This window comes from Coregonus clupeaformis, chromosome 17 (genome assembly GCF_020615455.1).
Source record: "Coregonus clupeaformis isolate EN_2021a chromosome 17, ASM2061545v1, whole genome shotgun sequence".
Classification (NCBI taxonomy): domain Eukaryota; kingdom Metazoa; phylum Chordata; class Actinopteri; order Salmoniformes; family Salmonidae; genus Coregonus; species Coregonus clupeaformis.
Window position 1 is genome coordinate 51,517,601 of NC_059208.1, and position 70,574 is coordinate 51,588,174.

The 70,574-nt window shown below is 44.9% G+C and overlaps 4 protein-coding genes across 6 annotated transcripts; 1 reads left to right on the forward strand and 3 right to left on the reverse strand.

The window, feature by feature from the left end:
• Nucleotides 1–262: 262 nt before the first annotated feature.
• LOC121560742 (vacuolar protein sorting-associated protein 28 homolog) lies at nucleotides 263–5,904 on the reverse strand. The gene is made up of 10 exons (XM_041873664.2): nucleotides 5,832–5,904; nucleotides 5,253–5,308; nucleotides 4,442–4,470; nucleotides 4,265–4,302; nucleotides 4,080–4,169; nucleotides 2,111–2,216; nucleotides 1,805–1,906; nucleotides 1,097–1,150; nucleotides 760–851; nucleotides 263–518 (listed from the first exon to the last, which is right to left on the reverse strand). Exons 2-10 carry the CDS (start codon nucleotides 5,278–5,280, stop codon nucleotides 398–400), a joined length of 660 nt encoding a protein of 219 aa, XP_041729598.1. The 5' UTR covers nucleotides 5,281–5,308; nucleotides 5,832–5,904; the 3' UTR covers nucleotides 263–397.
• Nucleotides 5,905–6,068: 164 nt separating this feature from the next.
• Nucleotides 6,069–8,299, forward strand: LOC121560740 (aurora kinase A and ninein-interacting protein). Of its 2 annotated transcripts, none has more exons than XM_041873658.1 (4): nucleotides 6,069–6,147; nucleotides 6,325–6,492; nucleotides 6,707–6,863; nucleotides 7,011–8,299. In XM_041873658.1, exons 2-4 carry the CDS (start codon nucleotides 6,400–6,402, stop codon nucleotides 8,027–8,029), a joined length of 1,269 nt encoding a protein of 422 aa, XP_041729592.1. In that variant the 5' UTR covers nucleotides 6,069–6,147; nucleotides 6,325–6,399; the 3' UTR covers nucleotides 8,030–8,299. The 2 variants fall into 2 exon arrangements, with proteins under 2 accessions (XP_041729592.1, XP_041729593.1); XM_041873659.1 differs by having other exon boundaries at nucleotides 7,038–8,299.
• A 1,288-nt stretch (nucleotides 8,300–9,587) lies between these two features.
• LOC121560741 (adenylyl cyclase-associated protein 2) lies at nucleotides 9,588–47,416 on the reverse strand. 2 transcript variants are annotated; one of them, XM_041873663.1, is made up of 14 exons: nucleotides 47,294–47,416; nucleotides 47,098–47,126; nucleotides 40,162–40,286; nucleotides 39,796–39,896; nucleotides 35,814–35,891; nucleotides 26,108–26,251; nucleotides 25,433–25,518; nucleotides 25,141–25,246; nucleotides 19,557–19,737; nucleotides 18,979–19,154; nucleotides 18,578–18,701; nucleotides 16,736–16,818; nucleotides 11,033–11,173; nucleotides 9,588–10,889 (listed from the first exon to the last, which is right to left on the reverse strand). In XM_041873663.1, the coding sequence occupies exons 3-14, from the start codon at nucleotides 40,274–40,276 to the stop codon at nucleotides 10,806–10,808; spliced, it is 1,419 nt and encodes a 472-aa protein (XP_041729597.1). In that variant the 5' UTR covers nucleotides 40,277–40,286; nucleotides 47,098–47,126; nucleotides 47,294–47,416; the 3' UTR covers nucleotides 9,588–10,805. The 2 variants fall into 2 exon arrangements, with proteins under 2 accessions (XP_041729597.1, XP_041729595.1); XM_041873661.1 differs by lacking the exon at nucleotides 47,098–47,126.
• A 4,193-nt stretch (nucleotides 47,417–51,609) lies between these two features.
• LOC121560739 (RNA-binding protein 24) lies at nucleotides 51,610–66,786 on the reverse strand. The gene is made up of 4 exons (XM_041873657.2): nucleotides 66,332–66,786; nucleotides 65,227–65,350; nucleotides 64,420–64,474; nucleotides 51,610–53,018 (listed from the first exon to the last, which is right to left on the reverse strand). The coding sequence occupies exons 1-4, from the start codon at nucleotides 66,497–66,499 to the stop codon at nucleotides 52,676–52,678; spliced, it is 690 nt and encodes a 229-aa protein (XP_041729591.1). The 5' UTR covers nucleotides 66,500–66,786; the 3' UTR covers nucleotides 51,610–52,675.
• Nucleotides 66,787–70,574: the final 3,788 nt, after the last annotated feature.

Below are 70,574 nucleotides of genomic sequence, written 5' to 3' on the forward strand. Positions count from 1 at the left end.
CATTGTTGGTTATGGGCTTGTAAGTAAGCATTTCACGGTAAGGTCTACACCGGTTGTATTCGGCGCATGTGACAAATACAATTTGATTTAATATGAGTAGTCTTAACACAGTGTCCCGTCACTCAGGCTGGAGAACTACAACTCAACCAGGCATCTCACTGAACAGGAGGAGGACCGCACTGGGCAAGGCCACAGCACTGGACGCTGCCAAGCGTCTAGGTCAGAGTTCAAAGGATAAGACAGACAGGTACTGTACCAGAGATGGAGGAAGAAAGATACTATTCAATGGAATAATACAGACCACAAATGATGACATCTGAGACGTGTAGCGAGAGAGGAGAGGAAGGGATAGTACAATGATATAAGAAAGGTGAGAACAGTCCTGGATGTGGGTAGATTAGGAGGAGTGTAAGAAGCGGTTGAAGGCGTTGTAGGCGGACTCCAGGTCAAACAGCATCTGGCGAACCTGGGAGTCGTCCAGCTCATCAGAGGCTGACATGCTGCTGAGAGTGGTCAACCTACAGAGGAGAACACACAACTCTTTACCTTCTGAATTACTATACTAATTTAGTGTTACGCCTACTCTGTCATTGTTAGACAATACGGGCCGGTTTCCCGGACACAGATTAAGCCTAGTCATATATTAAAAAGCATGGTCAATGAGGATTCTCCATTGAAAGTGCTTCTTAGTCCAAGACTAGGCTTAACCTGTGTCCGGGAAACCAGCCCTAAATGTGTGTAAGTGAAGTATATCTTTACCAGAGGGTGACTTTGTCCTTGGCCTCATTGTCTGGGGGCATGTTGCTCATTCTGTTCATGGTCTCCATCAGCTCTCTCAGGTCTGGTTGGATCTGATCAATTCAAACCACTCAATCAGTCAATTAAACATAGGGTCAGGTATTGTTCCTAACCACTTTACCTGACAGGTTATATGGCAGCGTTTACACAGGCAGCCCAATTCTGATCTTTTGCCCAATTATTCATTTTTTGACCAATCACATTATATATTTTGCTAAAAAATGCTTTCCAAGCCCTAATTACTTTAGAGGTGATATGTTGATATTCATTGTCACTTGTCTCAGTCTGATCTATTTACCTCATCCATGGCCCGGATCTCCAGACGTAGCTTGTCCATCACCGTGATAAAGAGCTGGGGTTAAGAGAGGAGAAACAGAGATGAAGGACAATAATGTGTAAGCGTAACTGGCTATTTCACTGTCTGTCAGCAACCTGAAATTTACTGCAGAACAATCACACACTTTCAAATGTGTGGTCTGACAAGCTAAAAATAGGTTGTTCTGCCCCTGAGCAAGGCAGTTAACCCACTGTTCCCCGGGCGCCGATGACGTGGATGTCGATAAAGGCAGTCCCCCGCACCTATCTGATTCAGAGGGGTTGGGTTAAATGTGGAAGACACATTTCAGTTGAATGCATTCAGTTGTACAACTGACTAGGTATCCCCCTTTCCTTTCCCTTTCCTACCAGTCTGATCTTATGAAAGAGTTTGAGTGTTATATCTCTCCTATGCTGCCAGCCTATCAAGTAGTTCCTCTCTGTTCAGTGGCCCTGTTAGATCTTGGTAATTTGCTGTGGCACTTAAGGGTGCACCAACACACAGTGTTCTGGGATGAGCCAGAACATGTGTAAAATTAAGAGAATTACTTAGTGCCGGAACAGAACGCACTTTATTATTAAATCGATATTGGACCGCAAATGCTTCAATGTTGGCAAAAAACTCAGTGAACCCAGCGTTTGAAATCACTCAGTCAGTGTTTAATGTCATGGGCATGGCGAAGAGACCTACCGATACGATATCGGCAATGCAGCGATTCAGGTTGCCCTTGTCATCCTTGATGGTGATTGGACGATCCTCCTTGATTCTCTCCATAGCTAGCGGGCAGTCAAGCTGATATACAAGAGAAGGGAGAGGAGAACAATATGACATTCAAACCAATGTACTCATTCACATATTGTTCTAGAGTTCAGCAGCCAGCCGATGGCTAAAGCACGTACACATCTGGGATCAGACACTATACGTTACAATGAGTGGATTACATCTATCTGCAAAAGCTGCACTCCACTCAAAGCAGTGTGACTGATATAAACTCACTCTGTACTTCCTGCAGAAGTCATCGATAGAACCCACGTCAGATCCCTGGACCTGTTTGAAAGCAGCCTTGTACTGCACCAGCAGCCTGGAGCAAGCAGCCGTGTACCTGACGGAAACACACAGTAATCAATCTCATTCTCTAATGTTGAAGCAACCTCATACAGTGCTTTCAGAAAGTATTCACACCCCTTGACTTTTTCCACATTTTGCTGTGTAACAGCTGAATTTAAAATATAATTTGTGTCACTGGCCTACACATAATAGCCAATAATGTCAGTGGAATTATGTTTAGACATTTTTACAAATTTATTAAAAATGAAAGCTGAAATGTTGAGTTAATAAGTATTCAATCCCTTTGTTATGGCAAGCCCAAATAAGTTCAGGAGTATAAATGTGCTTAACAAGTCACATAATAATTTGCATGGGACTCACTGTGTGCAATAGTGTTTAACATGATTTTTGAATGACTACCTCATGTCTGTACCCCACACATACAATTATCTGTAAGGTCCCTCAGTTTAGCAGTGCATTTCAAACTTGGATTCAACCACAAAGACCAGGAAGGTTGTCCAATTCCTCGCAAAGGGAGATGGGTAAAAAAAAGGAAAAAAGCAGACATTGAATATCCCTTTGAGCATGGTGAAGTTATTAATTATACTTTGGACGGTGTATGAATACACCCAGTCACTACAAAGATACAGGCATCCTTCCTAACTCACTTGCCGGAGAAGAAGGAAACCGCTCAGGGATTTCACCATGAGGCCAATGGTGACTTTAAAACATTTACAGAGTTTAATGGCTGTGATAGGAGATAACTGAGGATGGATCAACAACATTCTAGTTACTCCACAACACTAACCTAATTGACAGAGTGAAAAGAAGGAAGCCTGTACAGAATACAAATATTCCAAAACATGCATTCTGTTTGCAATACGGCAGTAAAGTAAAACTGCAAAAAATGTGGTAAAGAAATCAACTTTATGTCCTGAATAGAAAGTGTTACGTTTGGGGAAAATCCAACACAACATTGAGTACCACTTTTCATATTTTCAAGCATGGTGGTGGCTGCATCATGTTATGGGTATGCTTGTCATCGGCAAGGACTAGGGAGATTTTTTAGGATAAAAAGAAACGTAATACACCTAATTACAGGCAAAATCCTAGAGGAAAACCTGGATCAGTCTGCTTTCCAACAGACACTGGGTGACAAATTTACCTTTCAGCAGGACAATAACCTAAAACACAAGGCCAAATATACACTGGAGTTGCTTACCAAGACAACAGTGAATGTTTCTGAGTGGCCTAGTTACAGTTTTGACTTAAATTGGCTTGAAAATCTATGGCAAGACATGAAAATAGGTGTCTAGCAATGATCAACAACCAACTTGACAGAGCTTGAAGATTTTTTAAAATAATAATGTGCAAATATTGTACAATCCCGGTGTGCAAAGCTCTTAGAGACTTACCCAGAAAGACTCACAGCTGTAAACACTGCCAATGGTGATTCTAACATGTATTGGGGGTTGAATATTTAAGTAATCAAGATTAGTGTTTTCTTTTTCATAAATGTTTTACAAATGTTAGAATTGTTTCACTTTGACAGAGTATTTTGTGTAGATATTTGACAAAAAATTACAATTAAATCTATTTTAATCCAACAAAATGTGGAAAAAGTCAAGGGGTGTGAATACTTTCTGAAGGCACTGTACATATTCAAACAAGATTTTTAGTACACACACACCTTTATTTTACAGTCTATGACAGTGTTTCCCAACCCTAATCGTTGAATACCCCCAACAGTACACATTTCTCTTGTAGCCCTGGACAAACACACCTCATTCAACTCTTAGTTAGTTGACAAGTTGAATCAGGTGTGCTTGTCCAGGGTTACAATAAAAATGTGGGGATACTCGAGGACCAGGGTTGGGAAACACGCACACACACAACCAATGAGAGTATGTAAACTCACTCATTAGGAGTCACACAGTCTTTGATGTAAGCTTTCTCCAGGGCCTGAAGTGTCTTCACCACAGCAAACAGCTCTGCCATGTTGTCAAACCTTGATAAATACAAGCACAACGCTCAATGTTAACATCTTACCTACATGGATTGTGAATAGCGTTTATTATGAACTTACGGTCAATGTTCACTTACTTCTCTCTTTCTCTGGCATTCTTGTACAATTTTATTTCCTAAAAAACAAAACTGCATTATTTCTTATTTTGGATTTTTAAAAGCAGGTAACACTGCAGGAAACTCAAAGCCAGAGCTCCACCAAATATGCCATAAATATGCCTTTCAATTATGCAAACCCTACAAAACCCCACTTACCTCATACAATTCAGGTTTATTGGCAGGAGCTATAATGAAGATAAGTATAAAGGCATAACAGAAATGCTTTATAAGAAGACCACATCTCTTTGATGATCATGTCTATAAGATGTCTCCTAAAAAGCCTGTTGTCTTCTTTCTTTCTCATGTTCTTCTTATTTCTATTTCTCGTCTGTTTTTGTTCTACCTTGTGTTATTTTTAATGCTACATTGATATTGATTACTGCATTGTTGGGTTGGAGCTAGCAAGAAAGACATTTCACTGTACTTGGGCACGTGACATTAAAACTTGAAACTTGAGTACATTTGGGCGGCAGGTAGCTTAGTGGTTAAGAGCGTAGTGCCATTAACCGAAAGGTCGCTGGTTCTAATCCCCGAGCCGACTAGGTGAAAAATCTTGTTTGAATATGTACAGTGCCTTCAGAAAGTATTCACACCCCCTTCACTTTTTCCACATTTTGTTGTGTTACAAGGTGGGATTAAAATAGATTTAATTGTATTTTTTTGTCAAAGATCTACACAAAATACTCTGTCAAAGTTAAACAATTCTAACATTTGTAAAAAATGTATGAAAAATAAAACATATCTTGATTACTTAAATATTCAACCCCCAATACATGTTAGAATCACCATTGGCAGTGTTTACAGCTGTGAGTCTTTCTGGGTAAGTCTCTAAGAGCTTTGCACACCTGGATTGTACAATATTTGCACATTATTATTTTAACCCTAATTGCTCCTTTAAGTCGCTCTGGATAAGAGCGTCTGCTAAATGACTAAAATGTAATTTGTGTCTGTCTCAGGTAAAACTTACCTCCTGCGACAGGTATTCCGTGAAACATGGTGACTGCTGCCGTTTCACAACTTGATCTATTAAAAGTAATACATGTTACAGATGTATTTCAAATACTTTAGCTATAAAATCAAAGTTAATTAATTGACTGTAAACTGTTGCTGTACAGATCTATCACGTTAGCTAACTAGCTAGCTGACACTAGTGAGAAGACAAGCAGGAAGTCCTCAATTGGCTAGCAAGCACGCAATGTAGCTTATCTAGCTAGCTACACTTTGATGAATTCATCACTCGTTTAGCTAATTACATAGATTGGGTAAGGGCAATGATAAAGATAAATAGATGTCGTCAACAACAACATTCAAAGGCGATGACATTAGCTACTGTAGATATTTGATGAAAAATAAGCTAGCTAGCTAGCTAGCATTTCCTTTGTGATTTATTTAACCAAAACAATCACTCATTTGGCACAATATATTGGCTGGATAAGTTAGGCCAGTTTACAATACACTGCTATTACGGCGATTGAAATAGTATACACATGTTATTCGACCAATACTTCAAAAATAAATCAACATTTTCTGGAAATATTTTACTCACCCCCCTTAGCAAACTGAAGTGACTTCAGTGTAAACACACCCCTCGCGGAACCAAAGGACCCACAGACGTTGCAAAATATAAGGTGCCCTTCTGTGCCTCACTTAAAATAAGTCAATTCTAAATAAGTGTTAAAATACAAAAAAATACCATTTAGAAATGTGTTACCAAATGAGGAAATGTATATTTAAATTATATTTTCTACTGACATTTTTTTATAAAGTGAGTGGAGTGTCATATGCAATATCTGGCAAGTGGCAGCCCAATTGTTTTCTGGCGCGCGAGACTCAAAAAATACATGACAAAGCTTGGCTACAAGGTAAGACTGAAAAGCAAATTAGATAGCATGTATTTTAGCTCAATTATGAAAAAATCTCTCCGCTAGTACCGCTACAAAATCTCTCTGATATACTAACTAAAGCCGGTTTATGTTTTGACAAATTGCGTGGTTAAAGCTCAGCTTGTTTCATGACAGTCATTATTTTGTCATCCAAAGCAACCGGGGATTTCAATGCAAATCGAAGGAGGCTGATTTCCAAACGTATCATTCACGAGTCTGTCCTACCTTACCATGAAGACCTCCATAGCGCCATCTCAGGCTTCAACACAAGAGGAGTGTGGGGTTTGGCTGGACACTGTAGACCTCAAAGAAAAGACAAAACAGGTAACGTTACTGTGCTTTTGAAAACTTCTGACTCATTGGTTCTGACCCAGCCAAAGCGCTCAACGTTTATGTTATGTCATGGAAACAAGATAGTCCACTACTATGATTCTTTATCATAATATACTATATGTTTTCCTTGCTCTGAACTTGTGGAGACAATGACTGAATACATTCCTCAATTGTCATTTAAAAAACCGTTCATTTCACATTCCAGAGAAAGCCATTGCGACCCATCTCAAAACAACTGAATCCTCTGGCCCGGTCTGGAGGTTACAGCTTAGCAGTGGCGCTGAATTTTACACAGACCAAAATCCAGATTCCTGTCACCAAACAGAGCTCTATATCCTCATTCTTTACCCCACAGCGCAAAGGTAAGCTCAGGTGCAGAGGAAGTGCTGCTTCGGTATTAGGCTGTACTTCAACAAATGGGGTCATGTCATCAATTGTTATTTACAGTAATTAATGTATTGTTACAGTGTAATATGCCAAAAGGCTCCCCATGTCACACTCTCTTACAGTGGCCCAAAATGCACCTGTGTCTCCAGAGCCAAGGACACCTTCCACCTCCACCAGATGTGCCTCGACTTCACTCAGACGTGTTAACATTGGGAGTGGAACTAAACGGAAACGTGCAGTGGGTTTAGAGTCAGGGGCACAGAGTACAGGAGCTCAACCCACCACCCTACAGATGAGCCCGGAGGGAGAGAATGTAGCAGGCTGTGAGTGGGACAGGCAAAGCTTCAGGGAAAGAGCATATTGGGAGGCCCATATGCCCCATCTTAACATGGACCATCAGTCTGAGGAGATGGAGGAACCAGACAAAAAGAGAAGGCTCTCTGGGAATTCCTCTCCCCCAGTAGAGACTGATACTCATGGGGAGGAGTGCAGTCAGGACCCATGGAGTGCCTGTAGCAGCCCACAGTTTAGTCAAGATCTAACTGAGCCATATTCTGAGGGGCAGTGTGTTCTGACACACCAGGAACTCCTTGTTGGAGTAAGGCAGGCCAGTGACTCAGGCACTGCTTTCCCGGAGAGCCTGCAGAGTGAGGGTGGATTCAGTGCTTGGCTGGGTGTGCAGGATAGAACCTCCACCCAGAAAAGGGCTGTCCCGTCTCATTTGATATCACAGCAGGTAGAAGGGAAAGAGAACGACTTATCACGATCAATGTCTTCACCATCCCCAAACAAGATGTCTCCTTCTCTCAGCCCTGTTCCCACTCACAGATGGACGGAACCACATCTTCCATCACCACAGAAACATGTTCTAGAACAGTCCATGAAACGTGTTCTAGAACATCCATTGAGAGAGTGTGAGGGAGACACTCTTGCCATGCTGTTCACGCAGGACTCTGAGGGCTTCAGGGTGATTGCACACCGTGCTCTGGTATCAAGAAGCCCACTAAAGGACCAGACTAATGTATTAGCTAGTGGTAGAGACAGTATATTTGCTGCTGATAAAACCCTGCAGGAAGAGGAAGGAGATGAGGAGATGCTCTTCACCCAAGACTCTCAGGGAAACATGGTTATCAAACACTGACAATGTATATTCATGTGTTTGAATGTATAATGGTGCAAACGAATGAATGAAATTATGAAAATTTTAGATTTGTGTGTGTGTTGTAAACTGTAATGTAGGTTAAGGTTTCTAATGACTGGAATGTAATCACTTGTGTTGTTTGAAAACCACTTATCATGATCTTTACTTTAACACTTACAGTACCTGGATTGAAAATGCTTGAGGTTTCCAGTTTCTGAACATTATTGCTATTTTCCACCTTTATGGCACTGAATAAAAATTTACACGAGATTCTCAAGGTCAAATAAATGTGAAGACATAATAATAAGAAGAAGACATCACATAAGTACTAAAGTTTTGATTTTATTTTGAAAAACGATAGACATTTATATACACTAAATTCACTGCTGGGTATGAATAAGAACATGTGAAAAGCACTAACAGTGTATTTCCCCATCTAAATGCTGATGCTACTTACGATGCATTTGTGTCCCAATACAAAATGCATTAAAGAAATGAAGATGCTTAATTTTCGAGGTTACAGTGGTGTATTCAGACTAACAGGTATGTATATTGACAGTAGTTCAGTACACATTGAACATGATGAAAAACATTTCTCTATGTTGATTTGTATCGAAGCATATTAAGGCTTATAAATGCAGTGCTGGTAACATTAGAGCAATCTACTGGTGGTGATGCTACAACCATATATTTGGGTTAGGCAAATGAATAAGAGATATGCAAGTTATTTGTTAAACTAGTTATCAAATGCAATTAAGCTCTCGCTATTGTTATCCTTCACTTTTTTTTACTTCCATTTCACTTTGTCAATAAAGTTTGCTTGAGTAATACTGACTTCTAGTCTGCTCTCAATGCAATATAGGCTAGTATAAAACAAATAATGTAGTGTGCAAAAAACACCACTCCATCCTAACTCAGTGCTACCCCAGCTAGCACATAACGTTCTGAGAACCATTTGTTTCTTAAAGCTTGGCAAGAGTGTGGTTGACATTTGGTTATATTGCATACAACCTTCCCACAACATTCTGGGAATGGTGCAGGATACCCAGCTAACACACAACGTTCTGAGAGCTATTTGTTTCTTAGGTGGGAATGTTAGTACTTTCAACCCCATCCTGGTGGCGTAGTGGAATAATTCCATGGACAGAGAAGAGAAGATCATAGGTTTGAATTTCACTGACGCCGTGCCACAATGAAACATTTAATTGTTTGTATGTCCCCTGTAGTCCCCTGTAGCTCAGTTGGTAGAGCATGGCGCTTGCAACGCCAGGGTTGTGGGTTTGTTTCCCACGGGCCAGTATGAAAATGTATGCACTCACTAACTGTAAGTCGCTCTGGATAAGAGCGTCTGCTAAATGACTAAAATGTAAAATGTATGATTAATGCCTAAGCAAATACATGTTCATGTGTCCTATATGTGCTTGGAGTTCAAAACAGTTAAACTAAGCTAGCAGTGTTATTAGAAGTCTTATTGAAACATGTTCTCAACGTTTTTTAATTACCTTCAAATAACCTATAATTTCCGTTCTCAGAACATTAATAAAACCTTCCAGGAAAACTTTCAGGGAACCATAGTAAAATGTTATCAGAACCTCCCTGCAACCTAAAAATGTAAGTTCCCAGAACAGGCAAAATTTTTACTTCCGTTCATAGAAAGTTTTAAAAAACTTTCATTTTTACCGGTCAGGAAACGTATGGCTTCGTTCCCAGAAATAATGTGAAACCAAAATGTACGTTCCCACAACTTCCAAGGAACCAGATGTGCTAGCTGGGAGAACACTACCATGCAATATAAACATGACACAACTGTTAACTGAACAGCTAGATGTGAATAGTTTAGTATAGTAGAGTATTAAAGCAAACCAAAACATTGCATGCTAAGGCTTCAACATCTTGTGGAACATACTCTACAACTCCCTCTCAACTGACCATATAGTTTCAAACTGGCCGTTCAATTTCATCTGTGGAACATTCTCTTCATCCTACATATCATACAAATCAAAAGTCAACTCGACCTCATTCTTCAATACTTTCTGCCTCTCAAATAAAGTCACCACAACAAAGCATAAAACAACATTACAATGCCAAGTAGGACGAAATCTGAAAGTTCTCTCCAATCAAAAGACAAATCCATAATATATCCTAATACAAGGTTTGCCTTATCAGGGTAGTTTTTTCAGTTAACTTTTAAAGAAGTAATTATATTGTACCCATCTGTACACATAGCCTACTTGCATAAATGCTTTTTTCGTTATGGCACACACAAGTAAGTTAAGATACCAGATACTTGTTTGAGTTTGAGAGACGTTACCTTATTTTGCATAAACAGATTTAACAGATTAACATAAAGGCAACACTTCCTCATTATTCCTAATTTTAATGCAACTTTATTTGCCAAACACAGAAGTTCTACACGAAGAAACCTGACAAAAATACTGCTTGTTTAAATAGTAGGCTTACCATAATTCTGTGGATAGTACATTCGTTTTGTGAAGGAGTGCTCTGCGACAAATAACTGAACAAACAGTTAAATGACAATCTACCATTTCAAAGTGCATGTAATCTTAATGCATACAATCAGGTGTACAATCAACTGATCTACAGCTCTACTAGCCAGTCAGTCACACTGTCTGGTTTGTGTGGTACAGGATCCCTTTTATAACTTGTGAAAGCCAGCCTATAAGGGTTTGTGAAATCTTTGCCGGAGAGGGAAAATAGAGGAGATGAAGAGGAATAAATGGGGGTGATAATGATAATGAGGATGAAGTATCAGCGATCAGCCAGCAATCTCTGTGGGTTCTGTCACCAGTTTGGACCCGTCCCAAACGGTCTTGAACTGCTCAGGAACTGGGAACTCCCTCTGTTAAACAGACGATGTTAAAAATAAAACAACACTCAGACACACTCTCACTCAGTCTCATACTTACACTATCTCTCTCTCTCACACACACACACGCACCCGTTGGAAATGCAAGTACTCAACACACACTAACACACACTCACATAGTCGTCGTCCTGCGGTACCAGGATGTTCATCTCGGAGCTCTTGGCGCTGACGATCTCACAGTCCAGAGCGTCCTTATTCAGGTAGACTTGGCAGCCCTCTGTCTTGTTGATGGAGATGGTGGGAACTCTACCCATCACCTGGACAAAAGTGGGGCAGAGCATCAGCACAGATACTTCCATCTTATAACTAGTCTAGGGACAGTAATTTTTCCTGACCACGTAACCTGACCAGGAAAAAACTCATGGCCCTAACTCAGAGGCACCTAACTCATGGCCCAACATAACATATACAAATAAACGTGTCAGTACTATACATCTATGATAGGTTTATTGAAGCGTGCCAGTACTATACATCTATGATAGGTTTATTGAAGCGTGCCAGTACTATACATCTATGATAGGTTTATTGAAATGTGTCAGTACTATACATCTATGATAGGTTTATTGAAGCGTGCCAGTACTATACATCTATGATAGGTTTATTGAAGCGTGCCAGTACTATACATCTATGATAGGTTTATTGAAGCGTGCCAGTACTATACATCTATGATAGGTTTATTGAAATGTGTCAGTACTATACATATACCTACAGTTGAAGTCGGATGTTTACATACACTTAGGTTGGAGTCATTAATACTCATTTTTCAACCACTCCACAAATTTCTTGTTAACATTTTTATTTATTAGTTTTTGAAATTTTTTGTCATTTAGCAGACTCTCTTATCCAGAGCGACTTACAGTTAGTGAGTGCATACATTTTTTTTTTCATACTGGCCCCCCGTGGAAATCGAACCCACAACCCTGGCGTTGCAAGCACCATGCTCTACCAACTGAGCTACACGGGGCTAACAAACTATAGTTTTGGCAAGTCGGTTAGGACATCTACTTTGTGCATGACACAAGTAATTTTTCCAACAATTGTTTACAGACAGATTATTTCACTTAGAATTCACTGTATCACAATTCCAGTGGGTCAGAAGTTTACATACACTAAGTTGACTGTGCCTTTAAACAGCTTGGAAAATTCCAGAAAATGATGTCATGGCTTTAGAAGCTTCTGATAGGCTAATTGACATCATCTGAGTCAATTGGAGGTGTCCCTGTGGATGTATTTCAAGGCCTACCTTCAAACTCAGTGCCTCTTTGCTTGACATCATGGGAAAATGAAAAGAAATCAGCCAAGACCTCAGGAAAAAAAATGGTAGACTTCCACAAGTCTGGTTCATCCTTGGGAGCAATTTCCAAACGCCTGAAGGTACCACGTTCATCTGTACAAACAATAGTACGCAAGTATAAACACCATGGGACCACGCAGCCGTCATACCTGTCACGCTCTGGTTCCGGGACGTTGTTATTGAACCAGGGTGTGTTTGTATTGTTGGGTGTTGTGTGGGTTAGGTTGGGTTTAGGGTATGTTCGTTTTGTTGTGTGCTGTTTGGTTGGGGTGTCTAGGTGGTTGTCTTCCTTGTTTGTATTAGTCATATGACTCCCAATCGGAGGTAACGAGTGTCAGCTGTCGGCTCGTTATCTCTGATTGGGAGCCATATTTAAACTGTGTGTTTTCACCTTGTTTTTGTGGGTTTTTGTTCCGTTTCGGTCTGTTGTACCGTGGACTTCATTTGAGTCGTCTTTTGTTTTGTATTTGGTTACTTTGATTAATAAAGTCATGTTTCTTGGACACGTTGCGCCTTGGTCATACTTGGACGACATAGACGACCATGACAGAAAAACCCACCACAAAAAGACCAAGCAGCGTGTCAAGCGGCAACAGGACCTACCTACACAGGATTTATGGACTCCCATAAAGGATTCATGGACATGGGAGGAGATTCTGGATGGTGAGGGGCCTTGGGATCAACCGGGAGAATATCGCCGTCCTCGTGAAGAGCGGGAGGCAGCTAAAGCCGAGAGGCGGCGATATGAGGAGGCAGCACGGAGGCAAGGCTGGAAGCCCGAGAGTACTACCCAAAAATTTCTTGGGGGGCTAAAGGGAGTGTGGCGAAGTCAGGTAGGAGACCTGCGCCTACTCCCTGTACTTACCGTGGAGAGCGAGAGTACGGGCAGACACCGTGTTACGCAGTAGAGCGCATGGTGTCTCCTGTACGCGTGCATAGCCCGGTTCGGTACATTCCAGCTCCACGTATCGGCCGGGCTAGTTTGAGCGTTGAGCCGGAGGTCATGAAGCCGGCCCCACGCATCCGGTCACCAGTGCGTCTCCTCGGGCCGGCTTACATGGCACCAGCCTTACGCATGGTGTCCCCGGTTCGCCTACATAGCCCGGTGCGGGTTATTCCACCTCCCTGTACTGGTCAGGCGACGGGGAGCATACAACCAGGTAAGGTTGGTCAGGCTCAGTGCTCAAGGGAGCCAGTACGCCTGCACGGTCCGGTATTTCCGGCGCCACCTCCTGTCTCCAGTCCAGTACCACCAGTGCCTACACCACGCACTAAGCCTCCTGTGTGTTCCCCGAGTCCTGTGCGTCCTGTTCCTGCTTCCCGCACTAGCCCTGAGATGCGTGTCCTCAGCCCGGTACCTCCAGTTCCGGCACCACGCATCAGGCCTACGGTGCGTCCCCAGGGTCCAGTATGCCCTGTTCCTGCTCCCCGCACTAGCCCTGAGATGCGTGTCCTCAGCCCGGTACCTCCAGTTCCGGCACCACGCATCAGGCCTACGGTGCGTCCCCAGGGCCAAGCATGCCCTGTTGCTGCTTCCCGCACTAGCCCTGAGATGCGTGTCATCAGCCCGGTACCTCCAGTTCCGACACCACGCATCAGGCCTACAGTGCGTCTCAGCCGGCCAGAGTCTGCCGTCTGCCCAACGGCGCCTGAACTGCCCGTCTGCCCAACGGCGCCTGAACTGCCCGTCTGCCCAACGGCGCCTGAACTGCCCGTCTGCCCAACGGCGCTTGAACTGCCCGTCTGCCCTATGGTGCCTGAACTACCCGTCTGCCAAGCGTTGCATAAGCCGCCCGTCTGTACTGAGCCTGCAAAGCCGCCCGTCTGCCATGAGCCTTCAGAGCCGTCCGCCAGACCGGAGCCGCTAGAGCCTTCCGCCAGACAGGAGCCGCTAGAGCCTTTCGCCAGACAGGAGCAGCCAGAGCCTTCCGCCAGACAGGAGCAGCCAGAGCCTTCCGCCAGACAGGATCAGCCAGAGCCTTCCGCCAGACAGGATCAGCCAGAGCCTTCCGCCAGACAGGATCAGCCAGAGCCTTCCGCCAGACAGGATCAGCCAGAGCCTTCCGCCAGACAGGATCAGCCAGAGCCGTCCGCCAGACAGGATCAGCCAGAGCCTTCCGCCAGCCATGAGCAGCCAGATCCGTCAGCCAGCCATGAGCAGCCAGATCCGTCAGCCAGCCACGAGCAGCCAGATCCGTCAGCCAGCCATGAGCAGCCAGATCCGTCAGCCAGCCATGAGCCGTCCAGCCAGGATCCGCCAGAGCCGTCCAGCCCGGATCCGCCAGCCAGCCAGGATCCGCCAGAGCCAGCCAGCCAGGATCCGCCATTCAGTCCGGAGCTGCCCCTCAGTCCGGTGCTGCCCCTTAGTCAGGTACTGTCCCTTAGCCCGGTGCTGCCCCTTAGTCCGGTGCTGTCCCTTAGCCCGGTGCTGCCCCTTATCCCGGTGCTGCCCCTTATCCCGGTGCTGCCCCTTAGTCCGGTGCTGCCCCTTAGTCCGGTGTTGCCCCTTAGTCCAGGTGGGGTTAGTTGGAGGGTGGTCATTAGGGAGGAGGCTACTGAAGCAGGTTGTGACTGTGGTGGGGTGGGGATCACGACCGGGGCCAGAGCCGCCACCGTGGACAGACGCCCACCCAGACCCTCCCCTAGTCCTTATGTTGGTGCGCCCGGGGTTCGCACCTTTAGGGGGGGGTACTGTCACGCTCTGGTTCCGGGACGTTGTTATTGAACCAGGGTGTGTTTGTATTGTTGGGTGTTGTGTGGGTTAGGTTGGGTTTAGGGTATGTTCGTTTTGTTGTGTGCTGTTTGGTTGGGGTGTCTAGGTGGTTGTCTTCCTTGTTTGTATTAGTCATATGACTCCCAATCGGAGGTAACGAGTGTCAGCTGTCGGCTCGTTATCTCTGATTGGGAGCCATATTTAAACTGTGTGTTTTCACCTTGTTTTTGTGGGTTTTTGTTCCGTTTCGGTCTGTTGTACCGTGGACTTCATTTGAGTCGTCTTTTGTTTTGTATTTGGTTACTTTGATTAATAAAGTCATGTTTCTTGGACACGTTGCGCCTTGGTCATACTTGGACGACATAGACGACCATGACAATACCGCTCAGGAAGAAGACGCGTTCTGTCTCCTAGAGATGAACGTACTTTGGTGCGAAAGGTGCAAATCAATCCCAGAACAACAGCAAAGGACCTTTGGAAGATGCTGGAGGAAACGGGTACAAAATTATCTATATCCACAGTAAAACAAGTCCTATATCGACATAACCTGAAAGGCCGTTCAGCAAGGAAGAAGCCACTGCTCCAAAACACCATAAAAAAGCCAGACTACGGTTTGCAACTGCACATGGGGACAAAGATCATACCCTTTGGAGAAATGTCCTCTGGTCTGATGAAACAAAAATAGAACTGTTTGGCCATAATGACCATCGTTATGATTGGAGGAAAAAGGGGGCCGCTTGCAAGCCGAAGAACACCATCCCAACCATGAAGCACGGGGGTGGCAGCATCATGCTGTGGGGGTGCTTTGCTGCAGGAGGGACTGGTGCACTTCACAAAATAGATGGCATCATGAGGAAGGAAAATGATGTGTATATATTGAAGCAACATCTCAAGACATCAGTCAGGAAGTTAAAGCTTGGTCGCAAATGGGTCTTCCAAATGGACAATGACCCCAAGCATACTTCCAAAATTGTGGCAAAATGGCTTAAGGACAACAAAGTCAGGGTATTGGAGTGGCCATCACAAAGCCCTGACCTCAATCCTATAGAACATTTGTGGGCAGAACTGAAAAAGTGTGTGCGAGCAAGGAGGCCTACAAACCTGACTCAGTTACACCAGCTCTATCAGAAGCTTCTAAAGCCATGACATCATTTTCTGGAATTTTCCAAGCTGTTTAAAGGCACAGTCAACTTAGTGTATGTAAACTTCTGACCCACTGGAATTGTCATACAGTGAATTATAAGTGAAATAATCTGTTTGTAAACAATTGTTGGAAAAATTACTTGTGTCATGCACAAAGTAGATGTCCTAACCGACTTGCCAAAACTATAGTTTGTTAACAAGAAATTTGTGGAGTGGTTGAAAAACTAGTTTTAATGACTCCAACCTAAGTGTATGTAAACTTCCGACTTCAACTGTACTACTCAATTACCTCGACTAACCTGTGCCCCCGCACATTGACTCTGTACCGGTACCCCCTGTATATAGCCTCGCTACTGTTATTTTACTGCTGCTCTTTAATTATTTGTTATTTTTATTTTTTAGTTATCTATTTTTTACTTAACACTTATTTTTCTTAAAACTGCATTGTTGGTTAAGGGCTTGTAAGTAAGCATTTTACTGTAAGGTCTACACCTGTATTCGGCGCATGTGACAAATAAAATTTGATTTGATAGGTTTATTGAAGCGTGTCAGTACTATACATCTATGATAGGTTTATTGCAGGTACATTGAAGCTGAACTTCAGGTGCAGAGAGGAAAGAGAGCAAACTGTGTGTTATTTGCTTGAACATGTATGAAATTTGAGCTGACCTGCAACTGAATGTCCTTTGAGTTGATGATTTCCACAATGCCAACAACACTGTCAAACACCAGACCAAGCTTCTTGCAGTTATCTGTCAGCGGTGAACATCATAGGAAAACATGAAATCAGTGAGGGAGAGAGATACAGGAATGATACTGTCAAAGCTGACAAAGAAATTGTCCACTGTAAATGACGTTGCAGTATACAGTGGGGGGAAAAAGTATTTAGTCAGCCACTTAGTTCTCCCACTTAAAAAGATGAGAGAGGCCTGTAATTTTCATCATAGGTACACGTCAACTATGACAGACAAAATGAGAAAAAAAAATCCAGAAAATCACATTGTAGGATTTATTTGCAAATTATGGTGGAAAATAAGTATTTGGTCAATAACAAAAGTTTCTCAATACTTTGTTATATACCCTTTGTTGGCAATGACACAGGTCAAACGTTTTCTGTAAGTCTTCACAAGGTTTTCACACACTGTTGCTGGTATTTTGGCCCATTCCTCCATGAAGATCTCCTCTAGAGCAGTGATGTTTTGGGGCTGTCGCTGGGCAACACGGACTTTCAACTCCCTCCAAAGATTGAGAGCTGGAGACTGGCTAGGCCACTCCAGGACCTTGAAATGCTTCTTACGAAGCCACTCCTTTGTTGCCCGGGCGGTGTGTTTGGGATCATTGTCATGCTGAAAGACCCAGCCACGTTTCATCTTCAATGCCCTTGCTGATGGAAGGAGGTTTTCACTCAAAATCTCACGATACATAGCCCCATTCATTCTTTCCTTTACACGGATCAGTCGTCCTGGTCCCTTTGCAGAAAAACAGCCCCAAAGCATGATGTTTCCACCCCCATGCTTCACAGTAGGTATGGTGTTCTTTGGATGCAACTCAGCATTCTTTGTCCTCCAAACACGACGAGTTGAGTTTTTACCAAAAGTTATATTTTGGTTTCATCTGACCATATGACATTCTCCCAATCCTCTTCTGGATCATCCAAATGCACTCTAGCAAACTTCAGACGGGCCTGGACATGTACTGGCTTTAGCAGGGGGACACGTCTGGCACTGCAGGATTTGAGTCCCTGGCGGCGTAGTGTGTTACTGATGGTAGGCTTTGTTACTTTGGTCCCAGCTCTCTGCAGGTCATTCACTAGGTCCCCCCGTGTGGTTCTGGGATTTTTGCTCACCGTTCTTGTGATCATTTTGACCCCACGGGGTGAGATCTTGCGTGGAGCCCCAGATCGAGGGAGATTATCAGTGGTCTTGTATGTCTTCCATTTCCTAATAATTGCTCCCACAGTTGATTTCTTCAAACCAAGCTGCTTACCTATTGCTGATTCAGTCTTCCCAGCCTGGTGCAGGTCTACAATTTTGTTTCTGGTGTCCTTTGACAGCTCTTTGGTCTTGGCCATAGTGGAGTTTGGAGTGTGACTTTTTGAGGTTGTGGACAGGTGTCTTTTATACTGATAACAAGTTCAAACAGGTGCCATTACTACAGGTAACGAGTGGAGGACAGAGGAGCCTCTTAAAGAAGAAGTTACAGGTCTGTGAGAGCCAGAAATCTTGCTTGTTTATAGGTGACCAAATACTTATTTTCCACCATAATTTGCAAATAAATTCATTACAAATCCTACAATGTGATTTTCTGGAAAAAAAAATTCTCATTTTGTCTGTCATAGTTGACGTGTACCTATGATGAAAATTACAGGCCTCTCTCATCTTTTTAAGTGGGAGAACTTGCACAATTGGTGGCTGACTAAATACTTTTTTCCCCCACTGTAAATCATCAAACTTAATAACAGAAATATAGTATTATCAACTCAGAAGTAATACAACAGATGGCTGAACTCACCCACAATGATGGAGTTGATCTTTCCCTTTATCTGTAGAGTAGAGTTGCTGCAGCAGAAGACATAGGCCACCTGTCTCAGCTCTGGCTCCTCGATAACCAGGTCATGAGCCTGGTCAAAGTACTCCTGTGGGGAGAAACAACAAACAAGACCTGTGACCGTATGACCCCTCTCCAGTTTGACCCTTCACCTTTGGATGACCTCATTGGGTTCAGCACCAGACATCACAATCGCCTCCGAAAAAGTACTGTCACACTAACAGCAGTCTTGGTCATTGAATCTGTGAGAAGCACCTAAACTTTCCTGACTCAACAGATATTCTTTAAGATCCTCTATGTCCTCCATTTAGATAATAGGACAACTTAGAAACCTGGCAGGCGAGGCAAGATACTAGGTAACGTACCACCCTCCATTTCTTCCCCTCCAGCTCCAGCAGTGGGGGTCGTTTCTGGGGCGGCGCTATGTTGGAGGAGCCTCCGGGGTTCCGGCTCTTGGATGGGGAGGCGTGATTCTCCCCTCCCTGGGAGCGAAGGGCAGGGTTCTTATGGGTCATCTGGTCCTTTGAGACGTGCTTTAACGCTAGTGAACAGAGAGAGGATACTTACTTGTAATAAGTTATTGTTTTAGTACAAAAATGTATAACAAAATGACTAACAAATCTACATTTGAGAAACTTTGACCCTAACTGTTGTTTAATAAACACAGCATAGAAATATAATGACTATTTCTATGTCCTCACAACACAGCAACTCTCTTCAATTCTCCCTCACTTTCTCCTTCTGTTTCTCCTCCTCCTTCCTCGTCTTCTCTCCTGTCTTGGCTACCTTTAGTGATGTCAGATCCCTGGTTCAGCTGGGCAGTGGTGCTCTCAGGACTCTGTAACTGTTGATTCAACCCACAACTCTCCCTCACTTTCTCCCTCCCTCCCTCCCTCCCTCCCTCCCCTGCTCTTCAACCCCTGGGTGATGGTGGCTTGGCTACCTTTAGTGATGGCTTCTCCTTGGTTCAGCTGGGCGAAGAGAGCCAAGTGCTGGGCCATGGTGCTGTCGGCCTGGGGCAGTTCACCTGTGAATACTGGTGGGGGTCCAGGGGTTGGGGGTGGTGGAGGGGGACAGGGACCGCCAGGGGCAGGGGCGAACAGAGAGGGAGGGGCAATGGGACCCTGTGTTGAGAGATAGAGAGAGGCGTGTTACTGTCTGTGAATCAAGACAAGATGATGGTGACGCGTTCTGGAACTACAGTTGTTGGCCAGCAGGTGGAGTATAGGACAAATAGTTGAGGGTCTTCATATTCAACTGGTTTCTTATAGCAGAGGTGGCCAACGTCAAAGCTGGGTTGGAACAAACGCCTGCAAACCCTGTCCCTCCAGCTCTCCAGGACCAGAGTTGTCCGCCCTTGGCCAATAGGAACCTTAACTATCAATGTGTCAGGGTGCTGTTCTTGATGTTTATATATGTATATGGTGAAAAGTGTAGACCTAGGGCTGGGATTCAATCCGACTGTAGGTTGTGACAATGCAGCTTTTAAAGGCAATGTTCCCGCATTCGCAAAGATCGCATTCACGGTAAACGCTGCATATGTGGGGTCAATCAGAAATGACCTTTAATGTCAAGCGTGCTATAACACGAATCTAAGGCAGATTGGATTGAATCCCAGCCTAAGTCCTGCTGCGACAGGGACTTTGGTCAACCTTTACTCCAAATGCATTTTTTCTCACTGAGAGCCTTACTGACCAAGCTAATGAGCAGATGAAAGTAAAGCCACCTGCCTGCCAACTCCAGGAAAGACAAGCAGACTCTCTCTCTGTCTCTCTTTGTGTCTGTCTGTCTCTGACTGCACAGCTGCCAAGGAAAGTTACACATGCTCAAACAAGCCGCAGCAACTGTACAACAACCCCCCCCACACGCATGCACGCACACATGCACACGCACGAGCGCACACACACACCACGCATGTACCACTGCAGCCAGTGTGAGACTGATGTACTGGTGATTGGTGTCGTAGTTTATTGGAGGTTCAGCAGTCTATGAGGTCCAGCTGACAGTACTCAACCTCTGACCTGTGACATGTGTGGTACATATCATTACAAAACAACACCGTTGTATTACAGTTATCAGCTAAGCAAATGCCCAAGGGTTAAAGCTGAGTGCAATGAAATTAAGGGCTGGATTCATTCCGTATCATGGAAGATCCGCATAAAAATTGAAAGGTCATTTCCGGTTGAGCTGACATATGCAGCTATTACCGCGAATGCAGTCGCCATGAACATTGCCTTTAAATTTTAATCGAGTTATAACACAGATTTTCCACGATACTTCTGCGATACGGATTGAATCCAGAGCTGTGTGTGTGTGTGTGCACGCTCTTGTGTGTGTGTAGTTTGTGTGAATACACAACGTGTGTGTGTCTGCGTGTGAGGGTGTGTGACAGTGTGTCCCTGCCCCTCTGAACAGAAGCAGACAGATTAGACGAGAAAAAAGCCCAGTAGTTTAAGTTATGTTGTGGGGTGTGTTGGAGCAGGTGTGTAGGGCCTGAGACTCACAGGGCTTTTGTTGGGGCTTTCTTTGATGAAGAAAACCTCCATTCAAGTCCAACCTGAGGACCACCTGTCCACGCCACACAATCCTTCACACACACACACACACACACACACACACACACACACGCACACACAAAAACCCTGACACCTAACGGCAGGAGGGACAGCTGACACACAGTCACCGCACGCTGTCAGGTTTCCCTCCATACACACACACTTACACACACACACTTTCAATCCACCAAATTGTGTGACAGCCTATGTGCCTCAAAGGACCACATAGAGGATTATGGCAGATCACTGAAACAGACAGTTGCCTTGACCTGAGTTCAACACTCTTTCGGGTTTAGAGAAATGTGAAGTTTTCAAGGAGTTTTACTTTTAATTTTATTATCACGCAAAAAGCCAAACAAATAAACGCATCACTTCCACTGGATGCAGGAATATGATTTCTGATTGGATACCTGCCAGAGAGAGAAGGGAGAGGGAGAAGGGGGGAAGAGAGAGGGAGAAGGGGGGAAGAGAGAGGGAGAAGGGGGGAAGAGAGAGGGGGAAGGGGGGAAGAGAGAGGGAGAAGGGGGGGAAAAAGAGAGGGAGAAGGGTGGAAAAAAGAGAGAGGGAGAAGGGGGAAGAGAGAGGGAGAAGGGGGAAGAGAGAGGGAGAAGGGGGAAAGGAGAGGGAGAAGGGGGAAGAGAGAGGGAGAAGGGGAAAGAGAGAGGGAGAAGGGGAGAAGGGGGGAAGACAAAAGGACAAAGAGTAGTAGATGAAGAAAACGGAAAGCATAGGATAGAAGACTTTCACAAACAGTGGGTTGATGATGGGACGGAGGCAGGGGGTTGACTCTACAATTGCTCAATTGAGAACCACAAAGCAGCCACCAGAACACCAGGGACCAAGTCATTCATACAAGCTGGTTCTTTCGCAACTAGCTGCCTGCCTGCATAACTACACATGGAAATATACACTGTGGAGTTATTAACATGAGAAAGACATCCCAAAACGGCACCATATTCCCTATTTAGTGCACTACTTTTGACCAGAGCCTATGGGCTCTATGTAGGTAATAGGGTACCATATGGGCAGCAGCCCTATACCGCTTCAAAAATAAAACAACAGAAAACAACATCTGAGGCTCTGCTGCACATGAAAACAATTGGACGACTCCAAAATAGTCAGAGACGATTATGTCTCAAGGCGAGCTGTAATTCATTGAGTCTTGTTCCCGCCTGTTCAAACCTGCATGGCAAGCAAGGTTATAGTTAATCCATAGGGCCAGGAGCGTTTTCTGACCATGTGACCTAATCACGGAAAAAGCAGGGAATTCTGGGCCTATTTATCCAACGTCAGATAAAAGTCCTGAGAAGTCAGGCAGTGGGAACCGAGTTTTTCCTTCTCAGGTCACACAGTCATGAAAAAACTCCTGGCCCTGGCCCTATTCCTCCAACAAGTCAAAGTGCTGAGGGCAGTGTTGAGGAGGTTTGATCAGGAGCTATTTGCTGCTGTAACACATAGATAATGGAATGTAGAGGGAATGCCCCACTGGACGTTGGCTAGCTAGAGGATAGTAGTGCTGCTGAAGCACTGTAATATAAGACATTAACTATCCATTATATGTCTTCATGTAACTGTTTTACAGCACAGTTACAACATGATGATAACATACAGTGGAGTCCGAAATGATTGACACCCTTGATAAAGATGAGCAAAAATGACTATTTAAAATAAATAATTAAAATACTCAGCTATATTTTACGCTCCAAAAAAATTGGAAATTATATTATTTTAGACTAATACAATTGTTCTGAGAAAGAGATTTTGTTTAACAAGTAGTACTGTTTTTCCCCAAAAAGGTAGGGGTCAAAATTATTGACACCCCTGTTTTCAATACCTCACCTTAACATTACAATCCACAAAGAAATTGTTAATTGCCCACAAAATCAATATTTTGCAATGGCCATCTCAGTCTCCAGACTTGAACCCCATTGAAAACCTGAAGAGCACAGACAAAGGATATCAAGGATCTGGAAGGATTCTGTATGGGGGAATAGTCTAAGATCCTTCCCAATGTGTTCTCCAACTCATAAAACATTTTAGAAAAGGTCTCAGTGCCGTTATCCTCGCAAGGTGGGGTATTGAAAATTATTGAAAACAGAGGTGTCAATAATTTGACACCTACCTTTAAGAAAAAAATCTATTACTTTATTGTATTTCTCAGAGCAATTGTATTAGTATAAAATAATATAATTTCCCAATTTTTTGGAGCATACAATATAGCTGAGTATTTTAATTATTTATTTTATATAGTCATTTTTGCTCATCTTTATCAAGGGTGTCAATAATTCGGACCCCACTGTATGTACTGTGTGAACTGAAGCGTTAGAGTTGTAGTCATAATGTGATAATGTAGTTACACAGTTTAGTTAGTAAGTGATGATTACAGTGGTGGTCAGTGCCGTTTAAGATGAGGGAGGACAATGAGCATGGCCTTATTTCTTTTACAGCATATTGGATGACTCTCATTCATATTCCATTCACCCAGCTCAATGTAACAGTGATAGGATTAGGCTACTACATGATACTCACATTTTCCCTGTACCCATCATGAGGTTGCTACAATTTAGCCTATGAAGGAAAGTTTACAACGTAGGTGCACACAGATTGAGAGAAAATGTTGAGGTGACAGACAGTGACACATGGACAGACAGTGACACATTCAATACCGCCTTGCACACTCTTGCCTGCATCTAGCTGATATAGGGTGTAATCATTAGTCCAAATGTTGCAAACAAGAGTTTCTATTGGACAAATTCAGGTATGTTTATCCCTGTTTTGTTCCGTTTGCTTCCATTTAAGAAACGTTTTGCAATAGAATCGGCGGAATGAACACACCCCTGATCACGCATAAACACAGTTCACTTTCATAGCAGCCACGTTGTATTCCTTCTCGCATCTATGTGCTCTCCTCCTCTCACCTTTTCCCTTAGCTTGTGGACTTCAATGCACAACACACCAGGCAAAAAATACTTTCCAAGCCAGACCATATCATAACCGCTACACACAGCCTACATTGTTGTCACCATATTAGCTAAAGTAATGTCATAGTCAACATAGCTAATATAACTAACACGTTAGTAAACCCGCTATAATCATACAGTAACGTTACAGTGTACAGTCAGTAAGCAGTTTAGCACTTACACTGGCAGGCCCGGTGGCAATAAATTAGTAAAACTAAAAGCTTGCCTTGACTTGGAAGAGTTCCAGTGTTGTGTTGGATAGACATAGCCAGCTAGCTAACATAGCATCCCTCTGTTTGAACAGTGTGTTGGAGTAGGCTAAACTAGCTAGCTGCATTTGCTAGCTAAGTAAGTGAAACTGAAAGTGATTTTTCTTTAACAAAATCTCTCTCTCTCTCTCTCTCTCTCTCTCTCTCTCTCTCTCTTGCTTCTCCTTCATTTTGGAAGAAATTATTTTATTCAAAACTGTTCAACTATTGTCTTTCTTTCTCTTGGAGTCAACTACTCACCATATTTTATGCACTGCAGTGCTAGCTAGCTGTACCTTATGCTTTCAGTACTAGATTCATTCTCTGATCCTTTGATTGGGTGGACAACATGTCAGTTCATACTGCAAGAGCTCTGATAGGTTGGATGACGTCCTCCGGAAGTTATCATAATTACTGTGGAAGGGGGTGAGAACCATGAGCTCACTAGGTTTTGTATTGAAGTCAATGTACCCAGAGGAGGACGGAAGCTAGCTGTCCTCCCGCTACACCATGGTGGTACCCTACAGAGTGATGTTGAGGCTACTGTAGACCTTCATTGCAAAATAGTGTGTTTTAATCAATTATTTGGTGACACGTGATTATATTTAGTATAGTTTTATCTAAAAATGATACTTTGTTTATGTTTTAAAATTTTTATTTTTATGAAATTCACTGAGGAGGATGGTCCTCCCCTTTCTCCTCTGAGGAGCCTCCACTGGACTGGATGATTATTCCTGTAAATCTTAAGTGCCGCTGCTACTCACAGTCTTGCTCCAGACTAGGCCTGTTGTATGATGCTGTTTGATGAAGGCCTGAAGCTCAGTCCAGATGGATAGGTAGGACCCCACCCACTCCACATGACGCTTGTCTCTATAGAGAAAGTGATCAACAGACAGACAGAGAGAGGGAGAGAGAAAGGGTGACAAGGGAAAAGGGGGATGGATTAGGACGAATACACAGAGAGCGAAAAAGACAGACAGGTATTTTTAGTGAGCAACAATAATCTGCAAAGTTGCTAATAAGCTAAAGTTGTAATGTACCAGCATCCATACTCACAATTCTTTATACTCTTTCAGAACTCTGTTAGTGTAGAAAATGGCAGCATCATTCATCTCCTTCACATAGGGAACTGGCTTCTGGCTCTGGAAGAGAGAAGGAGAGAGAGAAGGAGAAAAAAAAGAGAGAGGTGGTTAAACAAAGCTGACCCCATGTATGAATTTAGACATCTCTGCTCTGCATTCACTGAAACATGGATATAAAAATGAGGAGTCGATTATGATGTCACCATCCATTGGACAGAAGTGCATTAAACCACTGTGCAGTAGCCAAGAGCAAAGATATATACAGTATGTACAGACGATAGGCCAAATGTAGCTTTGGCTAGTGTAGAGCAAAGACACAAGACAATGTGGTGACATGAGCCTTCAAACAGGTTTGACACAAATCATGTGAAACAGCAGCTCCCTGGCAAACCATTGACTTGTTCTGAGAGACCACAGTTTCCGCATAGTATCGCAGTATCACAGCATCTCAAGTAGATGGGATTTGATAAATGTAATGGTCTTGAAATTATACCAAAATACAAGAGAATAGATATTTTTTTTAACTGGTAGCTCGGAAAAGCAAAGGGGAGGAATGAGCGGTCATACAAGGAAGAAGATGGCTTAAGATCACTAGAAATGGAGCCCTGTGTTGTTTCCCTATGTGAATGAGTGAGTGATGTCTCCTCACCACGGCGACCCAGCCCAGCGCTGGGATGCTCTCGCTGACAGCTGATAGGTGGTTGAATTGGCTGCTGCCACGGTTACATTCCCGGAAGTTCTGAATCTCCTGGATTTTCTCTGAGATAGGCTTCAGCAGGTCAGACAGCTCCATCTGGGAGGGAAAGAGGGGGTGGAGAGCGAGAGAGCGAAAGCGAAAGAGAGAGAGAGAGCGAGAGAGCGAGTGAGAGAGCGAGAGAGAATGCTTGTCAACAAAAACTGAACAATCTCATAGGTGGTGTCTTTTATATATATAACTGACAACATACAAATAGCCTTTATCAATTAATGTTAAGTATAACTCAACACCCATACATTCCTCTGTAATAGTGCTCTGAGCAGCTCTCACAGTGCTCTCCATAGCCTGAGTGAGAGCACCAGTCTCAATGGGCCAGTTACCTCATGCTACCCCTGTTATACAGCAGTTCCACTTAACTGCCATGCATGCCAGCTAGTCGAAGGCAGTGTGCAATTTGACTGTGATTTTATAACTGGGCAACTGGAATTTTATTAGAAGGATCCTTTTTCCATTGGAACTTCCAGATCCCTGCTAGCTTCCATCCCTCTTTCCCTCCCTCCTCCCTCTCCTCCCAGCATTCCTCTGTTCATTGGGAGATCCCTCTGGCCTTGTAAGGCACTGAGCATGTCTAATGTTTACAGTTTACCTTCACACAAATGGGAAAAGGAACGCATTGTTTCCCTAGTGACACTGAGGTACAGTTCTCTTATTTTCACCTGTACCTAAGCTGATGTTGCTATGACAATTTAACTAAATATCCCCCGTGGTGTCGATATGCTGTGGAAAAGATAAACAAATATAATAATTTCTGTTTCTTTATTTAGCTTTATTTTGAGAAAGGATGTTATTATTCTTCCGTTGCTATGACAACTGATTTAATTGCATTATGGGTTAGATATTAGCAGATATTACAGCCATTGGTTTAAGAATATATTTTCTCTTACACATACGTATTTTGATTGGCATGCTTTAAGACATTGATATGTTGTCACAATATACACACATTAAAAGCATATACTACAGTGTGTCTCAGTGGTGCCCAACTCCGGTCCTCCAGTACCCCCAACAGCACACAGGACAATCATGCCTGATTCAACTCATTGAGGGCCTGATGATTCATTGACAAGTTGAATCAGGTGTGCTTGTCTGGGACCACAATAACAATGTGTGCAGTTGGGGGTACTCGAGGACTGGAGTTGGGAACCACTATCTTAGGTCTTCCAAACAGTGGCTTAAATACTTAAAGAGAGCCTCTCCTAGAGAATGTTTACAGATGTGGAAATGATGAAATGATGGTCAGAAGTACTGTACAGCTCTATTCCCAAGTGTATCGGTTTGATTTGAATAATAATCTTATACACTCCGACATTGTAAAATGCAGCAAACTTACTACAGTTTCTCATTGTGTGTCAGAGGGAGAGACAGAAAGAGAGAACTCTTTTTTTGAGCAAATTCTTGCCCAAATCAGATGCACATGATTTTCATAAACCGAGATAGACAGTCCTTTCATAGGGAGGACCAACCTCGACAGACCTTTTACTTTCACTCTCTCCATATCCCATCGAAAACAATTAGCCTGCTAGAGGATCCTTAAAAGAAACCCCCTTCTCCATGAAATGGAGGAAATCCCTGCAAAGATAAAGTGACGCTATGACCTATACATCTGTGATGATGATAAGGCCCAGGAGGTTTACCTGACCAATACATATTTGATGATAAGGTCCAGGAGGTTTTCCTGACCAAAACGGTGCATTCGGAAAGTATTCAGACCCCTTGACTTTTTCCACATTTTGTTACGTTACAGCCTTATTCTAAAATTGATTACATTTGTTTTTTTCCTCATCAATCTACACACAATACCCCATAATGACAAAGCAAAAACCGGTTTCTATATATTTTTGCACATTTATTTAAAAAATAAAAAAAAATAAAAAATAACATTTCCATTAGTATTCAGACCCTTTACTCAGTACTTTGTTGAAGCATCTTTGGCAGCGATTACACCCTCAAGTCTTCTTGGGTATGATGCTACAAGCTTGGCACACCTGTATTTGGGGAGTTTCTCCCATTCTTCTCTGCAGATCCTCTCAAGCTCTGTCAGATTGGATGGGGAACGTCGCTGCAAAGCTATTTTCAGGTCTCTCCAGAGATGTTAGATCGGGTTCAAGTCCGGGCTCTGGCTGGGCCACTCAAGGACATTCAGAGACTTTTCCCGAAGCCACTCCTGCGTTGTCTTGGCTGTGTGCTTAGGGTCGTTGTCTTGTTGGAAGGTGAACATTCGCTCCAGTCTGAGGTCCTGAGTGCTCTGGAGCAGGTTTTCATCAAGGATCTCTCTGCACTTTGCTCCGTTCATCTTTCCCTAAATCCTGACTAATCTTCCAGTCCCTGCCACTGAAAAAGATCCCCACAGCATGATGCTGCCACCAACATGCTTCACCGTAGGGATGGTGCCAGGTTTCCTCCAGACATGACGCTTGGCATTCAGGCAAAAATATCAATCTTGGTTTCATCAGACCAGAGAATCTTGCTTCTCATGGTCTGAGAATCCTTTAGGGGCCTTTTGGCAAACTTCAAGCGGGCTGTCATTTGCCTTTTACTAAGGAGTGGCTTTCGTCTGGCCACTCTACCATAAAGGCCTGATTGGTGGAGTGCTGCAGAGATGGGAGAACCTTCCAGAAGGACAACCATCTCCACAGAGGAACTCTAAAGCTCTGTCAGAGTGACCATCTGGTTTTTGGTCACCTCCCTGACCAAGGCCCTTCTCCCCCGATTGCTCAGTTTGGCCGGGCGGCCAGCTCTATGAAGAGTCTTGGTGGTTCCAAACTTCTTCCATTTAAGAATGATGGAGGCCACAGTGTTCTTGGTGACCTTCAATGCTGCAGAAATGTTTTGGTACCCTTCCCCAGATCTGTGCCTCGACACAATCCTGTCTCGGAGCTCTACGGACAATTCCATCGACCTCATGGCTTGGTTTTTGCTCTGACATGCACTGTGAACTGTGGGACCTTATATAGAAAGGTGTGTGCCTTTCCAAATCATGTCCAATCAATTGAATTTACCACAGGTGGACTCCAATCAAGTTGTAGAAACATCTCAAGGATGATCAATGGAAACAGGATGCACCTGAGCTCAATTTCGAGTCTCATAGCAAAGGGCCTGAATACTTATGTAAATTAAGTATTTCCGTTTTTTATTTGTTATAAATTTGCTAACATTTCTAAAAACCTGTTTTCGCTTTATCATTATGGGGTATTGTGTGTAGATTGATGAGGGAAAAAAATATTTAATCAATTTTAGAATAAGGCTGTAACGTAACAAAATGTGGAAAAAGTCAAGATGATAAGGTCAAGGAGGTTTTCCTGACTAATATATCTGTGATGACGATAAGGTCCAGGAGGTTTTCCAGGAGGTTTAGTCTGTGAGTACATATCTTTCAGTCTACACTACCGGTCAAAAGTTTTAGAACACCTACCCATTCAAGGGTTTTCCTTTATTTTGACTATTTTTTACATTGTAGAATAATAGTGAAGACATTAAAACTATGAAATAACACATATGGAATCATGTAGTAAGCAAAAAAGTGTTAAACAAATCAAAATATATTTTATATTTGAGATTCTTCAAATAGCCACCCTTTGCCTTGATGACAGCTTGATGACAGAAACCCCTAATTCCCTGAGTGAATCTGGACTTCCCCCGTCTCAATCATCCTCCACTTCCAATGGAGAGAGACATAAATAGCCAGGATATCTCCAGGCTATGAGTGGGTCAGGGGCCTACATTACACACCATTCACTGAGAAAGAATATCAATGAGAGAGAGAGATGGAAAAAAAGGGGAAAGAGAAAGAAGGAGATGGAAGAGAGAGAGTTAGACAGAAAGAGAGATGATAGAGCGAGTTAGACTGAATGAGAGGGAGAGAGATGGTACAGAGAGTTACATTTTACATTTTAGTCATTTAGCAGACACTCTTATCCAGAGCGTGAGTGCTGGATAAGAGTGAGTGCATACATTTTTCATACCGAGTTAGACAGAAAGAGAGGGAAAGAGATGGTACAGAGAGTTAGAAAGAGAGGGAAAGACATGGTAGAGAGAGTTAGAAAGAGAGGGAAAGAGATGGTACAGAGAGCTGGACAGAAAAAGAAGGAGAGAGATGGTACAGAGAGTTGGACAGAAAGAGATGGTACAGAGAGTTAGACCGAAAGAGAGGGAGAGAGAAAGTAGAAGAGAAAAAAAGGATCAAAGCGTAGCATCAAGTTATTTTATCTGTACCATATAAGCATACTCTATCTGATACGATGGCTTGGCGTCCCCTATTCTGACATTCACTGACTGGCCAGGCTCTGAGCTATAATGACCAGGCTCTGAGCTATAATGCAAACATGAGATCAAAGCTCCCAGTGGAAAGTGACCAAGGAGAAACCAATGGTGGGATTCTACAGTGTAAAGCCTCACAGCAGAGCAGAGGGCTGTCGAGGCGAGACAGCTGTAGTGTGAGACACACACACACACACACACACAAAGACACACAGACACACACACAAAGACACACAGAGTGATAGGCCTCACGTGAGCCCAGCTTCAAACAGACACACACACACACACACACACACACAGGAGCGTCTCTAATATAGAACATGCCCATAAAAAGCCACAGAGCACAACTCCGGGCCGGCGGGGCGAAGAGAAAAGCCAGAGGTTTATCGGCGGCTCTGGGGTCCCTATGGGAGAGCTGTACATAGTCACAATCACTTTTCCACCAGAGGCTGCTCCAAATGGAAAACAAAGGCCATGATTGAGGTTGATATAAAACTATGTACAAGTGAAAATGTGTCCATGTCTGTGTGGTACTGTAGTAGGTGTTTCTCTAGGGGTATATTGATTGACAATTATCTTTTGTTTTGATTTGGTAAAATCAATGACTCTCCAATTTGAGAATGGTCAGTTCTGGATCATCAGTTCTGGATCGTCAGCCAAAGTCTCACAGAGAACAGCGATGAGGATCTCTCTACAGGCTACAGGCTTTCTACAGGATCTCTACAGGCTACAAGCTCTCTACAGGCTCTCTACAGGCTACAGTCTCTCTACAAGCTCTCTACAGGCTACAGTCTCTCTACAGGCTCTCTACAGGCTACAGGCTCTCTACAAGCTCTCTACAGGCTACAGGCTTTCTACAGGCTCTCTACAGGCTACAGGCTTTCTACAGGCTCTCTACAGGCTACAATCTATCTACAGGCTCTCTACAGGCTACAGTCTCTCTACAGGCTTTCTACAGGCTACAGTCTCTCTACAGGCTACAAGCTCTCTACAGGCTACAGTCTCTCTACAGGCTCTCTACAGACTACAGTCTCTCTACAAGCTCTCTACAGGCTACAGGCTTTCTACAGGCTCTCTACAGGCTACAGGCTCTCTACAGGCTCTCTACAGGCTACAGTCTCTCTACAGGCTCTCTACAGGCTCTCTACAGGCTACAGTCTCTCTACAGGCTCTCTACAGGCTCTCTACAGGCTACAGTCTCTCTACAGGCTCTCTACAGGCTCTCTACAGGCTCTCTACAGGCTCTCTACAGGCTCTCTACAGGCTCTCTACAGGCTACAAGCTCTCTACAGGCTACAGTCTCTCTACAAGCTCTCTACAGGCTACAGTCTCTCTACAGGCTTTCTACAGGCTACAGTCTCTCTACAGGCTCTCTACAGGCTACAGTCTCTCTACAAGCTCTCTACAGGCTACAGGCTTTCTACAGGCTTTCTACAGGCTACAAGCTCTCTACAGGCTACAGTCTCTCTACAAGCTCTCTACAGGCTACAGTCTCTCTACAGGCTCTCTACAGGCTACATTCTCTCTACAGGCTCTCTACAGGCTACAGTCTCTCTACAGGCTCTCTACAGGCTCTCTACAGGCTCTCTACAGGCTACAGTCTCTCTACAGGCTCTCTACAGGCTACAGTCTCTCTACAGGCTCTCTACAGGCTACAGTCTCTCTACAGGCTCTCTACAGGCTACAGTCTCTCTACAGGCTCTCTACAGGCTCTCTACAGGCTACAGGCTCTCTACAGGCTACAGTCTCTCTACAAGCTCTCTACAGGCTACAGTCTCTCTACAAGCTCTCTACAGGCTACATTCACTCTACAGGCTACAGTCTCTCTACAGGCTCTCTACAGGCTACAGTCTCTCTACAGGCTCTCTACAGGCTACAGTCTCTCTACAGGCTCTCTACAGGCTCTCTACAGGCTACAGTCTCTCTACAGGCTCTCTACAGGCTACAGTCTCTCTACAGGCTCTCTACAGGCTCTCTACAGGCTACAGGCTCTCTACAGTCTCTCTACAGGCTCTCTACAGGCTACAAGCTCTCTACAGGCTACAGTCTCTCTACAAGCTCTCTACAGGCTACAGTCTCTCTACAGGCTTTCTACAGGCTACAGTCTCTCTACAGGCTCTCTACAGGCTACAGTCTCTCTACAAGCTCTCTACAGGCTACAGGCTTTCTACAGGCTTTCTACAGGCTACAAGCTCTCTACAGGCTACAGTCTCTCTACAAGCTCTCTACAGGCTACAGTCTCTCTACAGGCTACATTCTCTCTACAGGCTCTCTACAGGCTCTCTACAGGCTACAGTCTCTCTACAGGCTCTCTACAGGCTCTCTACAGGCTCTCTACAGGCTACAGTCTCTCTACAGGCTCTCTACAGGCTACAGTCTCTCTACAGGCTCTCTACAGGCTACAGTCTCTCTACAGGCTCTCTACAGGCTCTCTACAGGCTACAGGCTCTCTACAGGCTACAGTCTCTCTACAAGCTCTCTACAGGCTACAGTCTCTACAGGCTCTCTACAGGCTACAGTCTCTCTACAGGCTCTCTACAGGCTACAGTCTCTCTACAGGCTACAGTCTCTCTACAGGCTCTCTACAGGCTACAGGCTTTCTACAGGCTACAGTCTCTCTACAGGCTCTCTACAGGCTACAGGCTTTCTACAGGCTCTCTACAGGCTACTGTCTCTCTACAGGCTCTCTACAGGCTACAGTCTCTCTACAGGCTCTCTACAGGCTACAGTCTCTCTACAGGCTCTCTACAGGCTACAGTCTCTCTACAGGCTCTCTACAGGCTACAGTCTCTCTACAGTCTCTCTACAGGCTCTCTACAGGCTACAGTCTCGCTACAGGCTCTCTACAGCCTCTCTACAGACTACAGTAAAGATACAGGACATGAAACTATTTACCCACCCTCTTGTCCTCTCGTCCCTCTCCCATCCCCTTGCTCTCTTACTCCCTTCCTCTCCCTTGTCTCCCTCTGTTTAAACCCTTCCTCCTTGTTTGTGTATCAGACAATTGGTGAATTCTCTCTCACTGCCTCTTGACCAATGACCTGCGAGATATGAGTTAATCACTTCCTGTACAGCTCTGAGCTCCCCCCTGGTTCAATACAAACTGAAGGCTGACAGGATGATAACACGTTAACCCCTCTTCCTCTCCATACCCCCTCCCTTTCACCCCCTTTCCCCCCTCCCTTCCCCATACGTGAATGCGTTGGGAATGTGTTGTATTAGCGTTCTTTTTAAAAAGGGGTAATCCTATGTGAGCGGAGCTCCGGGGCGCCGCATGGCTGCCCACTGGCCCAGCAGCACAGGAAAGACAGAGAGGAAAAGGCTGCTGCTGAAACTCTGGAAAAGGTGATCCTGAAATGGGCGATACTGAAATGGGCGATACTGAAATGGGCGATACTGAAATGGGCTATACTGAAATGGGCTATACTGAAATGGGCAGTACTGAAATGGGCAGTACTGAAATGGGCGCTACTGAAATGGGCGCTACTGAAATGGGCGATACTGAAATGGGCGATACTAAAAAGGGCGATACTGCGACACTGAAATGGGTGACACTGGCTACATTAAGTATAGGAGATACAGTTGAAGTCGGAAGTTTACATACACCTCAGCCAAATACATTTAAACTCAGTTTTTCACAATTCCTGACATTTAATCCTAGTAATGTATTCCCTGTTTTAGGTCAGTTAGGATCACCACTTTATTTTAAGAATGTGAAATGTCAGAATAATAGTAGAGAGAATGATTTATTTCAGCTTTTATTTCTTTCATCACATTCCCAGTGGGTCAGAAGTTTACATACACTCAATTAGTATTTCGTAGCATTGCCTTTAAATTGTTTAACTTGGGTGAAACGTTTCGGGTAGCCTTCCACAAGCTTCCCACAATAAGTTGGGTGAATTTTGGCCCATTCCTCCTGACAGAGCTGGTGTAACTGAGTCAGGTTAGTAGGCCTCCATGCTTGCAAACACTATTTCAGTTCTGCCCACACATTTTCTATAGGATTGAGATCAGGGCTTTGTGATGGCCACTCCAATACCTTGACTTTGTTGCTCTTAAGCCATTTTGGACTTTGGAAGTATGCTTGGGGTCATTGTCCATTTGGAAGACCCATTTGCGACCAAGCTTTAACTTCCTGACTGATGTCTTGAGATGTTGCTTCAATATATCCACATAATTTTCCTTCCTCGTGATGCCATCTATTTTGTGATGTGCACCAGTCCCTCCTGCAGCAAAGCACCCCCACAGCATGATGCTGCCACCCCCATGCTTCACTGTTGGGATGGTGTTCTTCGGCTTGCAAGCGTCCCCCTTTTTCCTCCAAACATAACGATGGTCATTATGGCCAAACAGTTATATATTTTTGTTTCATCAGACCAGAGGACATTTCTCCAAAAAGTACGATCTTTGTCCCCATGTGCAGTTGCAAACCGTAGTCTGGCTTTTTTATGGCGGTTTTGGAGGAGTGGCTTCTTCCTTGCTGAACGGCCTTTCAGGTTATGTCGATATAGGACTTGTTTTACTGTGGATATAGATACTTTTGTACACATTTCCTCCAGCATCTTCACAAGGTCCTTTGCTGTTGTTCTGGGATTGATTTGCACTGTTCACACCAAAGTACATTCATCTCTAGGAGACAGAACGCGTCTCCTTCCTGAGCGGTATGACGGCTGCGTGGTCCCATGGTGTTTATACTTGCGTACTATTGTTTGTACAGATGAACGTGGTACCTTCAGGCGTTTGGAAATTGCTCCCCAGGATGAACCAGACTTGTGGAGGTCTACAATCTTTTTCTGAGGTCTTGGCTGATTTCTTTTCATTTTCCCATGATGTCAAGCAAAGAGGCACTGAGTTTGAAGGTAGGCCTTGAAATACATCCACAGGTAGACCTCCAATTGACTCAAATGATGTCAATTAGCCTATCAGAAGCTTCTAAAGCCATAACATCCTTTTCTGGAATTTTACAAGCTGTTTAAAGGCACAGTCAACTTAGTGTATGTAAACTTCTGACTCACTGGAATTGTGATACAGTGAATTATAAGTGAAATAATCTGTCTGTAAACAATTGTTGGAAAAATGACTTGTGTCATGCACAAAGTAGATGTCCTAACCGACTTGCCAATACTATAGTTTGTTAACAATAAATTTGTGGAGTGGTTGAAAAACGAGTTTTAATGACTCCAACCTAAGTGTATGTAAACTTCCGACTTCAACTGTAAGTCCACATTAGATAACTGAAGTGCAGTTGGCCCGTAGTCCTGATCCATACTAATTTGTTTTACTAGCTTTGGGTATTTGCATTTAGAACAGTCCTCCAAGCAATTGCACATATCATCCTTACCTGAGCAGGCTCCTGGTGTGTGGTGGCCATTTTGAGGAAGTTTCTCTGAAGCTGTAGTGCTTTGTTCACCATCTCCGCCTGTCAAGCACAACGGGAAAAGGTTAAAAGGTCAAATCTGAGGGCATTATAAGCCACATTTCCCTCTCTAACGCACCCTGCAATGCATCGTGCTGATATAAAACTCTGCATTAGTCAGGTCCCATGAGGCATGTCCCATGTTTGGGAAAATACCTCCAGAGGAACCCATAAAAGGAGCTTTCCTAACTTAAACCCCCCCACCTCTAACCCAAACACCCCCTCCTCCTCTTCCCTCCACTGTGATGGGAGAAGGAGATTAAGTGAATGTTGTTTTACGAGGGAAAAGACCCATGAAGGAATATCCTCGCCCTATCCCCCAGTCCCATTTTCACCACAGATTGGGGCTATTTCTCTGTCATTCTGCTTTAATGCGTACTCAGTTATTTCATTCCCATTGGAAATCATGTCTCCCTTGAGAAAGGGATTTTTTCAATTGTACATCCTGCCAGTGCCTGGTATGAACAAAGGTTAAAAATATCTGCTCTATTTTGGGAGTCGAAAGAGAATTCATCAAAGTGGTTGCCAACATGATTACTAGCCACAAACTACACCCCATCTCCCTTTGGAAAACGTCCTGACATCAGGGTGGAAAAGGTGCTTGTGTTTGCGGTTTAATATTGGAACTCAGGGTTAAAGTTCAAACACACTCCCGCCATTGGCTTTGTAGGGGACTGGAAACAGACTGTCATTTAAATCACTCTTCCTCTTCCCAGCTATCTACAGTGGTTTTCCCTGGCCAAGACCTGGACTCCACACAGTCAGACAACAACGCTCAGCTTCCCAGAGACAAGCAGATCTATGAGAGATAAAACAAGGAGAATCCTCCATGCCATTATATAAAATTAGTCCTAATGACAGAGAGCTGGCAGGGGAGTGAAGTGGTCACTAAGTGCTCAACATTCCTCCATCCTTATGGTCACTGGTAGATCTAGAGAGAATCTCACTGTGTTAGAGATTATGTTAGTGATGTTAGAGTTGACTGGGTGACAACATACAGTACCAGTCAAAAGTTTGGATACACCTACTCATTCAAGGGTTTTTCTTTATTTTTACTATTTTCTACATTGTTGAATAATAGTGAAGACATCAAAACTATGAAATAACACATACGGAATCATGTAGTAACCAAATAAGTGTTTAACAAATCAAAATATATTTGAGATTTTTCAAATAGCCACCCTTTGCCTTGATGACAGCTTTGCACACTCTTGGCATTCTCTCAACCAGCTTCATGAGGAATGCTTTTCCAACAGTCTTGAAGGTGTTCCCACATACGCTGAGCACTTGTTGGCTGCTTTTCCTTCACTCTGCGGTCCAACTCATCCCAAACCATCTCAATTGGGTTGAGGTCGGGTGATTGTGGAGGCCAGGTCATCTGATGCAGCACTCCATCACTCTCCTTGGTCAAATAGCCCTTACACAGCCTCGAGGTGTGTTTTGTGTCATTGTCTTGTTGAATAACAAATGAGCGCAAACCAGATGGGATGGCGTATCGCTGCAGAATGCTGTGGAAGTCTAAATAAATCACCAACAATATCACCAGCAAAATACCCCCACACCATCACACCTCCTCCTCCATACTTCATGGGCTCCCGAGTGGCGCAGCAGTCTAAGGCACTGCATCTCAGTGCTTGAGGCGTCACTACAGACCCCCTGGTTCCATTCCAGGCTGTATCACAACCAGCCGTGATTGGGAGTCCCATAGGGCGGCGCACAATTGGCCCAGCGTTGTCCGGGTTTGGCCGGTGTAGGCTGTCATTGTAAATAATAATTTGTTCTTAACTGACTTGCCTAGTTAAATAAAGGTACAATTAAATTAAAATAAAATGGTGAGAGATCATCCGTTCACCTACTCTGCATCTCACTAAGTCACAGCGGTTGGAACCAAAAATCTCAAATTTGGACTCATCAGACCAAAGGACAGATTTCCACCGGTCTAATGTCCATTGCTCGTGTTTCTTGGCCCAAGCAAGTCTCTTCTTCTTATTGGAGTCCTTTAGTAGTGGTTTCTTTGCAGCAATTTGACCATGAAGGCCTGATTCACGCAGTCTCCTCTGAACAGTTGACGTTGAGATGTGTCTGTTACTTGAACTCTGTGAAGCATTTACTTGGGCTGCAATCTGAGGTGCAGTTAACTCTTATGAACTTATCCTCTGCAGCAGAGGTAACTCTGGGTCTTCCTTTCCTGTGGCGGTCCTTATGAGAGCAAGTTTAATCATAGCGCTTGATGGTTTTTGCGACTGCACTTGAAGAAACTTAAAAAAGTTATTGACATTTTCCGGATTGACTGACCTTCATGTCTTAAAGTAATGATGGACTGTCGTTTCTCTTTGCTTATTTGAGCTGTTCTTGCCATAATATGGACATGGTCTTTTACCAAATAGGGCTATCGTCTGTAGACCACCCCTACCTTGTCACAACACAACTGATTGCCTCAAACACATTAGGAAGGAAAGAAATTCCACAAATTAACTTTTAAGAAGGCACACCTGTAAATTGAAATGCATTCCAGGTGACTACCTCAGGAAGCTGGTTGAGAGAATGCCAAGAGTGTGCAAAGCAGGGTGGCTACTTTAAAGAATCTCTAATATAAAATATATTTTGATTTGTTTAACACTTTTTGATGATTCCATATGTGTTATTTCATAGTTTTGATGTCTTCACTATTATTCTACAATGTAGGAAATAGTAAAAATAAAGAAAAACCCTGGAATGAGTAGGTATGTACAAACTTTTGACTGGTACTGTATACATCAGGGATCATCAACTAGATTCCGCCACGGGACGTTTTTTTCTTGAGCGGATGGTCAGGGGACCAGAACATAATGACAAATAATTTGTAGACTTCAAATTGACCACAAGAAGAACATATATAATATTAGAATAAAACATAATTATTTCAAACCTTGCTTACATTTGCATACGATCACATATATCTCTCTATTATACGTGGGTATAATATAATAGATTTGCTGGTGTTTTTACAGTATTTTATGTCCAACAATAACATTTTGCTCTGAAAACTTGGGAGGCCAAATAAAATCACCCGCAGTCCACCAGTTGGGGAACCCTGATATACAGTATCATGAATTAAAGTTACACACTGAGTTTCACTTAATGGAAGTAGAATAGTAGCCTGTGAGAACAGAGTAGGCAACTTTCTGAGACAGCAGCTATGGACCGCCCCCTGTCTGAGACAGCAGCTATGGACCGCCCCCTGTCTGAGACAGCAGCTATGGACCGCCCCCTGTCTGAGACAGCAGCTATGGACCGCCCCCTGTCTGAGACAGAAGCTATGGACCGCCCCCTGTCTGAGACAGCAGCTATGGACCGCCCCCTGTCTGAGACAGCAGCTGTGGACCGCCCCCTGTCTGAGACAGCAGCTATGGACCGCCCCCTGTCTGAGACAGCAGCTATGGACCGCCCCCTGTCTGAGACAGCAGCTGTGGACCGCCCCCTGTCTGAGACAGCAGCTATGGACCGCCCCCTGTCTGAGACAGCAGCTATGGACCACCCCCTGTCTGAGACAGCAGCTATGGACCGCCCCCTGTCTGAGACAGCAGCTATGGACCACCCCCTGTCTGAGACAGCAGCTATGGACCGCCCCCTGTCTGAGACAGCAGCTGTGGACCGCCCCCTGTCTGAGACAGTTGGTGTGGACCTCCCCCTGTCTGAGACAGCTGGTGTGTGTGTGTGTGTGTGTGTGTGTGTGTGTGTGTGTGTGTGTGTGTGTCTGTAAGTGAGAACGTTTGAGGGATTTGGGGATTGAGGAGGAGACTTTGTGCTCCTAATGGCACAGAGCCATTTCCCATTTGCAGCCTTTGCGAGACGCCACTCAAACGCACTTAAGGAGAATCAGTCACACGCATAATCACGCACGCACGCACACACTCCTGCCACTCACATGGTTCTCCACATCGTCTCCTATGGCACGGCTATTCTTCAGGTACTCTGACACTGGCCCCATCAGCAGCAGGTCAAAGGCGTCCATACACTGGGACAGACCTGGAGAGACAGGAGTGGAGGAGAGGAAGAAGGGAGGAAGCAGGAGAAGACAATGAGCATAGTGGAGAGTTCAGGAGTTCTGGTATCTTTTCATAGTTTTACATACAGTATTACATGTTCATAAACGTTCATTGGATAAAGTAGTTCCCAGTTGAACCTAGAACCTCCTTGAACCTTAAACATTGAACCTCCTGGTTACTCTGCCTCACTACCCAATGCTAAACACTGCTGTCGTAGCCTGGACCATGAGAATTCTACAACTCACCTCCGTTGATCCCGTTACTGTCCCCGTTGGCCATGCCATTGGACACCTGCATGTTGACAGACACCTGCTCTAGGCGAATCACGGCCTGCTCCAGCTGCTGCACTAACGTTTCCATGGTGGCGGCCCTAGAAGGAAGTGGAGAAAGTCTATAGCCATGGCTGGTCCTGTCAAAGAGCCTGGGGCTATAGCCATGGCTGGTCCTGTCAAAGAGCCTGGGGCTATAGCCATGGCTGGTCCTGTCAATGAGCCTTAATATGTCCATCACTGGCGCTGTAGCCAGGGCTGGTCAATCAATCAATCAAATCAAATCACATTTTAGTCGTCACATGCTTCGTAAACAACAGATGTAGACTAACAGTTAAAAGCTTACTTACTGGCCCTTCCCAACAATGCAGAGAGAAATGTTTTAATGAAATAATAGAAAAATAAAACACGAAATAATAAAAGTTATAATAAATACATAATGAGTAACAATAACATGGCTATATACATGGGGTCAAACAAGTTTGTGCAAAAAGGGTCAATGCAGATAGTTAACCAAATAGCTAGTCAGACTATTTAACTAACTATTTAGCAGTCCTATGGCTTAGGGGTAGAAGCTGTTCAGGGTCCTGTTGGTTCCAGACTTGGTGTATCGGTACCGCTTGCCGTGCAGTAGCAGAAAGAACAGTCTATGACTTGGGTGGCGGGAGTCGTTGACCATTTTTAGGGCCTTCCTCTGTCACCACCTGGTATAGAGGTCCTGGATGGCAGGGATTTCGGCCCCAGTACACTCTGTTGCGCCAAGCAGTTAATATACCAAGGGATGAGGCATTGTCGTGCCCTCTTCATGACTGTGTTGTTGTGTTTGAACAATGATAGATCCTTAGTGATGTGGACACCAAGGAATGTAAAGCTCTCGACCCGCTCCACTACAGCCCTGTCGATGTTAATGGGGCGTGCTCGGCCCTCCGTTTCCTGTAGTCCACGATCAGCTCCTTTGCCTTGTTGACGTTGGTCCTGTCAATGAGCCTGGGGCTATAGCCATGGCTGGTCCTGTCAATGAGCCTGGGGCTATAGCCATGGCTGGTCCTGTCAATGAGCCTGGGGCTATAGCCATGGCTGGTCCTGTCAATGAGCCTGGGGCTATAGCCATGGCTGGTCCTGTCAATGAGCCTGGGGCTATAGCCATGGCTGGTCCTGTCAAAGAGCCTGGGGCTATAGCCATGGCTGGTCCTGTCAAAGAGCCTGGGGCTATAGCCATGGCTGGTCCTGTCAATGAGCCTGGGGCTATAGCCATGGCTGGTCCTGTCAAAGAGCCTTAATATGTCCATCACTGGAGCTGTAGCCAGGGTTGGTACTGTCAATGAGCCTTATAAAGGGAATAAATAGGGTGCCATTTGGGGATACGCAATCAGAGTTTATCTGAGGAGTGAGCCTTATAAAGGGAATAAATAGGGTGCCATTTGGGGATACGCAATCAGAGTTTATCTGAGGAGTGAGCCTTATAAAGGGAATAAATAGGGTGCCATTTGGGGATACGCAATCAGAGTTTATCTGAGGAGTGCCGATTCAGTTTCCTGGACCTCAACTTCTGCTACCCATCAATTATATCACATCATGCACACCATACCATAGGTGTATCATGACATGGGTCATTGGTCATGGCTGATTCCTGTTGAGTGGTGTGTCGAGTCTAGATTAAGTAAAGGAGAAGTTATCGAAGGAGAGCAGGCCTGGGTTCAAATACTATGTGAATCATTTTTAATGCTTTCTCTGTGCTTGATTGAGTGTGCCTGGGTTAATGAATCAATAGAATAGTAGCCTGTAAACCCCACCTATCTGGCACTGCAGGCAGGCTAGAGCAAACGCTCAAAGGTATTTGAAAGATTTTGAATAGAATTTGCACCCAGGTCTGAAGGAGGGTCAGTTCAGTTGCCACAGAGCCACACCTTCAGCTGGATGCTGCTCTGACTACTGGAATGTCACTAGCTATTAGATTATCCAGGGACAGGAACAGAGGCAGAGCTAAGATATCTGTTAGAGGGGTGGACAAACTAAGTCACAAAGGTGACAGTACAGAGTAAATATATACTGTCTGACTTTTATTTCACAGACTTCTGAAGAAGCGAGAATCCCATTCCACTAGATGTGTTTTTATTCCAAACTTTTGTCATTCTCCAAGACTCAAGATATCATAAATCCTACACTACGGTAGGCTACACACAAAGGAAAGTATTAAATCAAATAAAATGTTATTTGTCACATGCGCCGAATACAACAGGTGTAGACCTTACAGTGAAATGCTTACTTACAAGCCCTTAACCAACAATGCAGTTTTAAGAAATAATAAAAATAATTGTAAAAAAAACACAATATAAAATAATACGAAATAAAAGTAACAAATAATTAAAGAGCAGCAGTAAAAATAACAATAGCGAGGCTATATACAGGGGGTACCGGTACCGAGTCAATGTGCGGGGGCATTGGTTAGTCGAGGTAATTGGGGTAATATGTACATGTAGGTAGAGTTATTAAAGTGACTATGCATAGATAATAAACAGAGAGTAGCAGCAGCGTAAAAGATGGGTGGGGGGCAATGCAAATAGTCTGGGTAGTCATTTGATTAGATGTTCAGGAGTCTTATGGCTTGGGGGTAGAAGCTGTTTAGAAGCCTTTAAAAGCTGTGTGTGCTGTTCTGTTTATTTCAGCCTTACTGCTTTACGTAATAGATTGAATACACCAAAAGTTATTTATAGTGCAGTTGACTCCATCCACTTCACTATTAAATCAGAATTATATCATGCTTACAGATACAGATCATTTGTACAGATACAGAAGAGGGTTTGGGTCAGGTTTTAGTGTAGAGTTAGGGTAAGGGTTTACTGAATTCTAAGGATGTAGCTATGTATCTGAACATTGTGTACATTACAAAGATACGAGTTGTGTCCCAAATGGCAACCCGGTCAAAAGTAGTGCGATAAATAGAGAGTAGGGTACCATTTGGGACACAGACGAAGACAAGGGAGAGGGAGATTGACAGGAGGTCAAGTGTAGAAGATGGATCTACTTCTCCTCTCTATCAGTTATCTGAATGAACGGGGACGTCAAAACTACGGTACACATTACTTCACCTTTCATTTCCTTCTCTACTTTCATTAATTCAGTCTTCAAACACTAGTGATCAAGGAAGAAAGAAAGATAGAAGGAAAGAAAGAAAGAAAGATGCATTTAAAGCATATTCAATCTATTATGTAAAACAGTGAGGCTGAAATAAACAGCACACACAGCTTTTAATACTTTCCTTTGTGTGTAGCCTCACCGTAGTGTAGTCTATGCCTGATTTGTGATATCGTGAGTCTTGGAGAATGACACAAGTTTGGAATACTTAGAGAAACAGTACATTGCTTTCAGTCAAAAATAATAGAAACATAATAACACGAGGAATAAATACACAATGAGTAACGATAACTTGGCTATATACATGGGGTACCAGTACCGAGTAATTGAGGTAGATACACTACAAGACCAAATGTATGTGGACACCTGCTCGTCGAACATCTCATTCCAAAATCATGGGCATTAATATGGAGTTGGTCCCCCCTTTGCTGCTATAACAGCCTCCACTCTTCTGGGAAGCCTTTCCACTAGATGTTGGAACATTGCTGCGGGGACTTGCTTCCATTCAGCCACAGGAGCATTAGTGAGGTCGGGCACTGATATTCGGCGATTAGGCCTGGCTCGCAGTCGGCGTTCCAATTCATCCCAAACGTGTTCGATGGGGTTGAGGTCAGGGCTCTGTGCAGGCCAGTCAAGTTCTTCCAAAACAATCTTGACAAACCAATTCTGTATGGACCTCGCTTTGTGCACGGGGGCATTGTCATGCTGAAACAAGAAAGGCTCTTCCCCAAACTGTTGCCACAATGTTGGAAGCACAGAATTGTCTAGAATGTCATTGTATGCTGTAGCGTTAACATTTCCCTTCACTGGAACTAAGGGGCCTAGCCCGAACCATGAAAAACAGCCCCAGACCATTATTCCTCATCCACCAAACTTTACAGTTGGCACTATGCATTGGGGCAGGTAGCGTTCTCTTGGATTCCGCCAAACCCAGATTTGTCCGTCAGACTGCCAGATGGTGAAGCGTGATTCATCACTCCAGAGAACGTGTTTCCACTGCTCCAGAGTCCAATTGCGGCGAGCTTTACACCACTCCAGCCGATGCTTGGCATTGCGCATGATGATCTTAGGCTTGTGTGCGGCTGCTCGGCCATGGAAGCCCATTTCATGATACTCCCGACGAACAGTTATTGTGCTGATGTTGCTTCTAGAGGCAGTTTGGAACTCGGTAGTGGGTGTTGCAACCGAGGACAGACGATTTTTACGCGCTACGCACTTCAGCACTCGGCGGTCCCGTTCTGTGAGCTTGTGTGGCCTACCACTTCGCGACTGAGCCGTTGTTGCTGCTAGACGTTTCCAATAACAGCACTTACAGTTGACCGGGGCAGCTCTAACAGAGCAGAAATTTGACAAACTGACTTGTTGGAAAGGTGGCATCCTATGACGGTGCCACGTTGAAAGTCACTGAGCTCTTCAGTAAGGCCATTCTACTGCCAATGTTTGTCTATGGAGATTGCATGGCGGTGTGCTCGATTTTATACACCTGTCAGCAACGGGTGTGGCTGAAAGAGCCGAATCCATATAATATTTGAATATTAGGATGAGCTATCTGCTACAGTAGGATCTAGCAGGTAGCATATTCATCAGTGAGCTGTAGCCTGCAGCAGGCCTCAAACTAGCAGTCCTGTGAGTTCACTAATTCATTGGTGGTGGATGGGAGGTGCAGCCTGGGCTTAATCTGTTAATTACTCTAGAGAATTCTCCCAGCAGTGCCAAATGTCTAACATGGGCTTCACTGTATATTTCTGTGGGCTGCCTGACAGTACAGGGCGCTAGAGAGTCTGGAGCCAGCCACTGGAGACCTCTGGGTTTGGTTTGAGGTCTTCAAACTGGATGTTTGAGAAATATTCAGACACCCTTGGAAGACAGTGTAAGTTGAAAAATAAATATGTCTTCATTGTTAAAAACCAATGTGTTATGGCAATGTAACTTCATCAAAGTGACTCCTTAAAATATATATTTGGACTGTGTAGGGTAATGACTGATAGGTGGCGGTGTTCTCTAAGTACTGATCCTGAGTCCATTTTTGTGCTTGTGCTCCAATGGGTGAGATAAGGTAAGATGCAGGGAAAGCTGATCTTAGACCAGTGCTCACTGGCATACATTACGCTGAATATCTGATCAAAGAGTGTACAGATGTAGGATCTTAATTTGACCAGTTTCTCACATCAGGCAAATAATCCTGCAGCAACAGGAAATGTGAATTATTGTGTGAATTATGGACCTTTGTGTAGGGGTTGACATTTTTTGTTAGGGCAAATTAAGTCAGATTTTTTTGTGTGGAAATTACAAACGTTTGAAGTCTTTTTAAACCTTAAATACACTAAGTTTGCGCTTCCTGCAACAACATGGTGATCAAATTAAGATTATATTTATTCCAAAATATCAAGATGTGCTTTGTTGTAAATAAAAACATTTGACAAGCCTTGCAACGTGCTATAGAACAGAGTAGTCTGACACTGTATTTTCCCAAGCCCTAATTCATAATTAGTTTTCCCTGGAAGATATGTTGAAAACATTAACATTGAAAACTGAGTGAAAGCAACAGCTAGAATCTGGCACAGTATGACTTGATTAGCATCTCTTCAACATTGTGAGTTGGCCAAAGTGTCCATGGCGATCCAAATGTATGGGGAATTACATTGTTACCTCTTTCGCTGTTGGACTACAGCTATACAGTGTTACAATAAGTTATTTGTATACAGTGATCGAGGAGGAAGAGCCAGCACAGGATTTGAACCCGCAACCCTGAGGTTAGAGGTTTAGAGAATTATATACTGGAGGCACCATAAGGAATATTGTTTTCGTAGCAAACAAAGCACCTAACAATTGTCTGACCAATGGGGAGGGATTTAGACCCAACAGCTGTGAAAGCAGACATCGGTGGTGTGTTATTATTCTACTGAAATGAGAATGGCATTATACTCCAAGATCACCATGGGGCCTCATAAACTCTATGCCCTGGGTATCTGATCTCAGGGCTATATTGGGCCCCTGCTTCAAGTTAGTGGTGGTGATATACTGTCATCTATTCTAAGTCTTAAGGTTCTATGGTTGGTGCTTGATAGGCCCCCTCTAGGCTAAGGACCATATATTTCTTAGACATGATGATGGGCCTTCTACCTGGAGATCTGGAAACTCTTATAGTTATAGGGCTTATGAATAGTACATTTGAGAATGTGAAAATAATCATAAAGGCTTACGTGTGAGAATTGAAAAATGTTCATAATCAGTTAGATAATATTTGGACAGCATTAAACTGTGTCAACATTCATAATGTTTCCAAAAGGTTCATTCAAGGTTGGTGTGACACAGGTGCACTGATTCTGTGTGAGAACTATAGTATGTTGCGTTTGCGTGCTCACTTCATAGATAGTAGGTATGAGAGGTATGACAATAGCATCACATTACATAGGCATACTAAAAACGGTTATGGGCTCGGCGCCACACATGACACCACAATAATAATACAACTATGTTGACATGTCATACTTCCAGTTTCATCCTGCGTCATTGGCATGCTGCATTGTATAGGCTACCGTTGTCATCACATACACCAACTGCAATGACATCGACATACATTTATGAAATAAACTCAGAGGAAAATATTACAATTCTTATAGTCTAGCAGTAACGGTAGCCTATTTGACGCCCTACACGTTTTCCGGAAAACGTTGAAACGCCGCGAATACGCAATGATGTAACTAGCCATAAAAAACACAAAGACAAGACACACAGACCGCACACAAAGAATATGAAAAGGGCGATTGTTCAGACCTTTGTGGTTATCGGTGTCTTCTTTTCTCCTGCCAACACAACGAATAGAATAACCGCACGCGTTTCAATGAGGCGAGCCAGCTACAAACGTGCCGCCCTGGCCCCCGCCTCCCTGCACCACTCCCTCCCGTTCCCATCTCGTCAAAAACATTACAGTCGGTTGAAAACAAACTAACCAACAAAGTAACATATTTACCTTCGATTATAGGTCCCTATCAAATCCTGGCGTACTGTTTTCTTTCGCTTTTGTAATATGCCGTGCAAGATTCGTCCCTGGGTCTTCCGCTGTACCCAGCCTCCCTGTCAATCAATCGCGCAGATAACTCTGAGCTTCCGGGACTTCCAAAATAAGCAACATTGGTGAACCTGAGAACTTAGTGGAGTAAGTGGACCACTGGCAAAGTACCAGTTGGTGCCTCCAATCTTCTTCTGCCCCCCTACCCGGTCTTGAGAAGCAGTAGCGGGATCCCCAGACACCTAAATATGGAATGTCTGATTGAAATCTAATGTTGTGTAGGCAGGCTAGCAATGGACTTGCCCATGACTCAAGGGAGAAAGCACTATAGCCTAGTTTCTCCATAGTGCTGGGGGGATAATCAAATTCTAAAAGCTTGTCATCATCATCATCACCACCACCACTACCATCATCATCATCATCATCACCACCACCAACACCATCATCACCATCATCATCATCACCACCACAACCACTACCATCATCATCATCACCACAACCACTACCACTACCATCATCATCATCACCACAACCACCACCAACACCATCATCATCATCACCACAACCACCACCAACACCATCATCATCATCACCACCACAACCATCATCATCATCACCACCACCACTCCAAAATCACAAGGTTGGGGATCATTCTGCACTGATATAATCACTGGTTATAGCTAGTTCACGTCAACTCAAATAAACTGGGGGCGAGTTTCAACAGGGCTATTCACCGTGACCCTGATCATGTTAACGGCGCCTTCTACTCTCTGACTGTCATATCCCAATTCACAACCTGCCTCTGAATTCCATCATGGCGGACGTCAGATGCCATGGAAGCCATAGTGATGTCATGTGAAAGGCCTCTATCTCTGCTGTGTCATGGCAGCTGCCTGGGCCTGGCTGACCAGCGTCTGGTTACACTGCAGGCTGAAATAGACCATATTCTGTCCCAAATCACACCCTGTTCCCTATGAAGTGCAATACTTTTGCCAGGGCCCAATGGGACATAGCCCATGCTGCCTCCGTGCCAGGTTAGGGAGGAAAGGGTAGGGAGGTACTATATGCTTTCCCAGAGGACTCCATTCTCTAACTCTCTGCTTCCAGACAGGTTTGTTTGAGTGTGAAGTCAATGCTTGTCCCACGTCATCGACGGCCCGGCTAAAATGGTGGAGGGGCCTTGGGTGACAGTGTTACACAATGACGAGCAGCAGCATACCAGGCAGCCGACACCCAGCGGACATTTTGTGTGTAATCTCATAAGGCTCCTGACTGCCTAATGGCTGCTCTGTGGTCACTCGCACACGCACACTCGCACACACACTTGCACGCACGCACGCATGCACGCACGCATGCACGCACACACACACACACACACACACACAGTGAAAAGTTCTCAGCTACCTCACCCAACTAAACTAAGAGCATTGTTTTTAAACACCAGTCCCCCAAAATGTTTTACAACCATATTAACAGCTTTGGTTATGTTTTATGTTTATGTTTGCACAAAAAGACAGCAAGTCTGTTTATAGTTGTTTAATAGACATCAACAGCTTTGGCAGCTACATATTTCATACCTAATTTGTTCTGGAGACTATCAATGGTCTCAGGCCTCCATACTAAGGCCCACAAAAAGACACCCAACCTGAAAACAACATAAATTCAACATCAACTCAACATCAACTCAACATCCTACATCCATCTTAAATAAAAACAACAGTATTCTGTTTAAATATAGAACCTTTTATTTCAATTTAGAGTAAATAGTGTTGAAATTCTGAAATAAAGTTTTAATACCAACAGGACCTTTGCATTTAAATATAGTAAATAACACTTTACATGCCTTAATCCAGTGACAATGAAAAACTTCCTTTAAAAAGTTTTTTTTGGTCATTTATTTTCCATATTTTCCCTTGTAAGAAATAGTTCAAGTATAAAAATTCCCAACAGTGTAAAATAGCCCATCTGATGTATATTAAAAGCAATAGAAGCACAGCTTTCTGAACCATGACAATGACTATACATTCTAATGTACTGTAAAAGCAGCATTTTGCTCATTTTTGTCAGGATTTTTTTTGTCTTTTCCAACAGTTCTAAACACAAGAGGCAGAGTAACAGTCTGCACGCAAATAGGCCTGCATTTAAATAAAGTTTCATACAAAAGGCATTAAACTAACCAATATTTAATGTCACGTTCTAAGATTTCAAAAAGCAAAAAGTATAATTGTACAGTGCACATACAGAATTGTATCGTATATAATTCCTACATCAACATTTTTGGTTGAGTATGTTAATAATAATTATAATACAACTAAATCTACTCAATAACTTATATGCCTTGAGATGAATACATAATCATATTAATACAGTACCGCCACTAAGTCTCTGTCCTTAGAGCACATAGAACATAGTCCAATCTCAAAATAAATATCTTAAATAGTAGATCTCCTTTCTTACTCTCTTAAATAGCAATACAAATGTAAGGCACACGAAGAACCCATAGATTCATATGTCAAGCACCTGCAGTCCACCCCCCCCTACATCCCCCATCACCACTCCAGGGTACAGGGCCATGGGGTTGGTGAGGCTGTGAGGAGTGGGTACAGGGTACAGGGGGTTGGTGAGGCTGTGAGGAGTGGGTACAGGGCCAGGGGGTTGGTGAGGCTGTGAGGAGTGGGTACAGGGTACAGGGCCATGGGGTTGGTGAGGCTGTGAGGAGTGGGTACAGGGCCAGGGGGTTGGTGAGGCTGTGAGGAGTGGGTACAGGGTACAGGGCCATGGGGTTGGTGAGGCTGTGAGGAGTGGGTACAGGGCCAGGGGGTTGGTGAGGCTGTGAGGAGTGGGTACAGGGCCAGGGGGTTGGTGAGGCTGTGAGGAGTGGGTACAGGGCCAGGCGGTTGGTGAGGCTGTGAGGAGTGGGTACAGGGTACAGGGCCATGGGGTTGGTGAGGCTGTGAGGAGTGGGTACAGGGTACAGGGCCAGGGGGTTGGTGAGGCTGTGAGGAGTGGGTACAGGGTACAGGGCCAGGGGGTTGGTGAGGCTGTGAGGAGTGGGTACAGGGTACAGGGCCAGGGGGTTGGTGAGGCTGTGAGGAGTGGGTACAGGGTACAGGGCCAGGCGGTTGGTGAGGCTGTGAGGAGTGGGTACAGGGCCAGGGGGTTGGTGAGGCTGTGAGGAGTGGGTACAGGGCCAGGGGGTTGGTGAGGCTGTGAGGAGTGGGTACAGGGCCAGGCGGTTGGTGAGGCTGTGAGGAGTGGGTACAGGGCCAGGGGGTTGGTGAGGCTGTGAGGAGTGGGTACAGGGCCAGGGGGTTGGTGAGGCTGTGAGGAGTGGGTACAGGGTACAGGGCCATGGGGTTGGTGAGGCTGTGAGGAGTGGGTACAGGGCCAGGGGGTTGGTGAGGCTGTGAGGAGTGGGTACAGGGTACAGGGCCAGGCGGTAGGTGAGGCTGTGAGGAGTGGGTACAGGGCCAGGGGGTTGGTGAGGCTGTGAGGAGTGGGTACAGGGCCAGGGGGTTGGTGAGGCTGTGAGGAGTGGGTACAGGGCCAGGGGGTTGGTGAGGCTGTGAGGAGTGGGTACAGGGTACAGGGCCAGGGGGTTGGTGAGGCTGTGAGGAGTGGGTACAGGGCCAGGGGGTTGGTGAGGCTGTGAGGAGTGGGTACAGGGTACAGGGCCATGGGGTTGGTGAGGCTGTGAGGAGTGGGTACAGGGCCAGGGGGGTTGGTGAGGCTGTGAGGAGTGGGTACAGGGCCAGGGGGTTGGTGAGGCTGTGAGGAGTGGGTACAGGGTACAGGGGGTTGGTGAGGCTGTGAGGAGTGGGTACAGGGTACAGGGCCATGGGGTTGGTGAGGCTGTGAGGAGTGGGTACAGGGCCAGGGGGTTGGTGAGGCTGTGAGGAGTGGGTACAGGGCCAGGGGGTTGGTGAGGCTGTGAGGAGTGGGTACAGGGTACAGGGCCATGGGGTTGGTTAGGGTTAGGATAGGAGGGCAGTGTGTGTACCTGACACCAGCCCAGCCAGTCGGCTCTAGGACAGAGGACAGAGGTGGAAGTGCTGACAGGGCCAGGCAGGCAGGCAGGACAGAGGGGAGACAGTTCCCAAATGGGCCCAGGGATTAAAATGTGACAGCTCAACAAATGAGGACAAGTGATGCGTTCTTTCCAGAGTGATCCGTCTGTGTGGCACTGGGCTAACTGTCCCACCCCCTCCCCAGCTGCTCCCTCTCTTTCTCTCTCTCTCTTTCACTCTCTTTTTCTTTCACTCCCTCCCTCTCTTTCACTCTGACTAGATCCCATTGCACAGAGCCAGAGAGCACGACTGGGCCCATTGTCCTTGCCACTATGTACGCAACTGTGTGTGTGTGTGTGTGTGTGTGTGTGTGTGTGTGTGTGTGCGCGTGTGTGCGCGTGTGTGCGTGTGCGTGTGTTTGAGACTAACTGATTTGGTGCTTCTCATTGTCTGAAAACATGTTTTTCTTTCTTTCTTTGTGAGTTGCCTTCATATTGTTTGTGATGCACTTTGAAGAGTTGATGGCATTTTCGGTTATTCCTGCAGTTTTTTTGTCTCCTGGTGAACTGTTTGTTTGCTTTGCATAGGTCAAGAGGTCAAGATACAGAGTCAAAAAAGGGACATTCAGCATCAGGAAGTTAAAAAGGTAGTTCTTAACGTGTGACACAAGCTACAAACCTTCTCCTTTTCTCCACAGTTATTTCAGCTATTCCCTGACACGCAGAGCTTGTCTTTACTAACACACTGGAAACTGATACATTTCCCTGATTATCAGAAAATTAACTTCAATGCACTTGAAAAGACAGAAGGACAAGAGCCCTCGAAATGTGATAATAAATATAGGTTGCAAGGGCTTCAGAACCAAAACACTTTGGGACACGCCTAAGTGTCCCGTAAAGAGAACGCTCTCTCTCTCCTATGTTAATGACAGCAATGGGACATAAAGTCATGTTTTACACCAAGCTACAACCACAGTGATTAGTTGTTGCATTTCTCCTCTAGAAATAAATACTCTACTACAATTATAATAATAGTAATAATGATATTAATAACAACAATAATAATCATAAGGATAAATCCACCTTCCTTACTTTGTTCTGTGAATCTGTAACGTTTTCTATTTTTTTCTTTTTTGGTTTAAGCACAGCAAGTTGGAAAGCTACTGTATGGAGTTCCCACCTCACCATCATCATCATCACCACCCTCTTATCGACTCCGTCACTTAACAACACGGCCCCTCTCTCTTCCTCTTCATCATCCTCTCCCCTTCACAGCCAATCAGCCGAGGCCGGCCGTGGACCTCCCATCCCCTTGTGTCCAATGGCTGCAGTGGCTGCTATTGCATGCGGTCAGCTTGCAGCTGCTGAGGCTGGTACTGACCGAAGGCCGTGGCTGCAGCGACGGCTGACCCCGGTGCGGCCGTAGCCAGGGGCTGCTGAACATAGCCGTAACCGGCTGTGGTTAGGTACCCGGCCGCCGCAGGGGAGGCGGCGTAGGGATACTGCTCGTAGGCTGCGGCGGCAGCGCTAGCTGCGGCGGAGTACTGTGCGTAAGCGGCTCCGGTGTAGTCGATGTAAGGGGAGGAGGCGGTGGAGGCGGCACTGGGCTGCATGCCGTGAGGGATGACCATAGTGCTTGGCTGCATGAAGGCCTGAGGGTATACGTAGTGAGCAGGTATCCTGCAGGACAGATACAGACAGACAGGGAGTTAGAGGTAAAGATCCCAGACCTGGCCTTACACAGCCACCGACAGACAGCATCAACCCCCCCAGCCTGACAGCAGAACCAACCACAGCCAACCCAACCACACTGCAGCCAAGTGCCCACCAATACATCAATACACAAGTCAATAACACCACAGAGACACCTGCTAGTAGCTAATAAAGATATAGGGTTGCCAAAATAGAGATCTCTCTGTGGGACAAAACATTGAATGGTGAGAGGTGTTCAAAGCTCAGAGGGGTTCTGTTCTCTGATAAGGGATAGGAAGACATTTTGGGTTTTCAGTGACCCTGCCTGCCTATCACATGCTGTAAGAGATTTAGGCAAAGGAAGTGTTTGGTAGCATTGACGCCATCTTGGAGAGACAATCCATGTACACTAAGCTTTGCCAACTTTCCAGGTTTGAGTTTGGAAAGATGGAGAGATGGAGAGAGAAGAGAACCTGATTTGTCTGTGCTTGGTCACATGGATTTGACCCTGGGGCCATTCCTAGTTGGGAGAGGGAGGGAGGGAGGGAGGGAGGGAGGGAGGGAGGGAGGGAGGGAGGGAGGGAGGGAGGGAGGGAGGGAGGGAGGGAGGGAGGGAGGGAGGGAGGGAGGGGGGCATTGTGAAAATGTCACTGCCACTTTGACAGCTGGACAGTTTTCAAAAAGGACACTGCTGGCTGTTTCCCCCTCTGTGCTTAGACAAAGAGCCCCGGGCCGGGTGCTAGGCTAGCTGCAATCAGGAACAATGAGCACATTCTGCCTTTCATGACATATCCTGACCGTGAGGCTCGGCTCGCTAGGCTCTCTCTAGAGCTATCAGCTAGCATGATGATGGGAAAGTTATACTATTGTTTTGGTAGAGGAAACTCAAGTTGTTGACCTAGATGGGGAAATCAAGAATGAAATTCCTCAAAATACTAAAATAAACTAAACTGGTATTAATTAGAGTCAAGTTCATGATTCATGATCAAAAGGAATGAGTAACATAATCAGTGTTATGACATAATGAGTGACATAATCACTTTATAATTGGCTTATCACCATTTTATCAATTGTGAATGTTGGGTTTAGATGAGTTGTGGTCTGGTGTGGATTTTTGACGGTCTGGAATGCTGTGCATGATGTGATGATGTCATCAACAGCTCATTAAAATCTGTTGAGAAACAACCTAACATTTGATTGGACCAAAAAATATACTGACATCAATTAAGCCAATAAGAAACAAGGTGGAGAGAGGAAGCTTTTGTACAGTCATAGAGTTTGGAATCTGGACCGAAGGAGGAGAAAAGAGAAATAAAATATCTATCGTGGCAACCCTATTGTCAGGACTCCATTACCCAACCAATCACATCTCACAACACTAGCCCCAAAGAGGAAGCAGGAAAAAAACAACAGAAAGTCTACAAACACAGGCGTCAAAGAAAATAAATGTCAACACAGTCCACATGGATCACCAACACAGCACAACCACAACCACTCACTGAAAGAAACTTAAAGGAAATAAACAAAACAGGGTCAGAGGTTAGAGGCGCTCCTATGACATCACAACCTTGGCAGATGCCTCGGCCTGGCCTGCTGGCACGCTGCTGTTTCAGCACAGTGATACAGTCACAACACAGGCTGGAGACACACACACACACACACACACACACACAGGCTGGAGACACACACACACACACACACACAGGCTGGACACACACACACACACACACACACACACAGGCTGAACGACGCACAACAACACAATACACACACAGTGGATGTACACAGACCACAACAAACTAACACAACACAAGACACAAGGGCGACTACAAAGAAAAACTCTCACACACACACATAGGGACGCAAAGGATGGTGACACAAAGAAACACAAAATGCGGTGTCCACCGCAAACCAACACAAACGCACACGCCCAGACTGCCCTACTCATTCTAAACCACAGAGAGAAGAATTAAAACACATTCAGACACTTCAGTAAATTCCTCAACTAACATTCTTGGCATCTGTAGTTCTGTATGACATGTGCAAATTGTCGAAGCTGACCGTTGTTGTGCCTCCCCATTAATAGCTATATTAAGACATGGGATGCATCCCCCATAGGGTTCTGGTCAAAAGTAGTGCACTATATAGGGAATAGGGTGCCACCCAGACATGGTGTTAGAAGTGGGATCAAACAGGTATTTTATAATGCTATTTTCATCGCTTTTTGGAGACACTATTATATTTTACAATATGGAGAAACATGCACAAAAATAAGCTTTTTCACACCCCATATGAAACATGTTATAGGGTATCAAATCAAATACACATATTTTGACCAATATGTTAATTGTGTAGATAATCCTCTAAGAAAACCAATGGGTATATTTATATCCTCTTAGAAAACCAATAGTCCAAACCTTATGTCTCTATCACAATCCGTTCAAAGGTTATTGGAGGTTTTACTCTTGTAGGATGGCCAAAATTAGGGTGACTAAATCAATGGCGGCCAGAGATTCAAAGTGGTAAAAAATAAGGAAAACTGCACAGCATCGCCTCAGCTAGGCTGGATGACTGCTGTGCAAGAATGAAGGCTACCCGACAGGCTCACATTCCCATTGAACTCGTCATATTTCTTCTCGAATCCGCAGGACATAAAACAATATAGAGGTAAGACAGATATCAATTTTGAGACATGACATAGTAGTTTTATATTTTAGTATACACTTCTCATATTAATACGAAATTCCTGTTCTTTTTTGAAGATTTCTCACAAAAAACGAGCATAACTCTGTGAAATGTCAACGGAGCACTGAGCATACCGCAAGCTTTTTATTTTCAAAGCCTTTTACATTTAATTTAGCTCGTGTCATGCTAATTCTGCTTTTTGCGACCCGTAGAAAACAACTTTGAAGACACACCACAACATGTAAAAATCCTCAAAAGTTTCTGGGAGAAAACTGCACCGCTCTGTCAACAGAGCTCCGTGTTTATTAAGGAATGTTTTAGATTACGAAATCAAACTTTTTGGGATATACTGTTAATGAAATGTTAGATAAAGACCCCACTGAACGATTCAGAGCATGAATAATCATATTTGTCTTGGTAAAATGTATTTTATAACATAAGGGAGTGAAATTTCATTACCAAAGTGTGTTTTCACCCTCTCTGGACAGAGGGGTGGACACCCTACATGTTATGCAGAGCTACAACACACACTAAGATGTTCTGTAGTAGCACATTTGCAATTGTAGAGAATTAAATTACAGCATTCAACTGGTATGTTTCAGTGGTGGTGAAACATGCTGGTGTTGGAAATAAAGGCTGCATCCCAAATGGCACAATATTCCCTTTAAGTGCACTACTTTTGACCAGGGACCAACAGTAGTGTACTATATGGGGAATAGGGTGCCATTTGGGCACATACAAAGTATGAAGAACACAGACGTTAAAATGGCCCATGCTTGTAAGCATAAATTAGACTGTTTAAAGCAATCACTCTGCCCAAGAGAGTATCATCCCTGTTCGTTTTTTCTAAAATATATCACAGTACAGTATAGGCAAGGTACAAACAAGTACGGTTTCCATAAGTAGTCATGTAACTGCAGGAAGCCATTCCTGTAATGTGGATCTGGTCTCAGACATGCTCTTTGTTGCCTGGCCTCATTTATGATTAGCAGGAGAGACTGGAGGCTGGGCCCCAGCTATTTTCTGCTTGCCTGTCATCCTACATACGATTTACTGTGCTATGTTCCCATCCCTAGAACTCATTTGGGATTAAATCCCACCTTACCTTTATTCACTTTCACTTTCTATCTATCCTCTCCTTTCTCTCCCTCTATCCTTCCTACTATTTTTCTATCCCATTCAACATTAGACTACCACAACCTGTTTCTCCATCTCCAACAGCATAAACCTCTTCTATGTTGGCAAATGCTGATTCACCTAACACACAAACACACACAAACAACACACCAAATCCACTCATCTGCCATGGATTCATTTCTGTATCAGTGTTGATCATGGGAAGCACTGGCTACCCTCTGATTCCCATTAAAATGCCCTCTTTTCCCTATGGATACAAGTGAGGTAAAAAAAATACTAGGGTTATTGTGTTTCTCAATGCTCTGTGTAAATATATTATCTTTCTGTGTTTGGACCGTTGCAGTCCTGCCGACCAGCGGTTGGTAAAGTTCAAGGCTAAATAAAGGTCTGTTCCCATCACATGCCATGTGGGTGACATCGTCGATGGGGGGGTTTAGGAGTACACACCTGTTGTTCTCCGCCACATTAGAACCGTTGGGATTCTGTTGCATTAAGAGCTGAGGAGCCAGTCCTTAACTAACACCCTTAAATGTGAGAAGCGTAGAGGAGCGGCATTGGTGCTATAATAACAACTATGGACCTGCTGCTACATGCTAAAGTGTGGTGATGGCCAAGGAGCTGGTGGCTGCTGCTACATGCTGTAGTGTGGTGATGGCCAAGGAGCTGGTTGCTGCTGCTACATGCTGTAGTGTGGTGATGGCCAAGGAGCTGGTGGCTGCTGCTACATGCTGTAGTGTGGTGATGGCCAAGGAGCTGGTTGCTGCTGCTACATGCTGTAGTGTGGTGATGGCAAAGGAGCTGATTGCTGCTGCTACATGCTGTAGTGCGGTGATGGACAAGGAGCTGGTTGCTGCTGCTACATGCTGTAGTGCCGTGATGGCCAAGGAGCTGGTTGCTGCTGCTACATGCTGTATTGCCGTGATGGCCAAGGAGCTGGTTGCTGCTGCTACATGCTGTAGTGTGGTGATGGCCAAGGAGCTGGTTGCTGCTGCTACATGCTGTAGTGTGGTGATGGCCAAGGAGCTGGTTGCTGCTGCTACATGCTGTAGTGTGGTGATGGCCAAGGAGCTGGTTGCTGCTGCTACATGCTGTAGTGTGGTGATGGCAAAGGAGCTGGTTGCTGCTGCTACATGCTGTAGTGTGGTGATGGCCAAGGAATTGGTGGCTGCTGCTACATGCTGTAGTGTGGTGATGACCAAGGAGCTGGTGGCTGCTGCTACATGCTGTAGTGTGGTGATGGCCAAGGAGCTGGTTGCTGCTGCTACATGCTGTAGTGTGGTGATGGCAAAGGAGCTGGTTGCTGCTGCTACATGCTGTAGTGTGGTGATGGCCAAGGAGCTGGTTGCTGCTGCTACATGCTGTAGTGTGGTGATGGCCAAGGAGCTGGTTGCTGCTGCTACATGCTGTAGTGCGGTGATGGCAAAGGAGCTGGTTGCTGCTGCTACATGCTGTAGTGCGGTGATGGACAAGGAGCTGGTTGCTGCTGCTACATGCTGTAGTGCCGTGATGGCCAAGGAGATGGTTGCTGCTGCTACATGCTGTAGTGCCGTGATGGCCAAGGAGCTGGTTGCTGCTGCTACATGCTGTAGTGTGGTGATGGCCAAGGAGCTGGTTGCTGCTGCTACATGCTGTAGTGTGGTGATGGCCAAGGAGCTGGTTGCTGCTGCTACATGCTGTAGTGTGGTGATGACCAAGGAGCTGGTGGCTGCTGCTACATGCTGTAGTGTGGTGATGGCCAAGGAGCTGGTTGCTGCTGCTACATGCTGTAGTGTGGTGATGGCCAAGGAGCTGGTTGCTGCTGCTACATGCTGTAGTGTGGTGATGGCCAAGGAGCTGGTTGCTGCTGCTACATGCTGTAGTGTGGTGATGGCCAAGGAGCTGGTTGCTGCTGCTACATCCTGTAGTGTGGTGATGGCCAAGGAGCTGGTTGCTGCTGCTAAATGCTGTAGTGTGGTGATGGCAAAGGAGCTGGTTGCTGCTGCTACATGCTGTAGTGTGGTGATGGCCAAGGAGCTGGTTGCTGCTGCTACATGCTGTAGTGTAGTGATGGCAAAGGAGCTGGTTGCTGCTGCTACATGCTGTAGTGTGGTGATGGCCAAGGAGCTGGTGGCTGCTGCTACATGCTGTAGTGTGGTGATGGCCAAGGAGCTGGTGGCTGCTGCTACATGCTGTAGTGTGGTGATGGCCAAGGAGCTGGTTGCTGCTGCTACATGCTGTAGTGTGGTGATGGCCAAGGAGCTGGTTGCTGCTGCTACATGCTGTAGTGTGGTGATGGCAAAGGAGCTGGTTGCTGCTGCTACATGCTGTAGTGTGGTGATGGCCAAGGAGCTGGTTGCTGCTGCTACATGCTGTAGTGTGGTGATGGCCAAGGAGCTGGTGGCTGCTGCTACATGCTGTAGTGTGGTGATGGCCAAGGAGCTGGTTGCTGCTGCTACATGCTGTAGTGTGGTGATGGCCAAGGAGCTGGTTGCTACTGCTACATGCTGTAGTGTGGTGATGGCCAAGGAGCTGGTGGCTGCTGCTACATGCTGTAGTGTGGTGATGGCCAATGAGCTGGTTGCTGCTGCTACATGCTGTAGTGTGGTGATGGCCAAGGACATGGTTGCTGCTGCTACATGCTGTAGTGTGGTGCTGGCCAAGGAGCTGGTTGCTGCTGCTACATGCTGTAGTGTGGTGATGGCCAAGGAGCTGGTTGCTGCTGCTACATGCTGTAGTGCGGTGATGGCCAAGGAGCTGGTTGCTGCTGCTACATGCTGTAGTGTGGTGATGGCCAAGGAGCTGGTTGCTGCTGCTACATGCTGTAGTGTGGTGATGGCCAAGGAGCTGGTTGCTGCTGCTATATGCTGTAATGTGGTGATGGCCAAGGAGCTGGTTGCTGCTGCTACATGATGTAGTGTGGTGATGGCCAAGGAGCTGGTTGCTGCTGCTACATGCTGTAGTGTGGTGATGGCCAAGGAGCTGGTTGCTGCTGCTACATGCTATAGTGTGGTGATGGCCAAGGAGCTGGTTGCTGCTGCTACATGCTATAGTGTGGTGATGGCCAAGGAGCTGGTTGCTGCTGCTACATGCTGTGGTGTAGTGATGGCAAAGGAGCTGGTTGCTGCTAATACATGCTGTAGTGTGGTGATGGCCAAGGAGCTGGTTGCTGCTGCTACATGCTGTGGTGTGGTGATGGCAAAGGAGCTGCTTGCTGCTGCTACATGCTGTAGTGTGGTGATGGCCAAGGAGCTGGTTGCTGCTAATACATGCTGTAGTGTGGTGATGGCCAAGGAGCTGGTTGCTGATGCTACATGCTGTAGTGTGGTGATGGCCAAGGAGCTGGTTGCTGCTGCTACATGCTGTAGTGTGGTGATGGAAAAGGAGCTGGTTGCTGCTGCTACATGCTGTAGTGTGGTGATGGCCAAGGAGCTGGTTGCTGCTGCTACATGCTGTAGTGTGGTGATGGAAAAGGAGCTGGTTGCTGCTGCTACATGCTGTAGTGTGTTGATGGCAAAGGAGCTGGTTGCTGCTGCTACATGCTGTAGTGTGGTGATGGCCAAGGAGCTGGTTGCTGCTGCTACATGCTGTAGTGTGGTGATGGAAAAGGAGCTGGTTGCTGCTGCTACATGCTGTAGTGTGGTGATGGCCAAGGAGCTGGTTGCTGCTGCTACATGCTGTAGTGTGGTGATGGCCAAGGAGCTGGTTGCTGCTGCTACATGCTGTAGTGTGGTGATGGCCAAGGAGCTGGTTGCTGCTGCTACATGCTGTAGTGTGGTGATGGCCAAGGAGCTGGTTGCTGCTGCTACATGCTGTAGTGTGGTGATGGCCAAGGAGCTGGTTGCTGCTGCTACATGCTGTAGTGCGGTGATGGCCAAGGAGCTGGTTGCTGCTGCTACATGCTGTAGTGCGGTGATGGCCAAGGAGCTGGTTGCTGCTGCTACATGCTGTAGTGTGGTGATGGCCAAGGAGCTGGTTGCTGCTGCTACATGCTGTAGTGTGGTGATGGCCAAGGAGCTGGTTGCTGCTGCTATATGCTGTAATGTGGTGATGGCCAAGGAGCTGGTTGCTGCTGCTACATGCTGTAGTGTGGTGATGGCCAAGGAGCTGGTTGCTGCTGCTACATGCTGTAGTGTGGTGATGGCCAAGGAGCTGGTTGCTGCTGCTACATGCTATAGTGTGGTGATGGCCAAGGAGCTGGTTGCTGCTGCTACATGCTATAGTGTGGTGATGGCCAAGGAGCTGGTTGCTGCTGCTACATGCTGTGGTGTAGTGATGGCAAAGGAGCTGGTTGCTGCTAATACATGCTGTAGTGTGGTGATGGCCAAGGAGCTGGTTGCTGCTGCTACATGCTGTGGTGTGGTGATGGCAAAGGAGCTGCTTGCTGCTACTACATGCTGTAGTGTGGTGATGGCCAAGGAGCTGGTTGCTGCTAATACATGCTGTAGTGTGGTGATGGCCAAGGAGCTGGTTGCTGCTGCTACATGCTGTAGTGTGGTGATGGCCAAGGAGCTGGTTGCTGCTGCTACATGCTGTAGTGTGGTGATGGAAAAGGAGCTGGTTGCTGCTGCTACATGCTGTAGTGTGGTGATGGCCAAGGAGCTGGTTGCTGCTGCTACATGCTGTAGTGTGGTGATGGAAAAGGAGCTGGTTGCTGCTGCTACATGCTGTAGTGTGGTGATGGCCAAGGAGCTGGTTGCTGCTGCTACATGCTGTAGTGTGGTGATGGCCAAGGAGCTGGTTGCTGCTGCTACATGCTGTAGTGTGGTGATGGAAAAGGAGCTGGTTGCTGCTGCTACATGCTGTAGTGTGGTGATGGCCAAGGAGCTGGTTGCTGCTGCTACATGCTGTAGTGTGGTGATGGCCAAGGAGCTGGTTGCTGCTGCTACATGCTGTAGTGTGGTGATGGCCAAGGAGCTGGTTGCTGCTGCTACATGCTGTAGTGTGGTGATGGAAAAGGAGCTGGTTGCTGCTGCTACATGCTGTAGTGTGGTGATGGCCAAGGAGCTGGTTGCTGCTGCTACATGCTGTAGTGTGGTGATGGCCAAGGAGCTGGTTGCTGCTGCTACATGCTGTAGTGTGGTGATGGCCAAGGAGCTGGTTGCTGCTGCTACATGCTGTAGTGTGGTGATGGCCAAGGAGCTGGTTGCTGCTGCTACATGCTGTAGTGTGGTGATGGCCAAGGAGCTGGTTGCTGCTGCTACATGCTGTAGTGTGGTGATGGCCAAGGAGCTGGTTGCTGCTGCTACATGCTGTAGTGTGGTGATGGCCAAGGAGCTGGTTGCTGCTGCTACATGCTGTAGTGTGGTGATGGCCAAGGAGCTGGTTGCTGCTGCTACATGCTGTAGTGTGGTGATGGAAAAGGAGCTGGTTGCTGCTGCTACATGCTGTAGTGTGGTGATGGCCAAGGAGCTGGTTGCTGCTGCTACATGCTGTAGTGTGGTGATGGCCAAGGAGCTGGTTGCTGCTGCTACATGCTGTAGTGTGGTGATGGCCAAGGAGCTGGTTGCTGCTGCTACATGCTGTAGTGTGGTGATGGCCAAGGAGCTGGTTGCTGCTGCTACATGCTGTAGTGTGGTGATGGCCAAGGAGCTGGTTGCTGCTGCTACATGCTGTAGTGTGGTGATGGCCAAGGAGCTGGTTGCTGCTGCTACATGCTGTAGTGTGGTGATGGCCAAGGAGCTGGTTGCTGCCCTCCCACAGCTGTTTCTATCTATGGTTGTGTCCCATATGGCACCCTATTCTCTCTATATAGTGCACTATTTTTCATCAGGGCCCCGGTCAAAAGTAGTGCTCTATATAGCGAATAGGGTGGCATTTGGGACATACCCTATGTCTGTGGCCTTGGGCTATAATGTATGGATGTGGTTGATCTACCACAGCTGTATCTACAGTATGTATGTATGTGGCCCTTTAAACCTCCCAGGGCCTCTAGCCAGCATGTGTTGGGCCTGCTGTTTTTAAAGAGCATCCCATTCCGACATGACAGAGAGAGCCCGAGCCCCCTGCTCCCCAGCGCACGCTTCATACGACTGCAGCGTCAGCAGTCCAGCCTTTGTGTGGCACAATGGAGAAGCTTGTTTTCCTTAACGCCGCAGCCCATGTGACGAAAGCTTGTTCAGAGGCTGTGGCATCCAGACATTTGTTTGTGTCACAGTAGAGCTTTTGGGGCACTGCTCTACCACTGGACTGGACTACGCACAAGACACACACACACACACCCTAACACAAACACACATGATAGTAAGGTGTTTTGCGTCAACTAAACTAGTAAAAAGATCTCCTTCAGTGTGGAGATATATGTACTCATCCCATGTGCCTTGATAGTGATTTTTCCAATGATTACTTTCTTGTGAACAGACACCATTATCTCTGAATGAGACACAGCACCTCTCCTGAGAGTCGTAGGGGTCTGAAGTATACCATATAGGGATAGATAGATAGATGGAGGGAGAGGGAAATAATATGAGAGAGAGAGAGAGAGAGAGAGAGAGAGAGAGTGAGTTTGAGAGTTTAGGTGTTAATGCTAGAATTATTAATTCCAAGAAGGTCATTAAAAAAGACACATGCAAGCAATGAGTTGTTGATAGGTTTTGGTGGGGTTGGTTTGGTTTGGAGTAGGGGTGAGAGTGGTGGGAAGTAATACAAAAATCACACCGCAAATCGTCACTCACTCCAACAAGACATCCAAAAACATATATAGAACATCCTGTTACCAAAGAAAATGTAAATCACAAGCTACAGCACAAAATAATCAAATAAATATATATTTGTTAAACTTTGCTCTCCCTTACAAAGTCAACATTCTTCCAGAAAAACGGAAAAGAACACCCCCCAAAATCTTCAATCCATCTTTTCTTTTCATTAAATAGAAAACACATGGTTTAGCTATCAACACCACTTCATAACAGTAAAACAGCACACAAAGCTCTAATTGCTATTCAAATTAAAACTCAAAACCAAAAATTTAAACCAACATACATGCATCTATAATCACCATTTGAGCTTGTTTGTGTGTGTTTGAGATTACAGGTAATTCCCCTGGTCTGATCTGTGACATGCCCACAGCACTAATCCTGAAACCACCAGTTATCTTAACCCATATCGAGCCTGTCGGACCAGAGAGATAGATAACATTGAGTCATTGAGGCTGTAACTTTCCATCAGTTGTACTCAACAAATAACACACACACACTCATACAATGAACACACACTTTCTCTTTCACTCACACAAACCTTACATTTTTTATATTTAGGTAAACTTTGTAGTCAGTGATAAAAAGAAAGAGGATTTGTGAAACGTTTTGTTTCAACATAACTATCATGCACTGTAATCATGTAAGTATGGAGAAAAATAGGAGTAAGCAGAAAACAATTATATAAACAGATTATATAAACATACATGTCATTGTATGAACATATCTAACAATGCTAGACTTCAGCCAAATTAGGAACATTGGCTCTTTAGATTCTGTGAGGTTACACCAGAGAGGTTTCATATACAGTAGCTCAATTTTTATGAGGTCATTTGTTAATGTATATCCATCAACACCCAACCATCCCCTCAACACAAAGATGCTGCTGTACTTACCCATAAGGCCTTTGGATAAAGGCAGGATGGATTTGTGGAACACCAAAGGTGAAACCTGGATGGAGATGTGGAATGGTCAAAATGAATTGATGATCTTATTAATGTCATTATGTGAGTCCCAAATGGCACCCTATTGTCCATTTAGTGCACTACGTTTTTAGTGCACTACTTTTGACCAGGACCAATAGAAGTACACTATATAGGGAACAAGCTGCCATTTGGGACACACATATTCAGAACATTCTAGACACAATAGTTATTTTAATGACATCCTGAATCATGTATTGAATGAACACATTTATTTTCCATATTTATGTGACAGAAGGATTAAAATAAGTACTGAGCTCATCATGATGGTATTCTGAACCAGGCATGATTTGTGTGGAAAAGATTAGGACAATATGAAAAAGAAATGCAAAGTTTTAAGATGAGACCTGGTGCATGTTCTGTAGGACACACCCTCAATGTTCTCAGAACATTAACATACAGAACAGGTAGCTGAAAAAGTACTGTGTGTGTGTGTGTGTGTGTGTGTGTGTGTGTATGTGTGTGTGTGTGTGTGTGTGTGTGTGTGTGTGTGTGTGAGAGAGAGTGTGAGAGTGTGAGAGTGTGAGTGTGTGTGTGTGTGAGTGTGAGTGTGAGTGTGAGTGTGAGTGTGAGTGTGTGTGTGTGTGTGTGTGCGTGTGCGTGTGCATGCGTGTGCGTGTGCGTGTGTGTGAGTGTGTGTGTGTGTGTGAGTGTGTGTGTGTGCGTGCGTGCGTGCGTGTGTGCGTGTGTGTGTGTGTGTGTGTGTGTGTGCGTGTTTACCTGGCTGCATCACCCGTGGCTTGGCCCCAAGGTACGCCAGGTTGACGTTGGCTTTCCTGCCGTCGATGATGGGGTTGGGATCTTTACAGGCCCTGTCTGCAGCCGAGCGGTCCGCCATCGTCACCTGCAGGGATACACAGAGAGGGAGAGAGAACAGGGAAGAAGCAGGTTAAAGGGTGAAAGTGGTGATGAAGTGGGATGGTTAAAGTATGATCAAAACGATCAGCATTCACCAATGTTCATATTCATTAGCTAAAGGGGCAATTATTTGAGAAAATATGGATATCACACTTGGGCCCAACTGTCACTCAATATTTATAAAATATAGGTAACCCTCATTATTTATTGTAAGTTGAGATCTTAGGTGCTGATGAGTTATTTCCTTGTGTTCCAGAGGAGAAGCTGGATAGAACACTTATCTATCTATAGATACTCATTCACTCAAAATAATTGAACCTCTTTATGTCAGTACATTGTTTTCCTCTGTACTTGGCTGAGGACAAGTTTACTTTAAGATCTTAACTGCTTCTGCGCTGATGACTATAATAATTATATTTGAGAGTAATTCATCTCTGTAAGCGCTTTTGGGGCTGTGGTAGGCCTTTCTCAAATAAGTTGAACCAGAAACCCAAGGAAAACTTTTCAACTCATCAGAAACTACAAGCTAATATTTCACATAAATGTGTTTAAAACTAAATGGCTGCAAAGAGGGAGGGACCATGACACTAAACCAGGTGTATAGTAGCCAATCATTCTCTCATCAATGCTCTTAGAGACATTGACATAATGATGACGTTCTGCACATCATCTTCCCAAGACTCATATTCTGACCATGCCAGGGCGCGCGCAACAAGTTGTAATGTAGCCTATCGGTTGTTTTCAATGATAGAACGCTCCAATCTGAAAACACAGGCCTACTTATAAAAAACGTAAAATGTACACTTTTCAATGTATATTAAATATAATGAAATACACTAGCCTAACCAACACCCATTTAACGATGACGTGATTTGCTGCCATTTGAAAGATTGCAGGCATTTGACAGACAGTGCAAGTGAGGTCTCTGTTCAAAGTTATGACAAATAAATACTATATTGATACTTACGAATCCATACCCCCTGGATTTGCCGGTCTGTCGGTCGGTAATCACGACTGCTTCTTCAATTTCTCCGAACACTTCAAAATATTTCCTGAGACTGGAATCTGTGGTGTGATACGGAAGACCCCCGACAAAAATCTTCGTGTAGGTCGTGTCCTTCTGCGTGGTGTGCATCTTCACCAATATCTTAGTGCACAATAGTAGAAATAGAAACAATACGAAATATAGTGCAATGTTTCCTTATCACCTAGTTACGTTATTTATAAGTATTTCTATAAAAATGGACAATATGAGATTTACAACTGGAGAGGCTTCAGAGAAATAACACAAAACTCGACAAAAATCAAGATTCGAGGTAGATTATCTTTCGACACTTAAAGGAGATATGGAGCGGATTGTCCAAGAGATCATCAGGTGTTTTCTTCGTAACTGTCGTGACTAACTAAATAGGTTTCGGACCCATTCCTAAAAGCGCTGCCCATAACTCCACCCCGTTCCAAAGCACGAGGGCGGTACAGTGCGTGCATTGCTGCCCGCCCACATGCTCCGCTACAAGCTCAAACAAACAGCTGGGAAGCGCGCAGAATGAAAAACATCCATTCCTGCAATGTGATGAGGAAGAATAGGCTATATTACCACATATTTAACCACCATGAAGGTTATGGTCATTCGTTTTTTCATAACCCTAAAATGAGCTGTTCTTACACCAATTGTATAGCTCAGAGGAAGGTTGGTTGGGTACATTTTTGGCATTAACCCACAGTGTCACAGACAACACCCAATTATACTGAATAAAGGTATGGCTTAAAAAATTAACGTATTGGTTCTCTTCCTGTCCCAAGGGATACCTTCCAGCAGGTGGTCTGCCCGGGCCGGCCCATTACGCACGTAGAGGATAAGTGGCCAGCCCAGGGATGCATATGTTTTAGTGGCAGCAGCAGTGCAGCATGACCAATGCAGACAGGTGTAATCTCTGGGCCTCAAGATTCCACTCAAATTGAGTTTCATTGTAGAATAATGCAGTACCGTGTTTAGTTTTGTTCGGGACTATCAAACACGGGACGCTGCTATACCAAGACCATTGTAGGCATGTAGGACAATAGGTCGGGACAGCAATTTACAGTTTTCTAGTCCCCTGATGTCTCATATGAGGATATTGATGATTGAACTGTGGTAAAACCCGTTTAGGAGTGAGTTCAACCGAGTGATGATGGAACTTAGGCAGTTTATGATAACCTTTATAAGTGACTTACATGGAAGATCTGTGCGTGCGTAAGGACGCGGCCGCGGATTGCGCACGCTTTGCACTGTCCATTCAAGATCATATCTTCAGAAAAATGGTTTAATGCTTAAGCGTATCATACGAATAGGTTAAATTGTATATTTTAGTACCGCAGTGCCTTGAGGTCAGATGAATGTCCACTTTTGGGTCTTGTAGGGCTTGTAATAAAAAATAGCCTAACGATAGGCCTAATGATAATGACAATGATAATAAGACGTAAACTGGTTACTTTCATCTCGGTCGGAAATCATGGAGCAGACCTCTGTCTTTCAATCCGTTTTTCATGACTGAATATAGAAAATTATGAGCCTCTCTCCTGCTTTCCACAACAACTGGTCTAATACGGATAATTGTATTTGCTTGTAATTTCTACGGAGACATCTGATACGCAACTCTGTCTAAATCATTCATATGGTTCCACCTCCATGGACTAATTCAGCCATGGAGACACGCGGCCTACATAGGCCCTAATACTGGTATGTGTCCGGTTGCTTGTACTGTAATATGATAAGTTGCCTAAATGTGATGTGGCCGGTTAGCTGTCATTTTGTTCTAGGACTTGTCACCTCCTCCTCTACCCGAACGTAATAGCGTGAAGTGCCACTGGACTCTCCAGTCCCAAAATGCCATAGACATCTCCTAGGTCACTATTCCCGGTACCAACCTGATAGAGCGACTTTGCGGTGTCTCTGTGTGGATCACTCACTATTTTATTCATTTGTGCCCACACGCCCTTTACAGCCCGGAGCGGAGCCGCAGTAGGATCCGTTTCGGGTTTCAGCTGACACACAATGGAGACGCTATCGTGTTGAGTCCCTTTTTTGTCTCTGTTCGTGCGCAGCATGCTGACTAATCAGAATCCCCTTACATTTTGACTAAGAAAACGCACAGGGTCTCTGGTAAATCCTCATCAATGGGTTATCCTTAATCCCTTATGTGCATATCTCTGATGTGTTTATAGGCCTATATCATAAACGTATATGTTTGGGAGTGTGCCAAATAGACCCAGAAAAATGTAATACATAGGCCTACATACACTGAGGGTACAAAACATTAGGAACACCTTCCTAATATTGAGTTGCACCCCGTTGTGCCCTCAGAACAGCCTCAGTTTGTCGAAAAGTGTCGAAAGTGTTCCACAGGGATGTTGGCCCATGTTGACTCCAATGCACCCCACGGCTGGATATCCTTTGGGTGGTGGACCATTCTTGATACACAAGGGAAACTATTGAGCATGAAAAACCCAGCAGCATTGCAGTTCTTAACACACTCAAACCGGTGCACCTGGCACCTACTACCATACCCCGTTCAAAGGTACTTCAATCTTTTGTCTTGCCCATTCACCCTCTGAATGGCACACAATTGTGTCAAGGTTAAAAAAAAAATCCTTCTTTAACCTGTCTCCTCCCCTTTATCTACACTGATTGAAGTGGATTTAACAAGTGACATCAATAAGGGATCGTAGCTTTCACCTGGATTCATGGAAAGAGCAGGTGTTCCTAATGTTTTGTACACTCAGTGTAGATACTCTAGTATATGCAGGTCCTATAACTCAGTGAATGATGGATCTCTATGAGTGTATGTAGCTTACACTGAACAAAAAATATAAATACAACATGCAACAATTTCAAAGATTTTAGTGAGTTACAGTTCATATAAGGAAATCAGTCAATTGAAATAAATAAATAATGCCCTAATCTATAGATTTCACATGACTGGGAATACAGATATGCATCTATTGGTCACAGATACCTTTTTAAAAAAGGTAAAAGGCAGGGGTGTAGATCAGAAAACCAGTCAGTATCTGGTGTGACCACTATTTGCCTCATGCAGCGCAACATATCTCCTTCGCATAGAGTTCATCAGGCTGTTGATTGTGGAATGTTGTCCCACTCCTCTTCAATAGCTGTGCAAAGTTGCTGGATATTGGGGGAATCTGGAACACGCGATCATACACATCGATCCAGAGCATCCCAAACATTCTCAATGGATGACATGTCTGGTGAGTATGCGGGCCTTGGAAATACTGGGACATTTTCAGCTTTCAGGAATTGTGTACAGATCCTTGCGACATGCTGAAACATTGAGGTGATGGCGGCGGATGAATGGCATGACAATGGGACTCAGGATCTCGTCACAGTATCTCTGTGCATTCAAATTGCCATTGATAAAATGCAATTGTGTTCGTTGTCCGCAGCTTATGCCTTCCCATACCATAACCCCACCGCCACCATGGGGCACTCTGTTCACAATGTTGACATCAGCAAACCGCTTCCCACACAATGCCATACACGCTGTCTGCCATGTACCCAGTTTCCCGGAGACGATTTGTGACAGTTTGCACAGAAATTCTTCGGTTATGCAAACCCAGTTTCATTAGCTGTTCAGGTGGCTAGTCTCAGACGATCCCGTAGGTGAAGAAGCCAAATGTGGAGGTCCTGGGCTGGCATGGTTACAAGTGGTTGTGTGGCTGGTTGGATGTACTGCCAAATTCTCTAAAACGATGTTGGAAGGCAGCTTATGGTAGAGAAATTAACATTAAATTATCTGGAAACAGCTCTGGTGGACATTCCTGCAGTCAGCATGCCAATTGCAGGCTCCCTCAAAACTTGAGACATCTGTAGCATTGTGTTGTGTTACAAAACTGCACATTTTAGAGTGGCCTTTTATTATCCCCAGCACAAGGTGCACCTGTGTAATGATCACGTTTTAATCAGCTTCTTGATATGCCACACCTGTCAGGTGGATGGATTATTTTAGCAAAGGACAGGGATGTAAATACATTTGTGCACAACTTTTGAGAGAAATAAGCTTTTTGTGGCAAATGGAACATTTCTGGGCTCTTTTATTTCAGCTCATGAAACATGGGACCAAGACTTTACATGTTGTGTTTATATTTTTCTTCAGTATAAATACAATTTTGGAATTCCATTACTTATTCTATTCAGCGTTCCACTTAAAGTGCAC

What these genes read in the sequence shown, in the direction of transcription:
- LOC121560741 (XM_041873661.1), bottom strand. Translation starts at nt 40,276, where the DNA reads ATGGAAACGTTAGTGCAGCAGCTGGAGCAGGCCGTGATTCGCCTAGAG. An exon ending in CGCTGGGCTGGGTCGCCGTG is followed by an intron (nt 25,519 to 26,107) that starts GTGAGGAGACAT and finishes TCTCTCTTCCAG; the next exon opens with AGCCAGAAGCCAGTTCCCTA. An exon ending in TACCGCAGGACGACGACTAT is followed by an intron (nt 10,890 to 11,032) that starts GTGAGTGTGTGT and finishes TCTGTTTAACAG; the next exon opens with AGGGAGTTCCCAGTTCCTGA.
- LOC121560740 (XM_041873658.1), top strand. Translation starts at nt 6,400, where the DNA reads ATGAAGACCTCCATAGCGCCATCTCAGGCTTCAACACAAGAGGAGTGT. An exon ending in TCAAAGAAAAGACAAAACAG is followed by an intron (nt 6,493 to 6,706) that starts GTAACGTTACTG and finishes TTCACATTCCAG; the next exon opens with AGAAAGCCATTGCGACCCAT. An exon ending in CTTTACCCCACAGCGCAAAG is followed by an intron (nt 6,864 to 7,010) that starts GTAAGCTCAGGT and finishes ACTCTCTTACAG; the next exon opens with TGGCCCAAAATGCACCTGTG.
- LOC121560739 (XM_041873657.2), bottom strand. Translation starts at nt 66,499, where the DNA reads ATGCACACCACGCAGAAGGACACGACCTACACGAAGATTTTTGTCGGG. An exon ending in AATCCAGGGGGTATGGATTC is followed by an intron (nt 65,351 to 66,331) that starts GTAAGTATCAAT and finishes GTATCCCTGCAG; the next exon opens with GTGACGATGGCGGACCGCTC. An exon ending in GCCACGGGTGATGCAGCCAG is followed by an intron (nt 64,475 to 65,226) that starts GTAAACACGCAC and finishes ATCTCCATCCAG; the next exon opens with GTTTCACCTTTGGTGTTCCA.
- LOC121560742 (XM_041873664.2), bottom strand. Translation starts at nt 5,280, where the DNA reads ATGTTTCACGGAATACCTGTCGCAGGAG. An exon ending in ATAAACCTGAATTGTATGAG is followed by an intron (nt 4,303 to 4,441) that starts GTAAGTGGGGTT and finishes TTTGTTTTTTAG; the next exon opens with GAAATAAAATTGTACAAGAA. An exon ending in AAGGACAAAGTCACCCTCTG is followed by an intron (nt 519 to 759) that starts GTAAAGATATAC and finishes TCTCCTCTGTAG; the next exon opens with GTTGACCACTCTCAGCAGCA.